Source organism: Haliotis cracherodii, unplaced genomic scaffold (genome assembly GCF_022045235.1).
Source record: "Haliotis cracherodii isolate W230 unplaced genomic scaffold, xgHalCrac1.p SCAF_12, whole genome shotgun sequence".
Lineage (NCBI taxonomy): Eukaryota > Metazoa > Mollusca > Gastropoda > Lepetellida > Haliotidae > Haliotis > Haliotis cracherodii.
This window is the reverse complement of record NW_027266267.1, coordinates 16,371,132-16,439,675: the sequence shown is the minus strand read 5'-3', so window position 1 is coordinate 16,439,675 and position 68,544 is coordinate 16,371,132. Positions and strand designations below refer to the sequence as shown.

The 68,544-nt window shown below is 39.0% G+C and overlaps 1 protein-coding gene and 2 pseudogenes across 1 annotated transcript; all 3 read right to left on the bottom strand.

Moving 5' to 3' along the window:
• Nucleotides 1-17,182: 17,182 nt before the first annotated feature.
• On the bottom strand, nucleotides 17,183-39,305 carry LOC139457592 (neural cell adhesion molecule 1-like; annotated as a pseudogene).
• A 5,449-nt stretch (nucleotides 39,306-44,754) lies between these two features.
• LOC139457097 (uncharacterized) lies at nucleotides 44,755-46,720 on the bottom strand (annotated as a pseudogene).
• A 1,913-nt stretch (nucleotides 46,721-48,633) lies between these two features.
• On the bottom strand, nucleotides 48,634-61,753 carry LOC139457096 (protein turtle homolog B-like). Its single transcript, XM_071238535.1, has 13 exons — nucleotides 61,696-61,753; nucleotides 61,176-61,505; nucleotides 60,114-60,395; nucleotides 58,886-59,143; nucleotides 51,532-51,810; nucleotides 50,987-51,283; nucleotides 50,397-50,693; nucleotides 49,876-50,031; nucleotides 49,584-49,602; nucleotides 49,377-49,429; nucleotides 49,179-49,271; nucleotides 48,974-49,084; nucleotides 48,634-48,656 (listed from the first exon to the last, which is right to left on the bottom strand). The coding sequence occupies exons 1-13, from the start codon at nucleotides 61,736-61,738 to the stop codon at nucleotides 48,634-48,636; spliced, it is 2,241 nt and encodes a 746-aa protein (XP_071094636.1). The 5' UTR covers nucleotides 61,739-61,753.
• Between the last annotated feature and the right edge of the window lie 6,791 nt (nucleotides 61,754-68,544).

Sequence of the window (68,544 nt, the reverse complement as noted above, 5' to 3'; positions counted from 1 at the left end):
CCAGAAATGGGCTTCACACATTGTACCCATGTCAGGAATCGAACCCGGGTCCTCGGCGTGACGAGCGAACGCTTTAACCACTAGGCTACCCGACCGCCCCAAGTATAAAGATAAGTAAGTATAGCTGTTGTATATATTCAAATATGTTTGTGATTAACCCAACCTTGAAAAATATTGAAAGATGAGTGGTAACTATTTATGCCATTATTTCAAATTAGAATGATAGCACATCAGGAAAGCATGACACTTTAATATACGTATCTTGTTAACCCAATATTCTTTTTTTAAGTAAGAGCAACATGTATATCGAGAGTATATGTTTGGTGCGTGACTTATCACACAGTTCCTTCAGAAAGTGTGCATATTCTGTTTATCGGCAATAAATAACATAAGACGATTCATACGGGTAAATACGATTTACTTCAGAACTAGTATAGATTACTTAAGTTTGGGGGAAATGTATGTAATTAACAAAACTTTGGCCGGGTTTAAAGGATTTGGGTCCTGGCTTGGGCTTTGCGTTGGACGTGTAGACGGCATTTCCAGGTTTGACGTATCAATGACCAAAATGATGTCTGATGGAATTCTCTGCCTTTTAGGATGAACAATTGGCTTGCCTTTGCATGTGTTTGTGGCAGGTGCCACTAGTGATTCGGAATGAGCTCGTGTTTTTGCGAGCACCCAGTGTCATCATTTATTCTGATGAATCATGAAACATGCTCCTGATGTTGTCGTAATCGTGCAGTTGGCGCTACTTTTGGCAAGGGTTTCTCATCATAATGGAAATGCTTATGTCGCTTTTGTTGACTGATAAACATGAAAAGATATAATGTTAGTGTATATGGTCATGTAATTAAGAAACAAACGACGAGTGAGAGTTGTTTATTGTACGATAAACAACGACCACGACTCGTTTATTTCTATATGAGATATCAACATTACGTACAGCCTTTTTGAGGGTGTTAAATTAGGAAAAAATACACGTTTTAAAATATTTACCCGTACTTAAATAATGATGACTCCTTGAACAGAATCCGACAGCGGCCATGCTAGATTTGAGTTTGCTCTTTCCCGCATATTCCCACAATTTTCTCGTCGATTATCTGTACCTTTTCTCCAAAAACCGATTGTCATATCACTCTCACTTTTGGATTCGATTGTTCGGGCACTGCGTTTATCTACCTTCTCCAGCAACATTTATTGGGACCAACTCACTAGACACATACCTCTTAAAAATAAGGTCAAATTTACGACGTTTTCAAGTTGCGAGTGCATGTTCGAATCTCCATAAATGACGTCATGATAGAACAATGTTTTATTGTGAAATAAATATTGCTTCCTTCTTTGTTCTTTTCGATTGATCGCGTAGCCATCTGATATCATCAAATGTCAATTTCTCATTGCTTTATCATGACGTATCTGTGTCATAACCAATCATGTAGCAATAATATACACAAATATCGATGACTTCGACGTAGAATAGTGTCATGAAATATGATTATCCTTTGGTGTGCAATATTTCTGGTTGATAAATCTAACATATTCTTACTTTTAAGAATAGCGACTATACATTATTATATCCCTTATCAGGATTTGCAAAATGATAAAAAATTTAAAATACAACTGAACCTAAATGTAATGTTTTAATATAATGAATGCACTAAGAAGGTCAACTGGTCAGGAGGTGAGAGTTGCAGAAGATTACGATAAACTTCAGTTACAGATCTCCATTACGAATACCTAAAGTATGAATAAAGATCACAGCTTGCTATGGCGTGTACTGCATTCCTGCAGAATAAGCAATGTCGTTAGCTCAAAATTTTATGTCTAAATGCTCATGTAGACAAAGACCCAAATGTATATGGACATGACCATATGCATATTATATTCTACGCAAATATCACCACATTTAAAAACAAAGCTAGATTTGAGGTTTTGAAGGGCATTACCTGATACACATAAGGAAAAATATTTATGGATGTCAACGGAGGAACACAGCGTTTCGGAATTATATACTTACTCCTTCATCAGGCGAATATTATTAAATGCTATGGGGCAGAGAACATATATATGTACCTGTAAGAACAACAAAAGTAAAAAGATAGCAAAGAAGGAAACGCAACAAGGGAAGCCAACAGATAATTGGCGCTGATTACCCCGCCTCCCGTTTGCCCATTGTCCATTTCCCATTACCAATCATTCATAAGTTAAGTTTTGGCTTTAATTTGTCCATCGATAATCAACCATCAACGTCTTTTATTTCAACCCTTAAAAGTACGAGAATATTTAGTTTACTGAGAAAGTGTTATCCAAACATAATATGTGTTACTGTTGACCACTTTCTTAATGGCATTGTGGCTTTCAAAGCTTTCGGCCATAGAAGCCGTGCCATATTTCACTTGTCAGAGGAGTACACAAAGTATGTCATCTGGACAAACATTTTTGGTTTGGTGGCTGGGTTAGATCGCTGACTTTGTGTGCTGGCGATTGGGTGCCTCAATCACAGTGTGGGTTCAAATCCCGGACTCAACCCCAAAAAGTACGAGAATCTGTATTTTACTCAGAAAGTGTTATCCCAATTATAACATTTGTTGTCACGAAAGAACAATAAATGTATATTCGGCTTTGGATGGGTAATAATATCACAGACATTTACGGATATTGATGATGACTTGGAGGAGCTTCGTAACGCACGTCTTCTCAATTCAGGGATTGGTAAATCAAAATGTGTGTGCGTGCGTGCGTGCGTGCGTGCGTGCGTGCGTGCGTGCGTGCGTGCGTGTGTGTGTAAATGTGGGCCTGTTGGATTTTACATAAAAAATTCATCTTGAGCAGGATGATAGTTCGAGTTGGATTAGCATGTTAACTATATGATCTTCTTGAGGTAGAGAAAGCCGCGCATGAATGTATTAATGAGATTCCTAGGTACATGGGGCCTTTCCGTCACCAGGAATACCCACAGTGGAGACTTCAATGGGGTTAGGGTGTACACAATGTGCTACCTGGTAGATTGTGTGTCATCAGACCGGACAACGTTGGTTTTTGACTGATTGTGGCGTAAAACACAATTATTCATTTACTTGTATCGGAAATTGAATGTTCATCTTAACTGTCATTGATGAACACGTTATATATTTTTAAAGAAATAAAAAAGTGACATAATAACTACAACTTTATGTGAACACGAGTAGCTCTATTGGAATGAGAGGAAAAAGTCTTACAGAGTTGTAAGCTTCTTCACAACCGTGTAACTATGCATTGACTTCATTGGGTAATCAAAAAAATGACAGCGACCTAAAATAGCCACATTTCATACGATTTCACTTGTCCACCATCTTGGATGCAAGGTGTACATTTCAGTGCGTTTGAAGCTACTGAGAATGCCCCCTGCAGAGTTGGACGAACATTCTGCGGTAGCGCGGCTGAGTTAACAAGAGGCTATCAGCAGTATTTCCTGTCCAGGTTATTTAGGTCCGTTGTTTGTGTGCGTGCGTGCGTGCGTGCGTGCGTGCGTGTGTAAATGTGGGCCTGTTGGATTTTACGTAAATAATTCATCTTGAGCAGGATGGTAGTTCGAGTTGGATCAGCATGTTAACTATATTACCTTATTGAGGTAGAGAATGCCGCGCATTAATGTATTAATGAGATTCCTAGGTACATGGGGCCTTTTCGTCACCAGGAATACCCACAGTGGAGACTTCAATGGGGTTAGGGTGTACACAATGTGCTACCTGGTAGATTGTGTGTCATCAGACGACCGGACAACGTTGGTTTTTGACTGATTGTGGTGTAAAACACAATTATTCATTTACTTGTATCGGAAATTGAATGTTCATCTTAACTGTCATTGATGAACACGTAATATATTTTTAAAGAAATAAAAAAGTGACATAATAACTACAACTTTATGTGAACACGAGTAGCTCTATTGGAATGAGAGGAAAAAGTCTTACAGAGTTGTAAGCTTCTTCACAACCGTGTAACTATGCATTGACTTCATTGGGTAATCAAAAAAATGACAGCGACCTAAAATAGCCACATTTCATACGATTTCACTTGTCCACCATCTTGGATGCAAGGTGAAAACATTTCAGTGCGTTTGAAGCTACTGAGAATGCCCCCTGCAGAGTTGGACGAACATTCTGCGGTAGCGCGGCTGAGTTAACCAGAGGCTATTTCCTGTCCAGGTTATTTAGGTCCGTTGTTTGTGTGCGTGCGTGCGTGCGTGCGTGCGTGCGTGCGTGCGTGCGTGCGTGCGTGCGTGTGTAAATGTGGGCCTGTTGGATTTTACGTAAATAATTCATCTTGAGCAGGATGGTAGTTCGAGTTGGATTAGCATGTTAACTATATTACCTTATTGAGGTAGAGAATGCCGCGCATTAATGTATTAATGAGATTCCTAGGTACATGGGGCCTTTTCGTCACCAGGAATACCCACAGTGGAGACTTCAATGGGGTTAGGGTGTACACAATGTGCTACCTGGTAGATTGTGTGTCATCAGACCGGACAACGTTGGTTTTTGACTGATTACGGCGTAAAACACACTTTTTCATTTACTTGTATCGGAAATTGAATGTTCATATTAATTGTTATTGATGATCATGAACACGTAATATATTTTTAAAGATATAAATAGTGACATTATAACTACAACTTTATGTGAACACGAGTAGCTCTACTGGAATGAGAGGAATAAGTGTTATAAAGTTGTAAGCTTCTCCACAACCGTGTAACTATGCATTGACTTTATTGGATAATCAAAAAGGTGATAGCGACCTAAAATAGCCACATTTCATACGGTTTCACTTGTCCACCATATTGGATGCAAGGCGAAAACATTTCAGCGCGTTTGAAGCCACTGCTAATGCCCCCCGCAGAGTTGGACGAACATTCTGCGGTAGCGCGGCTGAGTTGACCAGAGACTATCACAGTATTTCCTGTCCAGGTTATTTAGGTCCGTTGTTTGCGTGCGTGCGTGCGTGCATGTGCGGGTGGGGCTGGGGGGGGGGGGGGGTGAGAGTTGGGGGATAGACGATAGATTTAGCAACAAGTAAGGTCATCATGAGTGGGACGGTATTCGCAGATGGTATAGCATATGAACTATGATTCTCTTTAGGTAGAAAATGCGGATCCACGATGTTCGACCTGGTAGAAGTGTGTAATCACACCGCACAGCATTGGTTTTTGACTGATTGTGGCGTCAAAACAAAATCATTCATTTACTTGAACTGAATGTTCATCTTAATTGTTATGGATAGTCAGGGAGCCATGATCCAGAGAACAGAGTGTCATTAGGTAGAAATAAAGTAATAACGGGATTACCAGAAAAACGGGATATAACAACCAAGCCAATAAACTTCGCTCATTAACACCAGAATAAGTCAGGACAAAATTGAAAACTGCCCCATAATTATGTATGACATGCTTGTCGGGTTTTTGCAACATGTATATGTGAAAACAAAGTTATTAAAATGAAGAGCAAAACTGATGAAAGTTACCAATAAACGTGTATACATGTAAGTGTTATATCGTCACTGCAAAAATAATGAGTGTTTGTCTTTAGTATAAACATTCAAATACGTTATATCTGTATTAGCGATAGTGACTACGTTTCACCGGTGCGTCAGCGTTAGCCGTTCTATCTCGTAGTATATATTATTGTATTTCTGAAGACATGACGATACAGTTTTTACGATGCACCACGTCTGCACTAGCGCTTGATAACAGCCTTGTGTTTGGGTGTTTCAGTAGTTTAAATCGCTGCTCTTGATATTGTTGATTAAACTTTGATACTATGAACAATATAATGTTATATGAGAGGATGACTTTAGAACGGTAACATACCATATATATATATATATATATATATATATATATGATGACATAAATTGAACAATGAGTAGTACGTCCAGATTAGTGTATAGGCAACATTTAATAATTAAAATAATTAAATTCAACAGCTCCCTTTTTAAGTAATTGTTCCTGACTTAAAAGTAAATGCAAGAACACAATCGGCCGGAATACAATGTATAATTCTTGTCCACTTCCATATGACTATATAGCATACAATAAGCCTTCGGGTCCCGTTTAGATCGGTTCGGGTGGCAGCCTAGATACCCATAGAAAAGTTTCATCTCGGAATCTCCCATATCACTGGGGCTCCTCTCCAATTTAAATGGAGTTACTTGTTACGATTCCGAACCTTCACGAGACTGTGTTTATGAATCATTGTCAAATAGTGGGGACATTAAATCTAGGAAACAATACGCGAAATCGTGCATGCACGGAACGGAAAATTTGGACAAGGCATTAAGTAATACGCATGTGCAGAACGATTGATTTCAGTACTTCCGCTAAGCGCTTCGAGTGCAGCGTCAAACGCGGGCCTGTTATCTAACACGCGAGGACTGACCAATGAAATCAGAGAAGGTAGAAATACCAGTAGACAATGTCAATCAAGAAAGGGAGGAGCTTAACGGTATCGTTCTCTCCCAGTAAATTCCGATGTCAAATAACGACGTTATTTGGATGGAAAAACGATGTTTTGAAAAACGTCCAAATAACGTCGTTTTTCCGTCCAATGACCATATACGGAAAAAACCGACGTTTTCGTGTTTGCAGTGTATGTTCAGTGATGTTACTTAGTAGCCCATTTACTATGAAGACTGACCGGGTGTGGCTGTGCAGAATAAAACTGTTTTCTCGTGGCTTTCCAACAGTTTATTCATGAAAGTCGTCAGACACATGTCGTCAGACGCTAGGTAGCACACGTACTGCTCTCCTCACGACAGCTACCGTTCATCGTGCTTGTGAATGTTGTGTGTAACATTGACTGCAGCTGTTCAAGTATTAGATCAATGCAACACATGGTGTTTAATACCAGCATGTCTAATCAAATGTATCACTGTGAACGTGGCATGGTATTAAAAATTTCAAAACAAATATAAAATATCAAAAAATATCCTTATGCTCATATCTTTGAGTTTAATTTCATACAAAATAGGACACAGGCAAATGTTTTTAACTATGTTTGACTTGACAAGTTATGAAGAATAATGACCTAAGAAAATAAAGCATGTATACATGTCAGAATTGCTCTCATGAGCTGCCGCCGCCACTAAAGATACTTGGTTCCGTCCCTGATGATCCGTATCATGTCGGTGCATTGTGTAGACTCTAAGTGTGAGGTGTATACAGATAGTGTAGGAATTTCACTGCGCAGTATGAAGTGCATACAGATTTACAAAGGATTACACTATTAGAGTATAGAGTATATATAACAGTAGCACAGCGGGTACGTCTCTACCATATACAATTTTGCTTATCTCCAGTTGTAGGTTGTGAATGTCAAAAGAATTATCTGCAACTACGTGATGCCCACACCGAGTATTTTAAATTATGCTTGGCAGGTTGATCGATTTTTCTCGACAATAGTGCATGTGTTTACACCTGTTTCAAATATAGAGGCTTACAGCAAGTCACACTCTTCTGTGGCGGTAGATATCAATAAGTACACACTTCCTTGTTGACAAGTTTTTACGCGTTCTATTATTAGGTCGGCCTTCGAATGCTCACGTAGACAAACATGTATATATATGCGATAGTAGTCTGCTGCATTGTAGGGTGCTCGCCCAGCCTGAATGAGTGACTATACACAGCAATGTCTCGTATCACACGTCGCTACCAATCCTTCAGTTTGGTATGTTCTCCCTGACCCATGTACCGCAAGTCAGAGACTGTCGTTGGTGTTTACGATGAAGCTGACGTTCAGAGGAGTCGTGACATACAGTGTCGATGGACTAGTTAGAAGTTAACAGGTTTCCATCCTTGTGATCTAACCATAACAATTCGACATCTAACCACTGACAACAGATGATGCATATGCATTGTCATTATGGATCTGGTATTCCCTGTTTTATCGTAGTTCGAATATCAACCTCTTTGTGGGTGTGTTTCTGAAAAGATATAATTATAACTTTAGGTTTAGTAAATTCTGTTTTAAAGGCTTCAACTATAGAAAAACGAATACAGTCATGTGTTTGCATCAAACTGAATAGACACTTTATTGGCAAGAATGACAAACAGTGGAAATAATGTAAGCAATCACTTCATCTAGTTTTTTTTCCTTTTAGTCTGAGTACAACTGTTTCGGTAGAGGGAAGCTCGACTTTATAAATTTTTTTCCCTTTTTTAAATTATATCCTACCTCTTCTTTACATACTAATCAGGAAAATGTAATACCATAGGTTACTGGATAAATTATAATCAATTTTCGGTATTCTAATACACTGTCAACTTTGAATGATGTTGTTTGTGTGACTACCCAATATTCAGGATCGACTGCTGGGCAGGGTTGCTGTCTGAAATGAAACAAAGATGCAACCAAATGAGTCTGCAACTAGAAGATGCGATTATCAAACACACCCAAAACTTAATAACTGGTTTACATACTTAAGTGATTATATCCCATGATACCTTATCTTCAAATATATAAATCCACTTGAGTTTCTGTATTAAAATACATTTACACATAAAGCCGGGAATATGGGATCATTCATCAAAATGATGAACATATATTCAGGGATAATGACGTCACGTGTATTGTTGTTAACATGATCTGGATCCTGGCATGCAAAAGGGACATAATCCAATTAATTGCGGCGATGTTTACAACTGGGCCATTGTCAGGGGTTATTTCCAAATTGAACGGTTAACAAAGAAATCGAGATATACAGAACTTGAAATCAGTAAATAGACACAAAATATCAATGAATAATTAACAAATTATATTGACGCACACAATTTTAAGTTTTCAATCATAAATGGCAGTGCAATTGGTCAAATCAGGGGCAGTAGCAATTAGTAACAAGCCGTACAATAAATGGCAATGCCCTCACGAATGTCCAGAATTTGTCACTAAATGTCTTTAAAAAGACTCACGTGCCTCGTTCTTAAATCTGGAAACAGTGATGGGAGCTGGCAGGAAGTCGGAGTTCTCAGAAAGGTAGCCCGTCTGAACAAGCGCAACAGACGCAGGGGTGGTCGTAGAAGACCTCGAATCGCACACTTCACACTTCATTTTAGCGCACTTTATCAAATAAGAATCATATTGTCTTTACGAATTAATGAATTACTCAGTACATTTTAAGCATAGGTTCCCCCTGATATTTCACAGCTGATTGGTAGATACAGATATGAAGTTGTTTGTGTGTAATAGCATCATAAGAATTCCTACTGTGAGTACAAGCAAGCTTCCGAGTGCCTGCTGCAGTCCATGCTATTATTCCAGTCCATGCAGTTCCACTGTCTGGGGAATCGGCAGCATCTGAACGGATATAAAGACATGTTTATTAACAAGTCGAGGGGTTAGTGCCAGAACCACTTATCTCCATTTTCCCTAGATGTGAGAAATCCCACTTCAAAAGTTTGAAATGGTGCTAAAAAGCACCACTTGAAGTTTTATTAGCAATATTGTCTCCAGCCATTGTCATTAAGTGTGCCAAACAGTATATCTTGTTTTTTCAACATAACATTGATATTAACATGTAATAAAGATAACCTGAAATATATACGATGTTCTGGCATATCTCTTTCCCAAAGAAATTCAGCTAGACTTTCAGCCAAAGCAAAGTAAATAAAGGCAACTCCATCTGGCAGCATAAACATTATACAGGAAAGGGGAAATGTGAGGCCCAGATCCTTGTAAACAGAAGTGATACATTGTGGCCCTGATAAATGATAACATTTCTGCTTGCGTCAAATTACCCCAAACACAGGACATACGTTTATGCTTCAGAAACTTTCTCAATGAGCAAGCCAATTAATAGCAATAACAGCTTATCTCCCGACAGCTGGTAATGGCTCAACCTCAGAGTCTGCGTGACACACAGGCTGATACCATTATCCTGGTGTAAGCTGACACTCTAAAGCATCGCTTGCTACAAACACGTGGTTATAATCACTTACCAGCTTTAACGATTATCTGGCATTGCCTAAAATAACTAAAGTAATGTCAGTGTTGCCTTAAACAAACATTGTTCATTTTATTAAATGCCGTACATTTACATTTACATTGCATTGTTTGTTTCAAAACTAAAAAGCTAATTAGTATGCAAAATTAAGTTAATGTCAGGCTGTAATGCTAATGAGTGTAAATGTGTCACACAAAGTTAACGGAGAAACGTTATTCTATAAATTATAGATGAATAGAAGATCCTTTTAAAACCTTTGAGCAATTATTTGTTAATGTAAATATATATTCTTTTATGAAACAGTGGGTACATATTTAGCTTATTATCTATATACCAGTATATAATATGTAAAGAGTGATAGATAAATAGATAGACAGATCTGTACCCAACTTTCAATTTTCAAAATGGTGCCATAACTCGCAGTATTCACAAAAAAATATAATACTTTTTCCAGCTGAGCTTCATTCAAAGTCAGTTTATGAACATACAAATACTGCAATTCTTAAGATCAGTTATCTCAGATTGTATTCGGATATCCAACCTAGCTGTCATAAGACATTTTAATGTGGTTACAATCATTTTACGTTCCTAACAGTAAATGGAATTCTTAGCTTGAACATTCACGCGATTGTTGTGGCTCACTAAAAAGGAAATTAATAAGGAAGTAATGCAGGAACTTGTCAGATATAATATAGCCAGGATCAGCATTTCAGAAATGTCAGACTTCCACAAATCTGAGTCGGGTATTCATGTTTAACTGCGGCATAGTATCTCAGCGGGCTGGCACAATAATATTGGCATTAGTCCGGACTAGTGCAATCACACGCACTTACGCACGCACGCGCGTACTCACACATAGCTATATTAGTGCGATAATGAACACAGCACCACAGTCACACATCATATTATGCAATGTCTGTGTCATAGTCTTCCTCCATAGCATCTGGTACCGGTAGACAATCAGGTCTGTTACCAGTTGGGAGAGCTTTGTAGTACTCATGATATTCGCTTGGAATAATGCCAGATCTACAAAGAGATAACAAGTCTTTCTTCTTCGCATGTGATATTTCTTGCTTCCCAGTGTATCTACAAGTAAGGGAGTTGGTTGTGTTCAGAGGTCTTCCTCTTCTACTGCCTGCTGTAACCTTGATTTCTCTGAACTGCTCATCATTGTGTTCAGTTTTGAAGTAAACGCTGTCAGGGCTAGTCTTCATAAACCGCAGCCAGCGAACATTTAGCCAGTTAACTCTACCACCATCCGTGTCCACTTTAGTATTTTTCAGTCTTTGATGTGCCAATTTCTTGAAGTCCATTATATCCGTGTGTTTGATTGGAATAACGAGATAGGGGTCCTTCCTTCTTGCCATTCTGATAACAGTATCCCACTGGCTGGGAACAAAAATACTTGTCTTCTTTTTGGCGAATTCAATACTGGAGTGAATTGCATCGCACTCCATTTGGGTGTGTCCTGGCTCCAAGAATTTATGGTCAATGACATCAATGTGGTCAGTGGTAGTGACAGCATGAAGTAGGGAAGCAGCAACATATTGGTTCCTATTCTGCCCTGTGCATGTATCTGAATACAGGATAACATGGTTGATGTTAGGAGGCATTGCTTTCAACTGTATTTGTAAACATGATGCAATTTCGCATGAACCTCTCTGGGCATCAACCTCTGACCACAGAAAACATGTACCGCTCTTGTGAACAGCATCATGCACTGTGAAATTATAACAATTCAGTTTTCTCATATAGAAAATTTCGCTAACTAGCGAACATGGCGTGTACAATACTGCCTCAAGGTCAAATGTTCCAACAAAGACAGAGGATTCTGTCAAGGCAAGTGCTTTGTCCTTAATCTTTGCCTCTCGAGCTCTGATTTTTCTGGCTTGGTGTTCATTGAAATCCTTTGTTAATTGTTCTGTCAGGCAACCAGTGTCTCTTTCTCTGTAATATTGCTGACAAAGCGAACACTGGTCCTTCTTTGGTACATGGAAAGAAAAATTATATTCTTTATTGAAGACGTTTCTGTAGAGTGATGAGGACACTGGTTCTTTGTTGTCTGCAGCACACCTTTCCTTATAAAGATCATACATCTTTTTAATATTCAATTCTGGTCCTAAAAATTGCCTGTTTGTATCTTTTCTTGTGTAGTGGGCATCCATCTTAGGAAATGACTCGATGTGTTCCCTTACTTTTGTCAAGCGATCACTAGCAGTTTTATTGTGTGGCTTATGTCTACCGCGACGTTCTGTGCTCCCAAAGGTTCCCTGGCTCTTGTGCTGTAAGGCATGGCTGATATATGACTCCCCAATGTCAAGTGTCTTCATGAAAAACTTCTTGCAAACAAGATGTCTTGTTCCATCCCACTGTAGATTAAATGCCCGATAGACTTGGCGTTTCTTTTCCACCTTTTTTTCACTGTCATCCAGGTATGTACGGGTTTTCTTTTCATCAGTGTTGGAACAAACAAAATCCTTTTGCCTTTCATATGATGCCAAGCTTCTAAATGCTTTAAATATACTGTGTCGAGCTTCTTCGGGGATCTTCTGGGTGCACTTATATCTACATTTTGAGCAGTCGACTGCTTTAACCGATTTTCCTTTCATGGTCTTCCCTTGCTGGTTCACATATTCCATTCCACCTAATCTCAGGTGTTTCCTTTGATTTTTTAACCATGTCTCGGGCGTCGCACGTCTCTTTCTAAACAGCACCTTTCTAGGAGGTGTATGGAAGGCTGCCGACTTTCTTGGAGTTGCAGATCGAGTTGGGTTCTGTTTGTTTGGGGTTGATGCTGTATTACCTGATGACACTGTGTCGTCACCATGCTGTGAAGATACTGGAACTGGACTTGAAGTATTTGAACTGATCACAGGACCTTCTGGCATTACATGGTTGCGTTCATTTACAGCAGGACAAGAAACATCAGAGATGCTGATCGACTGGAGACAACTTGCAGCTGATTTGGACGTTCCAGGACAGGTAGCTCTAGAAGCACATGCTTCTGTTGTTTCATGTTGAGTACTTGAGTACTGAGAAGATTTTGTGATGTTATTTTCTATCATTGTGTTTGACAAATGGTTAGCCAGTGGTGTGCATGCATCATAATGATCTTCAATACCTTTTATGGATGTAAATGCGAGGATTATTCTTCTCTCAGTGCATTGTTGACGAATTGTAGGTTGGACATCAATTACAGGAGTTGATGCCTTGCTGGAGAAAATACGGACACCACGACCTGACCAGTTAGCAAGTGCTAATGGCAGGAAATCAGCAACCTTATTGGTGAAATATCCATTCCTGCGAAGATGTTCCACTTCCAGTGAATAACTTTGCCATGTTTCCAGGTTGTTTTCCTCCACTTCAGCATAGAAATCAGAATAAGTGATGATATTATCATCAAGATGATCACACAGTTGTTTCCTCAGTTCACATTCACTCACATTAAGTTGAAGTGCAGAAGCCTTAAAAAAGCAATTTCCATCAGCCGGTACCTTCAGTAACTTGTATCCATTACAATGCAGAAGCTGTTCTAATCTCTCCGTGTGAAACTTTTTCATTTGAGATTCATACACGTAGTTGGTATGACTTTCATGTAATGTCTTCAGAACAACAGTTTCCTCCAATTCCCCACTTGACCTTTCATGAAATTTGCTATGAACAATATTCTTCTGATTTGGTATTGTCAATTCTGTTTCCGATTCAGTGGTGTCAGACGAGCATAAATCTTCTTCATTCGGAAGGTACTCTTCTGATGATGTTTCGATGCTACTTTCAACATGTGTATGTCTATATTTCCCCAAATAAATTAAAGGTTCGTCATCAGAGCTGTCAAATTCATTTTCATTTCCTCCCTCACTGGTATTACTGGAACGTGGCTCTATGTAGTCTTGAGGGGCTTTCGTATGCGTTGCCGACAAAGGATCTGTGTTGTCAGTAGTTTGTACCTGATTAGCATCCATGTTGGTTGCCGTCAATGGATCTGCGCTGTCAGTGGTTGGTAGCTGATCAGTTTCCATGTTGGTTGCCGTCAATGGATCTGCGTTGTCAGTGGTTGGTAATTGATTAGCTTCCATGCTGGTTGCCGCCAATGGATCTGCGTTGTCAGTGGTTGGTAATTGATTAGCTTCCATGCTGGTTGCCGCCAATGGATCTGCGTTGTCAGTGGTTGGTAATTGATTAGCTTCCATGCTGGTTGCCGCCAATGGATCTGGGTTGTCAGTGTTTGGTAACTGATTAGCTTCCATGTTGGTTGCCGCCAATGGATCTGGGTTGTCAGTGGTTGGTTGTGGATTTGGTTCCATGTTGGTTGCCGTCAATGGATCTGGGTTGTCAGTGGTTGGTAGCTGATTAGCATCCATGTTGGTTGCCGTCAATGGATATGGGTTGTCAGTGGTTGGTAGCGGATTCGGTTCCATGTTGGTTGCCGTCAATGGATCTGGGTTGTCAGTGGTTGGTAGCTGATTAGCATCCATGTTGGTTGCCGTCAATGGATCTGCGTTGTCATTGGTTGGTAGCGGATTTGGTTCCATGTTGGTTGCCGTCAATGGAACTGGGTTGTCAGTGGTTGGTAGCTGATTAGCATCCATGTTGGTTGCCGTCAATGGAACTGGGTTGTCAGTGGTTGGTAGCTGATTAGCCTCCATGTTGGTTGCCGTCAATGGAATTTGGTTGTCAGTGGTTGGTAGCGGATTCGGTTCCATGTTGGTTGCCGTCAATGGAACTGGGTTGTCAGTGGTTGGTAGCTGATTAGCATCCATGTTGGTTGCCGTCAATGGAACTGGGTTGTCAGTGGTTGGTAGCTGATTAGCATACACGCTGGTTGCTGACAAAGGATCTGCGTTGTGAATGGTTGGTAGCTGATTAACATCCATGTTGGTTGCCGTCAATGGATCTGGGTTGTCAGTGGTTGGAAGCTGATAAGCATCCATGTTGGTTGCCGTCAATGGAACTGGGTTGTCAGTGGTTGGTAGCGGATTTGGTTCCATGTTGGTGGGTGGTTGTGGCACAATATGGTGTAATATCTGATTGTTCTCAATAATATTGCAAGCTTCCAAAATGTCTTGATCTTCGAAGTCAGAATCAAACTCACTCATTTTCCAATGCCTATAGAAAGAAAACAAAAAACATAAGAAAACAATACATAGCACTGGTCTTGAAATATTTGTGTATGTGACATTATTTCTCAATTTACAATCTAACTTCATGTATCATATGTTTACTCTTATGTAAACTTTACTTGTGTTTATGAAAGATGTTTATGTTAAAAACACAAGTCTCACCCATGTCATTTACATACTATTTTATAGCAAAATTAACAAAAAATTCTCTGCGATTATCTGAAAACATCCAAGAACACACTAAAAGTTAACGAACACTCATTTGATAATGACTTAAACATAAAAATCCGTTATATAAATCATCAGACGTGTTGTTGCGTCGTAACTTTATAACAATATAAGAGATCAATTTTCAAAAATTAGTAAAATAACAGATAATTTAATTAAATTTACAGTTTTACTCACCTTAAACGTATTTATGTTGATGAAAATAATTTGGACTATGATATTTCCGTTGTAAGACGTTTGTGTAGTGGGGTTTATCTTCGACGCCAGGACCAAGTAATGACCATTAGTATAAGCTGACTGGAATTTGGCCCGGGGATCAGATATAAACATCCTGGGCCATAGAAGGCTAGCACCAGTTAACATCATCTGGTGCTGGGGAGCGCTATCTCTAATCGTAAACACAAAAAGCCAGCACATCTCAAATGCTTATCAGTTGTTACGGCTCTCCAATTAAAGGAGTCTGAAGCCTATATCAGAGTGCTAGAATGTGTCAATTCTCGATACGTTTTTCTGGCTTAATAGAATTGAGTGAAAACTTTAATGTTGTGTATACCAGCATGTAGTATTTTAGTATAGAACATCCTGGCGCAACACGAGAACAGAGTTAAGTGATAAGTTGTTTATGTCTTGTTGAATATCTTTTGAAATATACAATGTAGTACATAGATATTTTGGCGTAGGATTATATATGGTCATACAATGTTTTGAAAGTCATAAAGTCAATTTTAATATTTTACAAGATAATGTGTTCTGGCACTAACCCCTCGAAGTAACCACCTGACGATTTTTGTTCGTATTTATGCAATTTTACTTTCCTATAGCACTGATATTGTTCACGCCTGAATGAATTTATTTGTAATGAAAATGTATCAGTATTGATATGACAAAATCCACATGTTTATGAATTCATTATGGCAGTGTGGCGCGTGTCAAGAGGGATCATTTTCATCTGATATCTAGACGTCAGTCTTTCATGTTTTGTCATTCTTCAGTGAAACTGTTTTGTTGCTTTTGTTTAGCTATACACTTGACAAAAGGATATTCTATCCCCCTTATACGTTCCTATACGAAACGTTAATATGAAATGGAATAAGAAACAACTTGGTTTTAGTATCTCAGATCAATATCCATAGTGTTTCTCTTCTATGTTGCTAGTAGACACATAAAATAACAAAACCAGTAATTTCAAAAGCGAGATAATTAGGTTGCCTTGATCCTACTTTAGTCACAAGTATACCTAACAGCCTCTATGACCAACATGACTATAGGCTGTATTTGTGGTATAGTTGCTGTTGCTGTGTGTAGTCATATTGCGTGATTATATCCTCGGGTCAAACCTATCACTTCCACAACCATTACCCTGTCTATGTTCGGTATGTTGTGCAGTTCTTGAAGTAAACTGGCCATGCTCAACCAGGAATGTCTGCATGTGACCCTCCATGTCCAAGGTTGCCATGATTGACATTATATTCGCATTGTCGAGAGCGGTAAACCGATGGTGTCTCAGCAGAACCTAACAATCTAATTTACATCAATCAGATTAAAACATATGCTCGACATCGTGAAAAGAAATATAGAAATAGCATACATTCAATTAAAATCAAGCAAATATGTAATCAAGCAATCAATGCAACGAACTACTCAATTAAGTTAGAAAGCAACACAGTCGCTAATCAACCAACCAACCGTTGAACAATAAAGAAGGAAACAAAATGATGACTGAATGATTAATGTATGACAATGAGTCGATGTATCTGAAAAGAAACTACAACTATTACATCTTAAAAACATAATGATTCTGATTGGTGTACACTTACGATTACAAGTGAAATCTGTTATTTTCATTGGTAAAATGAATATCATCAAACATATGAGTAGTATGCTATGAAACAAAATAACAAGACAAATTGCAAAAATGTAAGTATTGACTTACTAAAATGCTGAGCTGTGAAAATTATCTCGCACTCACCTTCAGACACGATCCTGACTGTATAAAACAGTCCCCTGCCTGCGCCGCTGTCCCCTGTTAACTGATAGTTGCCGAAGTCCTGCTGTTGGAGGTTAGTAAGGTGTAGTCTGGCAGTGACTGAGATGTCGGAGACAGGGCTGGAGGAACCAGTGAGGTCTTGGCTGGTGCTGGTGGTTCTACTCCAGGTGAATGTAGGAAGGGGGTAGGCCAGGACTGACACAGACACATTCACGTTACCACCCAGTATAGTGACATACTTAAGTTGATAGGGCACTGTCTCATCAAGTCGGGGAGAACCTGACAAAATGAAACGAAATTGTAAATATAAATGTAAATGTGCCTGAGCTCAGTTGGCTAAATCATAATTTTCAAACTCTTAACACACAACAGTCCAACTACATGAGCCCGATCTATGGTTTGAACAAATGTAGAACATCCAAGATCTGATATATCTGAGTTCGATTATGCATCACAGAAAAAAAAGAAGCATACAAGTATGTCAGGGTGGCCAACATCAAGCATAAGGAATTTACATTAACTATTTAAGTTCCTTTTATAATCCTATCCGAAACGGAGAACCTGCAACATGATGTTGCACATATTGTAACCTGAGACTATGAGTGTATTAAGCTTACTAAAATTTTGTTTTGAGGTAGATACGTTTAAATAATCTAACATGTATGATACATTCCCTTTCCCTTTATGTCGAGCAAAGAACGTCACACGACTCTTGCTCAAAAGTTGTTTGATCAGTCTCACATCTTTCAGGGCCTCAGTAAAGTTTTAAAAATAGTTTTATGGTAGACATGTGGAGGACATTTCCAAATTTGTTGCACACGTGACCAGAATGATTTTGGATGCAATTCACTATTTTGACGTGTACCATACGTTCTTGTGTCTTGTTGCGTTTTTTTATGGTGCACAATTTTCTTGCTTTTGCACGTGTTTGTGACGGGTGCCAACCATGGGGCAAGAATACGTTCACTCTTTCGCAAACACCTGGTATTATCACTATTTGACAGTGATTCATAAACACATGATTATGATGTAGTCGAAATCATACAATGGATTATGCTTTTGGTATATACTTCTTATTACATAAGAGGCAACTAACGGGACCAGGTGGTCAGGCTCGCTGACTTGGTTGATACATGTCATCGTATCCCAATTGCGTAGATTGATGCTCATAATATCAATCACTGGATTGTCTGGTCCAGAGTCGATTATGTACAGACCGCCGTCATATAAATGAAATATTGTTGAGTGGGGCGTTAAACACCAAAGAAACAAACACATCTTATGATTAAGGGAATGTTTTTTGTTTTTGTTATCTATGTACTTGATCATGAAATAGATGCCTTTTAAAGTATCTTCAGTTTCAATCAGGGAGTACCTATGTTCCAGTCGTTTTAGGCCCTACAATTCGATGCATGGAGTGCATCCCTTGGGCGTGCTGGAATACGACGATCGTGGGTTCGAATCCATAAATCACACGGATTTGTCAGCACCATACCTATGCTCTTGGCTTTGACTAGAGTGGTAAGTGTGTAAAACCGGTTTCAATTGGGGCCATCCTCGAAGATTAAGCTTACATATTATAATATAACTGAAATACCAACGACCCCATTCGATTGCTTCTTGTAGTGAAGACGTCCTTAGTATCCTGACATTTCTTGAGATATAACATTTGTTGCCTATTGCTTGTACATGTTGCAACAAAAATGTCCTACTGAAATATTGAAATATATACTTCAAATAACTCTCTCTTAAATAAGAAACACTACGAGAAGATGGAATTAGTTGTGAACCTCATCCTTCAAAAAATTAATAGCATTGTACAACTACTTCATTGTTACAGGGTTTTTACACAATGTTCTGCGAAGACATATATAATGTTGTGGCATAATGACGACTTATATATATCAGTAAACAGTATCTCTGTGCTGCTTCCAATAAACGATTTTGATATTACAGTTCAAAGTTTACAATGTGAAGTATCGCTGTAGGGAAACATACAACGAAGACTTCAACATCTGCCATGTCACAAACACATACACACACCACAGCAACCCAGCCAAATGAACCGGAAGACCAGCCCCAGTAGTAGACTCCATCCTAATCATGACACAATCAGGAAACAGATGTTAGTTCATATGGAAAGCGTTCACCAATCCAGCGACAGAGAGAATGATTGTTTGATCGCATCAGACTAGCATGACCACATCAACTTGAATTACGTACATAGTATTGCTATTGCTATTGCTACAACACATAAACAAGACTTTGTAATCAACTTATTAAAACCCTTCTTGCTATATCTGTGCCAAAAGTCACATGGAAAGAATAACCATACGTTAAGATCCAGATCTCAATCATATTGCCTTTGACACTACACATTCAAAATACCTTTCAAAGGCATAAGGGACTTCTACAATACATCATGCTGGCAATACTTGACAAAATGGCCTGATGTCAGTTTCATATAGCTCAAATGTGTTATAATAGATTGCATTTAATACATATGACATATCTGGTATCTAGCTGCATCTATCTTACATTTCTTTAAATATATATTTTATAATTTACTTGGCAAGAAATCTCGAATTGGAGAACGTTTGACATATCTGATATTCTTTACTTATATGTGTACTGCCATTTTGAGTTGTACTGTATTGAATTTGAGACATCTCTAACTAAATTTCAGATATTTAATTCATGAAAGCGGCTTGGCGTGCTTTAGTTAGTGAATCAATCACACCTGAAAGTGTATTTAGTTTTGTAGAACTTTCTCAAACTCATAATACTTAATATTAGGGTCGATGATCATTTGGAGATAATGCAAGGAGACAATGTTTTGTGGCAATGATTTAAAAGATAAATAGGATGTTGCTAATTAGGAATAAATTACAAAATATCGGATGCTTTCCGAGACAGAGTATTGTGGGATGATGGTCGCATTCATACTTTTACAATCAACTTCTGCCTGTAGACAGATAATCTACTGTTTCTGAAAATGAAATACTCACATTTGACCATCAACTCCATCCTCTGGTTGACAGGTGTCCCGATGTTGTTAGTGGCAGTACAGGAGTAGTTCCCTCTTTGTCTACAGTCTGCTGACTGCAGTCTATATTCTGCTGTCAGGGAATTATCTGCCCTTGTCAACTCCTCAGTTCCACTCAGTAACCTGATGACTGACCTTGGATTACTATCAACCTGGCATCTCAAGGTGACTGGATTAGACTCGTTAACTGTCAGTGAACCACTGCGAGTGTTGGCGGTAAAGATACTTACAGTGACTGGATCTGAAATAACATCAACATCAATTTGAAAGAAAGTAAAAACTGATACACATCTTGAAATTAATGAGTAATGTCAACTTAGTTATTTTCGGGGGTAGAGCTTACTGATTTTTTTTTTAAAATTGCTTGAACAATTATGTACAATTGCCCTTCGAATCTTATTGGATGACGTAACAGGAGATGTTGCTGAAATACACCACTGTAGCAATTACGTGAGTACGCATTCTTGTGATTTCTTGTTCTGATTAGTATTGTTAACACTGCAAGAACATACATTTACAATATATCCTTTTTAGTGTGACGTTAAATAAATAAATTTTCATTAAATATTACATGCCTTAAATACTACAAAGGACACGCACTACTTGGTGATCGCAAATATTGTGAATTTCGTAATGCACTTCACATGTGAGTTGCGCATAGTTGAAAGCCGCTTTTAGCAACATTCTGAGTGTGATTGTGTGAGTGGCGGATGCCACAGGCAGAGCAGGCCATTATTTCACTTTCAGAGATTTCAATGACCCATTCATACAATTTCAAGCACAATGCTCCCATGGAATTTGTTTCGGCAGATAATCCAAGACTGGTTATTCTCTGTTGTTGAAGTTTTATGATTACGTACACAGAACATCAGAGCCACCTCCACAGTCAGATCTCACACCATATGTCCCCCCAAAGAACTGAGGGTGTTGGTAGCTGTACACACATGTATGTCCAGTATTCTAACAATGATACTTACACTGTACATCCACTGTCACCTCCGTGGAGTCAGATCTCACTACAGATGTTCCCCCACAAGGACTGAGGGTGTTGGTAGCTGTACACACATATGTCCAGTATTCTAACAATGATACTTACACTGTACATCCACTGTCACCTCCACGGAGTCAGATCTCACTACAGATGTTCCCCCCAAACAAGGACTGAGGGTGTTGGTAGCTGTACACACATACGTCCCTGCCTGTGATCTCTGTATGTAACTGATGGTCAGCGTAGATCCGGTCTGAGGGGTAAAGCTGCTGCTATCTTTCCTTGTCCATGTTACAGTTGCAGCAGGTTTGGAGTCCACAGAGCAGGTCACAGCCAGAGTCTGTCCCTCTGTCACAGTTTGAGTGGCGGGAACAACTGACACGGATGGACCGTCTGGGACGGAAACATAGTAATGTGTAGAGTTAAGCTCAAGTAAGGAAATATTATTCATGGCTTTTTATACAGTGGGTGAAACATTACAGAATGTTTGTAAACATTGAAAGAAAACACCCCTTAGTGTCATGCATTAAAAATAAACACCAGGTGTCACAAGCATGCATTCTTTCCTCATTGACCAAGAAGTAGTTAGATGCTTCGAGCTTTTTTCTACTGTCAGGGTTTAGTTTTATATCGAGTTCCCAACTGCATTGGTATCCCTCTACTCCAAATGTGTTTAATCGAATAGATATTTCACGAGTAGTAGAGACCCTCAACGCATGGCTACTGGTGTTGAACAATATCATTTCTATATTGATTGTATACAATTGCATTAACCAACTGTCCTCAAAGTCCTTACGTTGTACTTCTGAGACATCACACAGTGCAACCACTTTAATGTACATTCATTGGAAAAAAAGAAGTTTGATCAGAAGCTAGTGTTTAGTGACATCGATCGAACCTTTGAATAAAATACACAGAGTTATTTTCAGTATGTGGTATTTGTGAAGATATTGTTTGCGTGAAACACCTGTTTCTTATTATTCGAACCTTATGCCTCCAGTACTAATGCTTTGATTCATTTTACACTTTCCATAGGAAGATGATATAGCCTTAAACAGAACAAAATATAAAGACGAAAATATTGTAAAATTAATTTTGAAACAGAAGGTGCATACTCGAATTACTTCTGTCGATAATATATGTCGATCTATCCTCTGAAATCTTTAATGTTAATAGCATTCGCGCGTACAAAAGATATGATGCATTGAGTTTGCTACCATGATATATACCGATGACACTCAATACACATATAATTTAAACTGTTGTTTTTATTTGCTATAAGCAACAGTGTATGCAATCAACTGTCATGATCCTTGCGATTATTTATCTATGTTGCAAGAATATGTGTCCAAACGGTACGATCGTATCCATAGTAAATATTATTTAAAAGCATAGTTAGAATTTGGAACCGCTTGAAGACCAAAACACTGAATATTCCGTATATCTGAAACGTCTTGGTGAAAAGTAAGCTGACATTCCACCGAGGCTATTGCTCCCCTGACAACATGTTGACTAACATACTTACACTGAACCTTCAGTGTCACTGTTGAAGATGTGGATTCACCAAGACTATTGCTCCCCTGACAGGTATAGGACCCTCCACTGTTCCTGCTGACGGAGCTGATGGTGAACACTGCACCTCTCGCTGATTGGATAACAGAACTGTTGTGAGTCCACGTGTATGACGTCACTGCCGGGTTAGCTTCCGTCACTCGACATGTCAGTTGAACATTCTGCTGACCTACTTAGACTCTGTGTGGCCGACAGGTGGCGCTCCCTTGTGTCTCTAGAACCACCTCTGCTGGATCTGTGCAGCAATAAACAAGTAACCATCTTACACACTCATAACAAGAAAACTTGTATCGCAAAGTCACTAACAGATAATAAGGTATGAAAGAGATCTGTTATTAAGATATGTGGATCATCAATAAAATTGCAAATACTATCACATGTCACTCATTGTGTCAAAATAACTTTGAAAAAGAATGTTTGAAAGTCATTGTTCACATTTCAACATGAGACATGAGCAAACTGAACCATACAGTTGATGTGCCAATACCGTTGAACCTAAAACACAAGGTTAACTGTGTTCTTGATGATTTCAAAGATGTAGAAATGGAGAATACGTAAGTATAGTCCCTAACACATATGACCAGAAGTAAAACACAAGTATTAGACCTGATGAGTGATGACATATTACAAACGGGACAACAGTGAACATGTGTCTAAATGAATATATTACACGACAAAGGTCAAGGTCGTGAGAATGAGAACTCAATCTGCCTGAAAACCTCCTGTCCATGGTCGAAATCATAGCACGTGTATTGGTATGTTTGGTTTGTGAATTTGGACGTTCCAGTGATTTCATTATTCCAAGAATGACATCATTAAGTTGGTACCAAAAGGTATCAGGTTCATGATTCATGTCTTGTGCAATCCCTCTTGTTGATAACACCAGTGTAGACTGAATACTTACACTGAACATCAACACTGACTGTAATACTGTCACCAGTGTAGACTATATACTTACACTGAACATCAACATTGACTGTAACACTGTCACCAGTGTAGACTATATACTTACACTGAACATCAACACTGACTGTAACACTGTCACCAGTGTAGACTATATACTTACACTGAACATCAACACTGACTGTAACACTGTCACCAGTGTAGACTATATACTTACACTGAACATCAACACTGACTGTAACACTGTCACCAGTGTAGACTTTATACTTACACTGTACATCAACACTGACTGTAACACTGTCATCAGTGTAGACTATATACTTACACTGAACATCAACACTGACTGTAACACTGTCACCAGTGTAGACTGTATACTTACACTGAAAATCAACACTGACTCTAACACTGTCACCAGTGTAGACTATATACTTACACTGAAAATCAACACTGACTCTAACACTGTCATTACTCCCGTGTGTATTAGAAGACTGACATATGTAGGAGCCTGTCTTTGATCTGTCAGCTTGTCCCTGGAGCATGGCTCCACTGCTGAAGGCTGTTCCATCGTGTAACCACCTATAGCTACATCCTGGTCTACAGAGGGCGGAGCACGTGATTGATGGAAGAGCCTGGTGTTCTGTCACAGTGTAGGAGGAGGTGGAGGGGGTCAGGGAGATCTGGTAGGGCCCGTCTGGAATACATGACACTGTGGCACTGATACTCTGAATACGATTTATTACAAGACATAAATATACGCGCAACAACACACATATGGAAAATAAATACTTTTTGAATTTATACAGAAACGTCTGTCAGCTGGATAAACACTTCGGAAACTATATGATGAAACAGCTGCTGGAAGATGACTGAGCGACTGTTTTAACGTTCAACAGTTCGTATTGTTCTTTTATGGCCTTTATCATTGGTTTAAAGACCACTTTGTGTCTCTGATCTATATATAACTAAACACGTTCTCGTTGTATGAACTATTTTATACGAGTGCATTTCAAAGCGATTTGTAATTAAAACGGTATCTAACGGGGACTTTATTGCTCACTTCTACTTTGCACATTATCTAAATTCTAAGTTGAAAAAGGACGTCTCTAGTATATGCTGGCGTATAAATACAACTTTCGTCGCTGATGATTTGATAATTGACTGTTCTCTCGATGAACACAGCTCTCCGAGCCCGGTTGTAATAAGAATAATACATGTTTTTGAAAATTTATCATTATGGATGGAGCACAAATATCACCCGGTTAGGAACATCTGCGTTCAGATGAAACATTTAGCCTTGTGCAACTCGTGTATGAGCAGGCTACGGGAGCTCTAGAGACGATCGACACATCGCGTCATGTTATGTTGGCTATGCTACTTCACATACTTGAGTCCGAAGACTCTACCTATTTCAAACATATTTGTTTAGTCCTGTGATAGAGACAAGGCTACTGCAGCAACCCACTTAACGCATTGACGTAAGTATCTCAACAAGACAGCGATTGGTGAGATGAATGTGTATCTGAAGGGCCTATCGGGAGGAGTGGGCCCTTCAATTAATTTTGTAAACCCCTTAACTGGTAATGGCATGCGGACAACCAGGTAACATTTCAATACCTTATGTCAGTGTTTGACACTCCCCTCCAGTTTCTAAAACTTGTTTTATTATTGTAGGTTTGATGTTCACATTGACCAATGATGATTGAGCTTTACAGTAACATGTTTACAGTACTCACACTGAGGCTCCATGTTGTATCCTTGGCTCCACTCTGACTCCAGACCCTGACTTTCTCTGGCTCTACATCTGTAGCTGTGACTGTCCCGGGAACTCACTGTGAAGGTGTAGGGGGAACCAGGGGAGGTAACTGTGATGTTAGTGTTGTTGTCACGCTGCCAGGTGTAGGTCAAGGTCAGACCATGGTCAGCTGGGACAGTGGTAGACGTGGAGCTGCAGGTCAAGGTCACTTGCTGGTTGTAGACAGGAGTTGTTGACACAGGACGGCGAGGTGTTGTGGGCTTACCTTTCAAAATAGATCTTGTGTACATTCGGGCTTGCACAATATATAGTGTGAGTGAGTGGGTTGGTGAATGATTGAGTGTGGTTCATGCAATTTTAAAAATTATCCGAATGGGGTAAATATTTTACCCAATCTTCTACGTGAAGAGGCATTTTGTTCTGTTATGAACACCAGCCTCTAGGTCATTTAAGCATCTTTAAACTGACAAAATGTAATGAATCGTATGAACTCATATAATCTGCCCTCAAGGATTAGCATTAGTTAGAAGGTTGTGCCTTCTGCACATAAAGCCATGTCATGGCTATATCATCAACATTGACGGCTACGACGTCAACAATCATGGCAGTGACGTCAGATATGATGGTTACTATAACTACTACGACTTTAACAATAAAGGCTACAGCGTCATCAATAATGGCTTTGACGTCAACAAGGATGGCTTAGGCCTCAACATTGCTTTAGAACAGATACTTATTCATTCACGGAGGCCACTGTCATCTAACAACAATATGACCAACTCACACGGTCATATACTTTCAACAATAATTTCACGATTTTTAATGCGAATTTCCAAAATAAATTGCTCTTGTTTTGTGATGCACTCGAATTGCCGTTCATGAAATAACACATAGTATAACTTGATTGTTTCTCGGTTGAATGTTAATGTTAGTAAGTGTTTTGTATAACACATCACGTGGGTAGAATTTGTGATACTCATCAAGTATTAAGACATGTTTACATGACATAAACTCAAGAATAGTTTTAATTATTTAACTGAATGAACAAATATAATTCTCGCACAACTGGAAATATGTCAGATTGTATCCTTCCAGTAAAACATAAATATATCAAGAAATCTGCATTTGAAGAAGTTTAGCAACTTTAGGACAGATTAGATTTTTGTTATGGATAAATATCTTATCAATAATTCGAGCACTTGATGCAACGAACCTGCGAAGATCCAGGATGGAATAGGTCTTCAGCAACCCATGCTTGCCGTAAAAGGCGACTATGCTTTTCGTTAAAGGAGACTAACGTGTGGTCAGGCTCGCTGACTTGGTTGATGCATATCATCGAATCCCAATTGCGTAAATCGATGCTCATGATTGCAATCACTGGAGTGTCTGCTCCATACTCGATTATCTACAGACCGCCGTCATATAACTGGAATATTGCTGAATGCGGCGTAAAACAACAAACAAACAAACTTGATGCAACGTATGAACAAAAATATTCTGTTACGGATATTATGCCCATGTAACTGAACATTTGTTCAAAAACATTGTTACGATGTCTAGTTACGTGTCGTTATGTGACTCAACATAACTAAATACTTCGTAATCACATTTAAAATACATCCTCATAGTTAAAACAGATCAATAAATAAGTTAGAAAAGAAATACAATACTTTGCTCGGACATGTCATGCAGGGTATTCGTAAAACCCTTATTCTTTAACCAAATATTCGTACTGCGCGCCCGTGCATTATATGAAATTTGATCATTGTAGCAAATGCATTCTTCATGCCCCTGCTTCGAAATAATGGATGAGCTTAAAATTTAAAACTCGTTGCAGATAATTTACAGTTGAAACAAAAGAGTGACGTCCTAACAGTATTTTAAAGAATGCGCGCAAGTCCTCTTTACCGAAATGACAGCCCTTCTTTAAAAAGATCAATACTAAGTACAAACAACCGAGGCACGTTACGACCATGGACGTCCCACGAATGCAAGTATTTACGTGAATAATCAAAAGCGAGTCAACTTTAAGCAGGATCTACGCGTTCGGTCGGAAATTCAATGGATCTTCAGTAAACATAGTTCTATAGTTATTATGTCTGCTATTTTTTAGTTTTGTTTGATAGCTGTGCCTATGAAATGGACACAGTCAACGTAGAAAGACCCCGCCACTGCTAAATGTGGCCCCAGTACAATGAAAATAACAGATATCACTCATGATGCATATCTTCTACATCGTTAAACCTGATACTTTACTTTCTTACAAAAATGGATTTCTTAATGATATAGTACTGGGGTTAATATCCAAGGAATTTGAATAACTTCATGACCCATATCGTGAGGCTGACAGGCACTGCATGGTGTTCTACATGGTCCAGGTATGCAGTGTGGGTGATATCATATTACCTGATTTTGGTTGTTCTCAAAGGAGTAAAATTAAGGTCTTTGGCTGTGTTATAATACCAACCCGTTACCGTCACTCAACACGGCCTTATGCCCAGGGTACTTTCTAGGGGGGAACGGTGTTGGCGGATGGGATGTAGGTTTCGATGTTTTTTTAAATACAAACACTAATCGTTCATGGGTGTATGATCAATCAACTAACTATAGGTGAAGATCATCGAAATTCCACGCCCTTTTACATGTTTACATACAACCACAAATCATAAAATCGCATTGTACCTTAGGGCTACTATAATCATAAAGCATGTTCATCTGACATCATAATAAATGATTTCATTCAAAATATTCCGTCTACTGCTTAAATGCTGTTTCTACATTACAACAACGCATTGGTGTATGCGTTAGATACGCAGTTGGCGTTGATTGCATAGTTTCAGTGTAGGGATCAGTGTACGCTCGGTTCTCAGTACGAAGTGAAAACCTCAAGTCAGTAGCTTGGGTTGTATACAAGTATCTACTATTTACGTGTAGATATATACAAGAAGCACTATGCGCCAGGTCAGCACATATTAGTAGTAGAAGTAGAGTATCTTGCCTGACCCACGCCTTCTGCCTCAACAATTGCGATTGAACTGTCCTTTGGAACTCATGTGTGAATTTGGTACTCACACTATCTATTATTGGGATGTTAGAATTAACTTGAATTTTGTTTAGCCATCTGCCGAGTTGATTGGCGTACCACTGGGTTTGCCATTGTTTGGCTATGAAGGCACCACTTTTCACCTCTGCAGCACGGGCTATAAATATGAACAGCAATAATAGAGAAGTGTCATTATGGCACGGTCATGGGACGGGATGATGATTTGCACTTTATTTCATGTGTTTAGGCCCTAAACGTGTACCAAAAGTGTATTCCGTTAAGGATTGAAACACACTTGATGAGCGTTACTCCTTTGTTCTAGTTTTACTTGCCTGGTACCGGGAGCGCCAAACCCCGTGTGTATTTTAAAACCAGTAATCGTAAACTTCCAAAATAAGCAGGCTGATGGGAAAAGATCCACGTGAACAAAGGATATGTACATTGTGTCACTCCCAAGTAATTAATGACGCATTCCTCTATCGGATGTATTTCACTTTCAACCTCACAAACTCATATTAAATCTTGATGCATTCAATATGATGAGTGAGTGAGTGAGTTGGGGTTAACGCCGCTTTTAACAGCGTGTCAGCTTGTTGGAGAAAAGCCTGAAGTGATGCAGGTCTGAGACGTTTACCACTTTGGTGAAAGCCACGAGCACGGGTACGGTGCTGACAAACCTAGAAACATAATCAGGGCGAACCGGGATTCGAACCCACAATCATAGGTTTCTATATTCGTACATATGGACATGTATATGAAAATGGTCGAACAACCAACCATATGCAGTTAGATATCTGTTACAATGAATAAAACCCCACCTTTTTTTACCAAAAGTGCTACTGTATGTGTAGTATTACTATTTTAATTGATACGTAGACGTGTTTGAACAAAAGAATATCAAAGGATCTACGCTGACATGCACATATAACCTCTCCACCAGTGTTGAGCAATAATCACGAAAATCTGTGAATATATGTTTAGCAAGCCGCTAAACTAAAATCGATTCTTTGAATGGAAATAATTATTTCATAAAAAAAGCTTAACTGGCTTTTGATTCATGGTCGGAAAGAACATGTAAAGGGTGTGCTTTTGCTCGTGTTTGTGGCGGGTGGCTCCGGTCTGAAGAAATATGGAGTTGCAAAACAATTAAAGACAAGTATGGGGTCTTTTGGATAGTTGTGCTTCATGGTTAGATTAATGCTTATATTAATGGATAGAAACAAGCAAATGCCAATATATTGAAAAGGAGCAACTTCTTTGATAGGCATTTAGAAGTTGGTGTACTAAGTAAGGATAAGAATTTATGGATGAACAACTTCTTCATTACAATTTAGAGCGACGTTTCGGTGTAGGTTCTAACACCGTTATAACGTCGCTCTTAATTGTAATAAAGAAGTTGTCGATCCATAAATTCTTATCCTTACTTGAAAAAGGAGCGTTTGAGATGAAATGTCAGCTTACACTTGTGGACAATCTAGGCTTCCTTCCTTTAGGGCTATACCATAACAGTAAGGGCTGGGCGGACGAGAAAATTGTATGTTCAGGGACTGTGAGACAGACGAGCAAGCCGAGGGACGTTTGCCGTCTTAATCGAGCCATCTGAGGCAGTGACTCCACACATGTTAGCACCCATCAGATACCAGTCACTTCTGTCACTATTTCTCTTTCCCAAAGAAACTTAAAATTAGAAATGTCGGTTGTGTATATTATTAAACCTACAAAATTATTATTCAGCTACATGTTTCAACTTCAAAGTAATAATGGACCTCGAGTACGAAAAAGTAATACTATCATATATGTGATGCTTGTACGGTTTTGTGTCGCCATTGTGTAACGTCTGTGGGGTTATTATGAATATCAAACCACAATAACACATATCTTTCAAAAACAGACGAATTGTGTATTGATAATGCTTTCATCTCTACATTAACAATTCCGAAAGAAAAATAACCCCTTTATTACACCACTGACTCAGAAGCATATCCAACACACTGACCCAGGTTAACCCTAACCGTGATTCCCTATACTCATCAGTGCTCAATGCGATACTCACACCGTAGTCCCACATCCAAGAGAAGAACTTTTATTTATTGTATTTCTGGGACTAAATGTTAGTCGACTGGCACAAGTACATTCCCATGACGACGGTATTTACAGCTTGAATTATAATGTCGAATTATCATCCATTTTCCGATGTCAATAGATCGATGACAAGTAGTGATTTCATAGTTAACACCATTGCCTATTTATTATAATCATTTTTACTTGTATGTACATTACTGTAAAAGACATGTACATGGTCACGCACTTAGTATTATCAAACACTATTTTCCATTGTGCTGTGAATTTAACTGGGTCCATCAATATCTTTCCTGGTTGATCTATCCATTTTTATATTCAAAAGCAATTTGTTATTTAATTCACTGAAACATGTACACTGTGTGTATACAAGTCGTGCAAAATATATAATTTTACTGGCGTTCCAAGAGAATAAATATTTAACATCTACTTGTGGGCTGGCGTTTTGTTCCCTTGTTTGTTGTGTTCACAGAGAAACATTCAAGTGAGTCAGTGCGCTCATACCACAATAACAAGTCCAGTTGAACGACATATATACAGGGCCTCTATTTGAAATGGCTATAGACCTCTCCAGTTATAAAAAGTGTTTTTGTGCTGTTTAACGCCGCACTTAGCAATATCCCAGTTATAAGACGTCTGTCTGTAAATAATCGAGTCCAGATCAAGAGATCAAGTGATTTATACTCAGATCAAAGATTCACGTCGTCGGGGCCCTGGCAAAATGTATTTAGATACACGAATAAAAACCATCTGGTCATGCATAAATTGAAGTTAACTGAAGTTGTATCTTTAATCAAACATGTAAAGTCAGACGGAGTGCAAACATTAGTCACTTATAGTGCAACCATAGACTTTTTTTTGTCATTAAACAATATATCACGCAGGTCCTACTCAGTACCACCCGACCCGAGAACCCGAGTTAACAGTCCCAGCCCTTCCTTGCACGACAAGCTTAGGTTGGTGGGTACAGGTTCTAACCCGGATGCATCGCCGATATACCAAATGCATATTCATATTCAACTGACAAACATTGTTTTAAGCTGTATTTTGCTACACACTTCAAATGTGCGTAAATTCGAACATGCATGAAGGCAAAATGTCCCTTGTGGTGTATTTGTTCTTTTTCACACGCATGTATGGGAACGTCCACATACAACGATAATGTATCCATAATCATAGAAAGAATAAACGTACCCACAACATAATTATGAGATTCATTTCAACACGCGTAGGCAAGACGCAAACGCTAATCGTCGACGAATAACAGATACAAAATTGTCAAAGTGATACATGACTAAACAGAAAATCCGTTCGTCTGGTTATCTCGTAGAAAATACAGAATTGTTGCATATATTACATTGTAATATTATGGTTTGCATTAATATATATGAAGTATCATTAACTTAGATGATCGTTATTGCCAAGAGAATATCCTTTAATATAGATCTTGACTGACTAGGTACAGGCTTTTAGTGACAAATATTTGCAACTCAAGCTGGAGATGTTGCTATACAGTCAGGAAACATGCTGCATTTCCGTGTAATGCTCTGGTCGCACTAAGCGAAAAGTCACGGTCCTTAAAGTGTAGTTCAATGTGTTTGTACAACAGCCGTGACGGCCTCAGCTGATTGACATTGTCACGTACTCTTGTCACTACACCGATGCAGTTATTACACACAATTTTTGTGTAGCACTCTCTCTCTCTTTCTGTAATGAGCTTTATCTGTATCCTCTCAACATATTATATAAATATACTTTGGAATTTGAATCTCCCATCACACTGGGGCTCCTTTCTTATTCGGCCAAGAGTAAGATCCCCCGGACGACCACTGCACTTAGTACTTAGTACTGTGCACTGTGGACTGTGAATGAGATACAACGTGGTCTGGCCTTCTTATCTCATTAAGAATAAATCAACACTTTTAGAAGCTGAATGTATGTAAACTAACCGCGAGCAGGGAAGTATTGAACTGTGAGTTGATCACTAAGCAGCTTGTGAAGAGCCCACAATAAAACATTGGGAACCCACAGACGGACTTTAATTCAAACATTAACCGGTCGAACACCTACTACTAGGGCGGATATAAGTTGGCTACCACATCCTTGTAACATTAACTGAACACAGGTGAAATATATGTAATCATCGCACATTCATTCTTAACGTTTACTAATAAGATGTTAGGAAATTTTACGTTTTTAAATTTCTTGTGATCTCGAATCAATGCAAAATTAATAAAACCGAGTTATGAGAAAAAAGAAACCTAATATGCTCAGTAAATGATATAATGTTAAAAAGACTGTTACATCTTTGGATTTCATAGCACTTCAATAAGGATTGTCAATAACGGGATGGGTGATGAGTTCAAATATATGACGAGAGTCGAAACGGTCTGATTAACAATAGAGTATGTTTCATTTACAGGCCCTGTTCTAGTCCTTATGCGAGATCATGCCACCTGGTGACAGCTGATGATTAATATTAATCAGATGACAAGCAGACGACTAGAAGAAAGATATACACACATTAACACAAATAAATCTACTCATCTTTTAGTTTCAAGATAACAAGCTGTGCTCAAGCTTATCACTTTTCTGAGTTTTTATTGTATTTAAACATGTATCGTCCTTGTTTCGAGAAACAAGTCTGGTGTTAAATTACAATGATATTTATTTATAAGAAATCATCTGAATATGTATGCTGTGTAGGGTTAGGTCTACTTTCTCCTACAGCCTAAGGTTCACCATCAGTCAAATAATTACACCCTTTGTTAGTAACTCCAAAATGGATTGTTGTTTATAAACACGAGACCATTCATCATACCAAACACTAGGATAACCAAAAGCAACAAACATCTTAATTATTTAACACACAATTAATTCGAGATAACATTAGAGGGAAATGAGTATTAAGTCAATGTGTAAACCACAAAGTATCAACCGCATTTCGATGGATTTATTTGTAATATGAAATCCATTGGACCTTGATGGGGCTTGAGACAATATTTTGCAAGAAGTAATTTCTTTAAATTAAATTTTCTGCTAGCAATTAATTGTTCTTAAATTGTTGTGTGATGTCTCTTTGTTATGGGTGGACATTGTGTTATGGATCCACAACTCAATTTTACCGGCTGCCATGGTGAGTCTACAATGTAACTGAAGGGGTTAACTTAAAATTACATAAATCACTGGTGCATAATGGTGTTTTGATAACACTGTTGATGAACTTCACTGTTGGCGAAAGCAGACGACGTCCTATGTATGGAATTTTAACTCGAAGACAGATAATTACAATTACAAACACTAGCAAAGACAATGTTGAGTGTAAGTAACAGAACGACTGAATTAATAATAGTCTATTCTAATAGCTAGAGCAACATCTCATATTTCATAAGATTTACTTTCATTTACTGTTGTAACCAAATAATACACAACCGAGTGTCCGATAGTGCTAACTGTGCATAGCAGAGGGCTACGTTATGTCAATGAGCTTGGTAACATTGTTTAGTTTGCTTTCTTGGCGCGTGTCTGAATTCCAATCACAGTTTAGATATCCTAAAACTGACTTATCAGCAAATCTCGATGCACTGTGCAGGAGAGATAGTAAAGAAAAATATGCCACCGCAGCAAGAAATACGGAACCTCCTTCCCCCTAAAGGAAGCCTTGGGCATCACGTGCGACACTGGGCCGGCGCAATGTCATTGGCCGTTGACATCTGTATAAGGCGGGGCAAAAAGCATCGTTTTTTCGACTATTTTTTACGGTTGAGAAACTCAACGCTTTTTTTCGTCCAATGCCAATATTCGAAAAGAAACGACATTTTCCTTTTTGCTGTGTTAGGTAATAGATTTATGTTCATGGCAATTAGTTAATCCAGTATGTTATACACTTGATGATATAACATCCATACAGTTTATGCCATCCCCATTCACCTAGAACGGCGTCGATAAATGCGTTGTTTGGCAACTAAAGTATACGTTTGAAGTATTTAGTATGTATCCTTTCTACGTGTTCACTGTTCTGTAATCCCCATAATTCTGAACCGTAAGTTAATCCATCATCTTTCTGAAGGTTTACCTGCACACACAGGAAAGAAAATTATCTTTGCAATGATTCTACCATTTTTATATATCAGAACGCATGTTTTTTTCTGTGTGTTGTGCTAAGTTAGTTCATGCTCTTGTCCAGTATAGTTTTGGCGTGAAGAATGAACCTAGGTACTTGTAAGAAGATAATGTTTCTAATTTATTTCCTCTGTAATGCCATTTTTTGTAGTGCCGTAGTAGTCCTCCATTTCTAAAAACTGATTTTTCATTTTGTCAGCTGAATTTACGACGTCATCTGCGTACAGCAACGAACAAATATTTGGTTCTTCTTCAGAAATGAAAATTCCTCTGAGATTTAGTTAATTCAGTTTGATGACAATTTCATTGATTATTAATGTGAATAATGTAGGGCTTATCATGAACAGCAGTTGAAATACTCCGTAAGGCCATTTTCAGGCGGGGAGCTTTATTTTGTTTTAGATTCCGAGTTCACTAGTTGTTCAGAACTCGCAATGTACAGTACATGCCATGAAATAGTTGGGCAGTGACGAGTTAAAATGTTGTTGGAAGTAGGTAAACCATTACTTCGCATTGATATTACTCATAACGTTAAAGCATCGTATATTCCCTTCCATTGTTTATCACCTTTAATAGCATCAGCTGTAGCTCTTGTATCGTAGAAGTCACTTTTCTTTCGATCACATACAGATTTGAAATATCCTTTAAACCTTTAATAACGTTTAGGTTGCCTTCGTCGCTTGTGCATCTAAAGGTGTCAAGTGCTGAGTACTTCTAACTCTTTGCAACATCACACTCAATATCCCACCAGGCCGGCTGTGGCGAGCGTAGGAGGCCACGTGATTCATGTCGTGTACTCGTTTGGGAAGCTGCTCTCGCATATTAACTGGCATATGAAGATGAGATGAAATTTGCTGCAAGAATATTATCCCAGGCGTACTTATGATACTCACATTCATCAACACTTGTATCATGTTCACAGTTTTTCAAATTTATATCAAGTTTACACATGAGAGGAAAATGATCTGAAGTATCAGAATCTCACACACTAAAGTGTTATATGTGTTGAAATAATGATGAACTAGCAATGAAACAATCTACAACACTGACACCTCCAATTGCTGCACATGCATACTCCCCATCACCATGTGCTGGATATCTGCCGTTTAGCATGTGAATTGAGTATGTTTTGCAGATGTGAAACAATCGTCTTCCAAAACAGTCGACTTCCTTGTCTTTATTTAAGGTCATCACTGTCACAGACCATCAACTAGTAGTTTGAGACCATCCTTGTCCGGGTCATGGAAATACACTTACTTCTCTGGGGAAATGTACACACATTCTAGAATCATATCTGTTCCTTAGCTGAAAAAGACTTTATCAAGCATTTAATACACCACATCCTTATAATGAGGTATTATTCTCTTAACACCAGTACACACAGTTTTAGACCGCCCCCGTCGTCTCCGCCCGGAGAGCTGAAGGTTCGGGGTCGATCCCCGGCTGCTTCTTACCAAAAGACGTTAAAATATGGAACTTGTTGTTACCCTGGCTGGTGCTCGAAATTAAGGAGATAAAGGAAGGACTGGTCAGCTCGGAGTCAGTATACTGTGTTTAAGTGTGGTATTCATGTTAAACTTTGGCGTGCTTTGTAAAAGTGTTGTAGCGCTATAAATCAGCATCTGTCCAGCCTAGTACAAGCAGCCACAGACTTACATGCGTGCATGCACGTCGCTATTTGACGCGACAGTAAACCCCATTTTACCTTATCGCACCCCAGCCACAGTCTTATGAACAAACACTCCTATTCACTCATGTTTGCCCTTGTCTCTACATACAGAAAAAAAACATTATGAGTTTAGTCAAATGAAAGTGAATGCTGGCAATTTTCTTTTCACCTGATTGTCAGAAAAGTGTCTTTTCATAGATTGCCAATTAGACGTGAAAATCTGTAAATGTTGTATTAAGTCTGATATAGTAGGATGTGCAGCTCTCCTGTCCTGCTGTGATAGGCCCTGGCCACATCCATATCTAAGCTGTGATAGCGTCCCAGTGTTCACTTCATATGTAGCGTTATTTACCACAGGTCTGCCACACCTTCCAATTCTCTCTGGTCTTTATCATACGTGGGATAAGCTTTCATCTCTTCCTTCTAGCATCGAAACTAAAGTCTTCCCCAATTCTTATTGTGGACTGCTTAAATTTGTTTCTGGCTAATCTGAGGATATCAGACTTATTTTTATTTCGAGTCATCTTTACAACAATAGGGCGGGTTTTCCCTCTTCATTTCATTTTCCCACTCTATATGCTCTCTTTATCCCCACTTTCTCATCATCAGCGGCGATCAGGGATACCGCAAAACACTAGATTGTTTCTGCAAGATCTGTTTTCTAAGTCGTCAGTTTTACTTGTCAGATCGTTTGATTCTGTGGTCAAGATTCTAGAAGTGATTCAATTTGCGGTTTACTTTACCTTGTGTTGCAAAGCGAGATTTTGGAGTGAGAAACACAATTGTGAACACTGACCCCCACAAAATTCCGAAAAGGTTATAAAGTAGACACTGATCATCACGGACAAGATATATGGAGATGTGGACCTATATACCTGGAGAGTGAAAATAGAGTGATACATTCTGTCCACGAAACCGCGGGTGAAGTCCCCTACAACAACCGTATATGAATCATTGCCACGGTTATTGTGCTGGCACTGTGGACAGTCACCAGGTGTGTGAATGTGGAAACCATTGGCTGATCTTTCGAGTGGGAAGTGACTGGTCCCGAGCAGCAAACAGAAAGCCTTCTGTTTTACTATTCAGGCCAGCCGACTTCATCCAAGTGAATGACTCTGTTGCTGCTGCTGCTACTACTACTACTACTATTGCTGCTGCTGCTGCTACTGCTACTACTACTGCTACTACCACTACTACTAGTAGTAGTTGTAGTAGTGAATACTGTGTTTATTCAGCTACACATGTTCCTGCATAAATACTGCGTCCACTCTGACAAGCACACTCAGCGTGTAATTGTGACTAAAAAGTAGAATCGAAACCGGTCCTTCTGTGTGACGAGCGAACGGTTTAACCCCAAGGCTAACCCAACGCCCTAATATTATTAGAGACAAAGAATGCAGGTATTACCAAAGGGTAACAACTCTTTTATTTTTCAAACAAAGTTTTTATTGACTTGATTAGGGCGCGTTCTGGCAAATGGCACGTCATGCGAGGTTAATTAAGTTTCAATACATGTCATGTCAATAAAATTGTGGTGCATGGTATTCAAGAAGTGTACAGCTTTTCATACAAATACATTCTTGCCTATATAGTCAACGTACTGTATCAATGTGTCCAACAGATTGTTTGCAAAATTACACTCACCCTTACCCTACCTTTGTAGGTAGTTGCATGTTTATATAAAGGAGGATATAAGTGCCCTGAAACATGTTTTGTGCTACCCCAGTATTTGATATAAATGAGATTATCATGTTACTGACAGTAGTAACACAGCAGTAAATGTCTGAATAACGGCGAACGTTTACTCTTTCCACAAATGGAAACAAACGTGTTATCGTATGTTTTGTGCATTACATACATGTATATAGAATTCCCAGAACATGGATATGTCACGTTTGAAGGTGTTTATGGATTTGATCAACGATTAGATTGATAGATAATATAAGTCCTGGTATGAACAATCGTCCTGAGGAGTGAGGAGTGAGAGGTCTATCCTAATTCCAATACACGGACGACTATGTTTACTTTACATGTAAGATGGGCGTGTCTGAAGACAAAGAACAGTTGAGACTGAATATGTATGTGGAATATAAAGAGGACTAACTTTTTTCATCGTATGCTAAACAGCAACTAATCAAATAGTTACTCACCCAGGACAACAAGTTTCTGTCCACAGTTCTGTATCACAGTAGTAGTCCCTCCATTCCCACACGTGTATGTCCCTGCATCTGATGTCTGGATGTTGCTGAGAGTGAAGGTGACATTCCTGGCTGCTATGTTCCCCTGATACACCAGTCTGTCTCTGTAGCTACCAGTGGGGAGGAATATCCCAGTACTTGTCAGTATGAACACAGTGACACCAGCAGGACTGACTGTGTAGAAACTACTCCCTGTCCCCAGACCTCCCTGTGGAATCTCCCAGCTGAACCTGGCTGTGTCAGACACTGCAGACAACACTAGACTGGCACTGGGAGCACCTGATACAACCCCTGCAGGAAGAAGATATTTGGATATTAAGTATGCCTTTTGTGAGGTTGGACCAAGCATTACCCGCGGTAGAATCATGTTCTATTCGGCATGTTGTGATAACTAAACAAGAAGATAGTCTATTCATCTCAAGTGTATAAGTTAATTACTGTTAAGTCTCCAATCAATACGAAAATAATACAAAAATAATTCAGCAAACTATACAGTCATTACACCTGTGTCTAATTAGAAAGACGTACCTGCAATCACGTATAGTATGGCAGCCGAAGCTATGTTCATCATGCCTGTTGTATGGCACCTAGGTGGCACCTAAAATGAAGGTTCATCGTTTGTCATTTATTTGGAGACTGTTTTTTGCGTCCATGAGTAAGGTGTATGAGAGTAGGATCACACACCTATCTTACCAGCAGTCTGATTCTATTAGTAGTTTACTATGTCATGATGATGTTGTTAATGTGTTAAACTGTCAGTTGTGAATGGAAAACAAGCATCGATTTTGTCATAATAACATTCACTTGACATATGTTTTTTTATTTTCGTATATATACACACACGTAATAATAATCCACTTTAAATAGTATTTTGGTTGAGTCACAGCATGTCAGCTTAATGTGGCTAGGAAGCCCGAATTGATGCCTGTTTTATTAGTTTACCATCGACGAACAAGTGCATTGTGCTATGTACAAAATAAAAACGTGAAATCTGGACCCATTACATCATTACATGCCTAAGGAACCTTTTGGCGCTTTAAGATGACAAGGCCGTCTCGTGACTGAAAGAAACCAACCTGATAAAATGAACACATCAATCGTGTAATAAAGACTGTCACGAAAACTAATATCAAGGATAGTTTTGAATATCTTATAAAAAATTACTGATTTTCCAACGCCAAATGAAATAAACTGATTTGTTCGTTTGACACAAACATAAAATTATACAGTTTCTATTGAGGCCATATCTGATTAGGTAGCAAATACAGATTAAAAAAACACGTACAAACGTACTTCTGATGCCAATGTACATCTACATAAGATGTAAGCAGGCGCAGGCGATTTTAGAATTAGGGAAAAAGAGACATACCTCTGCATAGAAGTTGGACTACAAATATAATCGCACACGAATCTTATTCAGGATACGTTCACTCACTAGATATTACCTGTACAGGCATGTATTTGAACTAACTCTTCAAGAACAAACGACTCATACAGAGGCGACACACAGTCTGGGGATGAGGCTAGGTCAAAGTACACGAGTGTATTGAGATATTGTGGGTTATTCATTCAATACATTATGTCATACATAAGAAGCGTTCACCGTTGTTAGGTTCAACATGGTGATACAAGTAGACATAGACAAATTAGACATCAAATGGTAAAATCAGAATATATACTTTGTACATACCAACTGAAACTTCAATTTGTCTGGTGTAAGTGGTCACTTAAGGCGTCGTGTGTGAACCTGGACGATCAACAGGGAAGTAATGTTGCTTTTAACCAGCTCAGTAATATCTCACTATAGCTGATCCAAACCTCTGTCATAAGAACGCAGGTTTAGTGTTACGTAAGCTTAGTCAAATCCCTAACATTTGAATGCAGGTTTTGTGTCACAAGAGTGAGAGAGTGCCCGAAATGATGCACGTCTTACACGTTTATCAAAGAGCATGGGCTTGGTGCTGACAGACATATAAAACATAATCAGCGAAATCCATTAAAACCCATAATCTTCCACGCTATAGACGCTATAATTGCACCGCCTTGTTTACCGGCCGCCGTCATAAGGTAGGAGTATCATATGTGGCGTCAGGCAACAAACACTTACTTGTTCAACCCTCTGGATGCCGAGTTTGTTTTCTGACGCACATTTTTCCTGAGATCTGAAAAATTAACGTTGTGCGCGGCACTGGATCTACCTCTGGCTATAACATTACGCAGAGATGTACAATATTAAATTTCCCATCTGATGGTGTAAATTTAACTGCCCATAATAAATCAGTTTGAAAAAAAGACACTGCTAAGTGTTGTCCGAGAATTTATTCTGCGTTGAAGAACATCAATTTTCGCCGCTTTTTATTGTACACCGATAAAAGTACTGTTCGACATTAGTTTTGATTTAGCAGTTTTACAGAAACTGTGAGCGAACAATGTACTGCCTTATATCTGGAGGCCCTAAATAAACATCAAATGGATTTATATGCTTATGTATAACGTTACACATTCAATACAAAAATTAGTCTTCCGTAAAGGACGAACTGATTTCCATCTATGACGTCAAAAAACGACAGATAGGTTACACACGTAACAGACAAGTGGGCTTAACTCCGCTTTACTATACTACTATACTATACTCCGCACTAGTGTATTGTAACTCAGGTCACTTGGTAAGAATGAGCTGTTGATAAGGACAATATATGTCCACGATGAAGCAAACTATACCAACACAAATATCGCTTTTGGAACTCCATATGTTTAAATATAAATAAACACATAAAAAATGATGAAATCGTACTTCATAAAAGAGGAAGTAAAAGCGAAATAAATGGCCCTATCTAACCTATAAATTAGTGCTTAGATTCTCCTGATTGTGTAAGTGTGATTTGACTAATGTTGCACCGTTATTAATGGAGCACTAGCCATTTCATCAAATGTTGTGACTTACTAAAAAAATAACACCATTCTATTTGTCGTCATGTCTGGTTTTATGGCATTGACAATGTCGGAGAAGGATGACACTGGTATTTTGATTAATAATCTCCCCTGCTTTTCGTTCATGGTATGGAAAATATCGATGTATACAACGGAATTTGACCCTTTTTCGACACAACATAAAATGACTGCTTTTACAATGTAAATAAAATAATATAATATATAAACAATTACATAGTTCACCGTGCACCTTAAATGGACAAGACACGCCCCTGTTTGGCATCAATTGTACGTTAATGTGAGTGGCTGATGTTACGGATAGAACAGGACATGCTCACCCATTTCGCAAACATCTGGTGTCATCATTGATTTTCAGTGATCTATTCACTTACTCTTCCACGCTGTATTGTCGAATCACGACAACCTCCAATGGATATTCGATTATTCTGGGGCGTTTGCGTTCTATATAAGCGTGCCCCATTATGTCTAGGGGGTACGTAGATGGTATATATGTCCAGGATATTAAACCACCATGTCTTCTGTTATTTGTATAAACAAAGTACCGACTGTGTACAGGTCAGTTTATGCATCGCATTCATTAGTCTTAATTCATGTTGGCTGATCATCTGTATCCTGAACCCTGTTGTATCTAAGCTTCAACTCACTAATGGGTACATTGAACCCAACTGATACATATAGTCCTCATTAGTCAAGGGCATCATTTAAGTCGGTAGTGGTGAGTGAGTATGGTTTTACGCCGCTTTTAGCAATATTCCAGCAATATCACTGAGGGGGACACCAGAAATGGGCCTCACACAATGTACCCATGTCGGGAATCTAGCCTGGGTCTTCAGAGTGACACGCGAACGCTTTAACCACTAGGCTACCTGACCGCCCCTAAAACGTTGGTATCAAACTTGTATTAGCCATGACATTAATTTATGACGCATTAATGCAAGTGCTTTTAATAACGTGTTATCCAATTCGGGATTTCCCTAAAGATTGAAGGTTGGCTAAAACCCATAACTACTACATGATCTTACAGTACATAAGTATTGAGAACGTGCTGTCTCACGGTAATTTTTCCTTAAAAAAGAATGGAAGAATTGAGAATAAATGATGACATCAGAGCTGCTAGCGTTCCAAGATTTATTCAGGTGCAGTGTGTAATAAACGTTTCAATTCAATTAGTCACATAATCATATCTAATAATCATAAATTATATCATTACAAATAATTGTCATAACGTCGTGGTTTCTTATGACATAACTACTCTGAATATAATTCAATAAGCATTTCGCTTCAATCTTATAACATATCAAATAATCATCATTACATTATACACAAATCGATCAGGATGGAACTTTAAATAATGGCACAATACAAATACAACATTTATGATTCACAATACCAATGTCAGCTGAAATAATGCAACATTAATGATAGACGTATTTGTAGATATATTACAGTAATGCAGTTTCGCGCATTACCGTAGTTCTTCTTAGCTACTTTATGCAGAGCTCGCATACGAGCATTGTGCATTCAACTATTAACATCAAGTTACAGGTATTTCATTTCCTATCAAGAACAACTGACTGACTGTTATCTAAGTCCAGCATTACTGCTAGCAATGAATCTACACATATTGACGACATGACATATTTTACTTTACGACGTTGTTGATACTTGTACTAGATTTCTTATTGATCAAACGGTTATCAAGATGTTGATCAGGAATAATTAATTTCATATTTTGTTGATCAAAATTACTGCAACTTACATAAGTGATTACAACCTTCATAAGTGATACCTATAGTGGCATAGTGCGCATTGAAAACATTCCTAATCGTTATCGAAGATTAAAAATACATTAAACAATAACTTAACAATGAACCAACGCATGTAGTTGAAAACATACAACGTTCAAGAAATCTAAGACAATAATCATGAAATACATTCAACATATGAATGAAAACAACCATTGATACAACGCATGAAAATGTCTTACCTTAGAATAGAAAGGAAGAATTGAGAATAAATGATGACATCAGAGCTGCTAGCGTTCCAAGATTTATTCAGGTGCAGTGTGACTTGGTAGTCAACCTGCACCTACTTATATAGTGGAGGGACGCATAGCAAACTCTGATTGGTTTAGTTTTGAAAACATTATTTTAATTTATTGTCACAATTACTTCCTTTGTTATTTCATGTGTTGTTCCGGGTTGATACAATATTATCATAGATTACCTAACTAATGTCTACCTATAGTGGATAAGGTCATAAAAAAAACAAAGGCTGGCGTTTAGTTGAGCCGTCGGCATTTTAGACTGACCGCCGACTTGTCACGGGGATGACCGTTATTGGTCAGAGTGCAATTGACACGCAGCCGGTGACTGTAATGCGAACGGACATCTATTGTCTAAATTATGTCTCGCGGCATGCTTTTACAACCTAAGTGAGTTACTGCCATTTATGTGAGATGTCCGAGATTTGACTGTAAAGATACGTGAGTAAATTATAAAGATTTCGAACATTATTTTTATATTTTGATATGAATTATTAAGCAAGTTTGCGCACTATAAAAATACCCCTCTGTCTCAAGAAGCCTTTGTCCTCAAAAGCAAAAATAATGATCTATGAGAATATTGTTCACAAAAATACATAAAAAGAGACAATTATTGTCTTGAACCATCTTGATGAGGTTCTCACATGTAAAACAATGCAAGGAACATATTGAATCATATTAATGATGAAGGTAGTCCTCCATAGGAAGGACCTCATACAAACCATGATAAGAGATGAGTATGTTTGTGGCAAAAGGTTGAGAGAGTATGACGTTTATACGTCTTGCCATCAATGGTGAGATTCTAACTGAAAGCGGAATCTTCAAAGATTTGCTGGGTAAGCTTGTTAGAAATTCTGAATTTGGGCCAGGTAACGTTGAGCGTAGGTCTAAGGTAGCTTGATATGTACAAATTTTTGACAATGGAAGGTGAGTGAATGTCCCAATATGATGGACATAATGATAGAGACATTACTGGCACTAGTTCGCATAGAGAACCAGTAGTAAGTTCTAACAAGATCAAAGTATGGTTTGATTTCTTAGTGAATACTTTATATAGGATAACCAAAAGCAGTACGACTCATATGGAAATAACTATCATAGGTATGCGGTCATACATTGTATTAAGAATAGTATAGACATTACTTGGTGGTGGTGGAGTGGGATCATGATATTCGAACGATGGGATAGGAGTGGATTTTACTGAAACAGTAGCTTGAAGGATGGTGATAGTGGCAGTTAAAGCTCTTATCTTAAAGAACATCCAAATAATTGCAGCTATGGCTAGGACTGATAGAACTGCCGCACCTAAAGGAATGATGGAGCTAAGATCAAACCAGGAAGATTTAACATTAATTTTACCATCCAAAAGGGAGTCTGTTAGACTCCGAAACATCACCTCATTCTTTTTAACACTTGTAGCCATACGTTTAAGACTAAGGTGATCCTTGTGGTCATTAGCAATAACTTTAGCAAACTGGTGTGTATAAAAATGAAAATCAGGAATCTTGACATTAACTGGTTCATTAAAAAGGGTATTACCAGCAACCGTATCTAAAGTAGAGTCTTCAAAAAAATGCTGTAATAAAGCTAAGTTTACAGGATGTAGGTAGGTGATATCCTGGTGGGTAAGGTTTTTGACATGTTCCCAGATGTGCAGGAAATGTGAGGTCTTGTGTTGAGATAGAACACAGGCATGGTAGTTTTATCATGCCAAAGGAACAACCCATGATGATTCTTTGTCCATCAGGGCAAGTGAGTGTTAGTAATGGAGAGTTATATACAAGTAATTTTGAAGTGGTGATTTCAATTAGTTGTAACTTTTGTTTTTGCATAAGGAACCTAAAATTACACTGTGCTTTAATTTCTGCTTTATTATTGCTATATAATTATGTGTTCTGGTTGCTAATGTAAGTCTTAATGGACAGTGTAACGTAGAAGTGCCATAGCATTGAGAAAGTTGGTCCATACCGAGAGTTGTAGAGTATTGCTGGCTAAGCGATGTGGCTAAAAAGGGTGGCAGATTTAATAGTTGTGTCGAGTGGCTAGTAGACTCATTTACAGAAACTGGCATTGAGATGATTTTGTACAATTTGAAGGTAGCATCTGATGGAGCCAAAGGGAACTTAACAGTTACATATAGTTTGTTTGATTTAGTCCTGGCATATAGAAATTTAGCATTGTTGTAAAAGAATTGTACATCAGTATGTAACAATTTAAAACCATTGTATTTAATTTTAAGAAGATGCTGAACATGACTGATCGTTTTGCTAAGGATTGCAGGGGAGATTAAAAGTGGTGAAAGTTTGCCTTTTAGTAGGTCTAAAGTTCCCAGTTTAAATTCCTGCAATTTGTGCTCAATAAGTGCAGCTTGTTCAATCTGGTGAAGCAAAACTGACGATAAGGACACATAAGCATTTTGAAGATTATCATAAGAAGCTTTAATGCTGCCTGTAGCATATCTGATTGCTTCATGATTGATTTTTATGCCTTTAAGAGCATTTGAAAATCGAGTATCTTCATTTGCCATGATTGATGTTAATTTGTGCTCATGCTCTGTTAGTGCATTGCCTATTAGAGATGCATGCTTTGTTAGTGCATTGATGTGTTTGGCTAATATGTTGACATCATTAGTTGTTGCAGTGCCAAACAATGACTTTGACAGTTGACCAATAAAACCTAATAGTGCCCGCTTGGATCTCTGTCCTTCGGGAAATGATGCGATTGGTAGTATTTGATTTATTTGAAATACTGTTTCAAATAGTGCTAGGAGATAGAGATCTCATCTTGACTGAATTTAGTTGTGTATGAATTAATTTGACTAAATGACAAGTTGTATTGTCATGATAACATCCGCTGATCGAGGGGATATGAAAGGTGGAAGGGATGACAAGTTGATACGTATGACGCCAATATTTACTAGCGAACTGAATTTGAGAAATGGGTTTGAAGATAACACCATAGTTAATACGCTGAATGATGTTGTCATCGGAAGCAAGAGTAGCAGGAGTAAGCAGCATGAGCCAAAAGAGAAGGTTCCAGGTCATCAGATTACCTGAGAAAAAAAGATATGGTGGGGTGAAATAAGTCTGGGGTGAAGTAGAGCGGCCGTCTCTATCTCCTAGCACTACTAATAACACTTACGTGTCTAAGTTAAGGCATATCTCATCCCATAATAATAATGCAGTTGTTAGTAGAAAGCTAGAGTTGATTGTTAGAGAGGCTCAATGAGATAGAGTGCTGCTTAGGCTCCACTGAAGAACGTCTTCTTCTTGCGGCTCCTTCGACCATTAGCGTTGTATTTGGCATTGAAGGTGTTTCTGTGCTCTATGTCAATGTTATCTTCCGGTTCCCATGTTGGGTTTGATCCAACCCATTTTACAAGATATTCAATGTGTTGTTTTCTTCAATCTTGTTTCTCCATGGCTTGAGTTGATGATTGTGCTTCAGGGTGGTAGGCATTTAGAGAGGTTACTGGATTGGGAGTAAACTTAAGAGTTACTCTACCCGGATTCTCCACCAGTTGTCAACGCGCACGTGTTGACGGGGAATTAGCTCTTCGGGGAATGAAGGACAAAATCGACATCACTGTCCCGGAACGCTTTATGCACAACATGTAAACAATAAACAACAATGCACAATGAGCGGAATACCTGCCCTGACAACACAAACACAGCAATGAGAGGACCTTCCAGCTCAGGCATACTAGAGGTGAGCGGAGCTCCAGCTCACCTCAGGGCGGTTCCTACGAGCGGCATATCCTGATCGAGGTCGTCCCTATGCCAGCACTCGGAATACCAAGCCTGACTAACACCGTAGTAACTGTGTAATGGTAGCACATATATAATACTGAACAATGGAAATACAATGACGTTGCTCTGGACTTCCGGGGTTGACGTACCGACACAACTTAGGGGATGAACAATTAGGGCAATAAATGTCATACTATAAATAACAGTATTAAGGGGAAGTGATAAAGTAGCCCAGTTTGGCTGTCAGTCAATATGTACAATGAAATGTTGGTGAGGATTAACAACGGGGATTAGCGCCTAAAACGTAATATGGCTACAGGGTAATTTGCCCTTGGAGTCAAATGTACTGCAGACAATGGTAGTCATAAATCAGTCGCTATGACAGTATATTTCACATCTCAGTCTCAAACGTTGTTAACATTGCTTCAGCGTCAAAGTTTCTGTGTGATATTTTCACATAAGAATAGACAGTTCCAATATGTCGTTGTCAATACATGCAATGGTTGCCAAAAGGTCACACAATAAGGCTAAAACACAAAGACGAACTGAGCATCAAATTATGTCAACAAATTTGTAATACTGTGGCGCTATTCTAATTAATTGTGTATTGTGTACTAATATATAATGTTTATTTGTATCACATCCTATACCTGTCAGTAATGTCATGACTACTCCAAACTATATTCGCATATTCATGTTGGTCCAATTTTGCCAGAAAAGCACCGTTCTTGTTCAGTCGGCTTCATCGGCAAGTACCTCAATGAAGACATTGAGCGGAGAAAATAATCGGACCTTCCAGTGTTTTGAACTTGTTCACGGAACAGAGAGCGTTACAGCAAAATCCACACATGTAACCTGTTCCCAGGTAGAACACAGAACTGTTTTCTTTTAGTTATGACTAGTTCATGCCTGTCATTTGTTGTTTTCTATTGTCAACGTCATTCCATATGAACTCTATTTTCAATACACATTGTCACTATGTTTATTTATTGTGTGTAATATTCTGTGAAAACCGCGATATAGAAATAGTACAGCATTACCAACATGATTATTCTTGAACCTGCTTGCCAAAGTGACAGTGCATTCATTTGCCCCAAAGCAAATAACTCGACAAAACCCTTTCCATATCCAATAGAAAGTACATGTAGGTATACAACGTGTCCTTTGGTCTGTTACTTGAACTGATGTCTTGATGTATACTCTCATCATTACTCATGCATATGGCCAGGGCCTGAAAAACACAAAACTACCGGTAATTAAACATAGAATATGATATGGATTTGATAGTAACTCATGTAAACATGAGTAAGTGAGTATGGTTAGACGCCGCTTTTAGCAATATTCCAGCAATATCACGGTGGGGAAACCAGAAATGGGCTTCACACATTGTACCCATGTCGGGAATCGAACAATCATGAAATGAATACGTATTGCCATAGAAGAGAAGAGAAAGCATATGCTCCTGTGTAATGCTATTCATTGTAAACAGTTGATCCATCGTAATGACATACGATTCAAACCAGCAAGAGTGTTTCATGTTTTGGTTACCTTGAGAATGTGCCCCAGTGTTCTGGTATGGAGATGCCCTAATGGACTCATAGGTCACAGGGGAAGTCTCTGTCATGCCTTCATAGATACTTGTATCTACTGCAGCATCCACTGAAGATGTAATTCATTACGTATTTCAATATTACCTTCACTGGAATACTTCAAATTAAACAGTATTGTGAAAAATGACATAACCTGCAGCTACCTTTAGTATTCTCATAAATCTTCAACTGTGAGTACTGTTGTTTGTCCGATTCCTCCTCCAAATTTGAATACTGAGCTGGAACATTGTTCTGATCTGAAACAAATCAAAGTGAAAACATTGTAATGATTTTCGTGCTAAACACATCTTGGCATAATGGTACTATCAACAAAAGGGAAACCAAAAATAACCAGTACCTACCTAATGATGAATATTCTCTGTTGTCCATTTCGACAGTATCAGGATTCCTGGTGCTGAAAAATGAACAGGGTCGGTATCTAGCAATCAATAATTGAATTGAACAGTAAACCTGAGTATGGTTTTAGTCTGCCTATTATTTCTATTTACTGTATTTCATAATTTCAGATGTTACTACATTGTGATGTTTAACGTTGACATTTATACTACCTTTCTCGTGATGCATTTCCTGGAATACAAGAATAGCCAAATGGTATATAGTATAAAACACTTCACAAATTGTAAGAGAGAATGATATAGTAAAATTGCAATTGACTACAGATATATAATAAAAGCAACATTTAACAAAAAGAGTTGCTTGTAAAACTGCATCTTGTTCTGTCAATGTTAATTTCCATACGCTAAAAAATAAGAAATTCCGAGAATATTTCTTTTTTTAAATTTAACCTATTGCCTTCAAATAGCATTGAATCATTTGACAAGGGAAATTTAAATCATATACCTTTTAGAATATTTCCGAACCTGTACCCCTTTCTGTACAGTAGCACCAGAACAATTCCCTCAATGAGCAAAGTAAGAAGAAAGGTTCCTACTGTCGTTCCTGTTATCAACCCTGCACTTGTATATGGTGCTTCAAGTTTGTGTTGGTCTGGTGGATCTACAATATGAACAAAATATTATAACAGGCGAGTGCTATTCATATGTCACTGTATTTAGGTGAAAAGGTGTTCGTTTCCAGTTTCCTACTTTCCAAGAAATGATTTGGGGATTGGTCTGAGTGGCGAGTAACACAGAATACATAGGTTCGATTCTCATTATCTGAACAAGGTGTTACGTCTGTTTACTTTGAATGTATACAATCTTTAAAAACTTAATTAAATAAGTAATAATAATAATAAGTAACCAAATAGTAAACATCTAAAGACTACAAATGCGCATATAGGAAATTCATTTCATGCTGATTAGTTTGCAAATCGATTTAACTGATAGTTCGATTTGTGATTCTACTTGAGTGACACATACCTCCAGGAGTCCTAGTTTCCACAAATACATGTTTACTGGAACCATCATATTCATTTCTAGCTTGTAGTCGAAATATGTAAATATCTCCCGGTGTAAGCCCAGTCACTTCCACCACCATCATCTTGCCGGTGTCATCATAAGAATTATACACAGTCCACGTTCTTGTAGCAAACTGATGATATTCAAGCAGGAACGTCTGAGGGTTTCCACCATTAAAGCCAGGCAGCCAAGATAACCATACCGACGATGTTGTTGCATTATCGGGATCTCGAAACTGTGTAGGTGTCTGTGGTGGCCCTTACAACAAATAAAAAAGAAAGAGAATGCGCTTGTAGTTTAATTTTGAATGCTGAAATGTTATCTCATTTATATAAAATTACAATGAAGGTAAAATGAGTAAACATTTTGGAATGATTATAAAAAGATGTGAATAGGTGAATCATGAATAAGTCAAGCTTGAATCAGAATTAAGCAACTCACTTTCAGACACAGTAATGATATTGCATGCCATTAACTCGCAAAAGCCATTTTCTAGTATGAGAAAGGTTTGAGGTAGGACTTGAGAGAATATATTAAAGTTAAACACTAACCTTCGGACACGATGCCGAGCGTGTATACCACTGAGCCACCTACACCATTGTCCACTGTCAGACTGTAGTCCCCGAAGTCCTGCTTTTGGAGGTTAGTAAGGTGTAGTCTGGAAGTGACTGAGATGTCTGAGACAGGGCTGGAGGAACCAGTGAGGTCCTGGCTGGTGCTGGTGGTTCTACTCCAGGTGAATGTAGGAAGGGGGTAGGACAGGACTGACACAGACACATTCACGTTACCACCCAGTCTAGAGGCGTACTTGAGTTGAGGGGGAACTGTCTCATCGTGTCGAGGAGAACCTTACACAAAACATTTTGCAATGACTCAAAGAAAGATAAGCACCAACATACTCTTAATAAACAAGCGCAGTTAAAGCATTAAGCATAGTGTCAGAATAACCAGATGTACATGATCTCATAAGCTACTACTACAAGTACTACTAATATTACACATAATGTTTGCAATGTAAAAAATCCCAACTATTACAATCATAAGAAAATGAAGATGAACAGAGTCAAATAATAACCTGGACTCAGGAAGTACTCACATTTGACCAACAACTCCAGGCTCTGGTTGACATGTGCCCCGATGTTGTTTGTGACTGTACAGAAGTAGTTCCCTCTTTGTCTACACTCTGCTGACTCCAGTCTATATTCTGCTGTCAGGGAGTTATCTGCCCTTGTCAACTCCTCAGTTCCATTCAGTAACTTGATGACTGGCCTTGGATTACTATCAATCTGGCATCGTAAAGTCACTGTGTCAGACTCGTTAACTGTCAATGTGCCGCTGAGTGAGTTGGCGGTGAACATGCTTACATTGGCAGGATCTGAAAAAATAAATATAACTCGTTGTGATGGAAGGTTTTGGCTGTACACACTTAATACACTATTCTGTTGTTAACACATTTAATTTTAAAGATGAAAAACAACTACCATGAGTGTGGCCTACTAAACTCCAGTCTATATTCTGCTGTCATGGAGTTATCTGACCTTGTCAACTCCCCAGACCCATTCAGTAACCCGATGGCTGACCTTGGATTACCAGCACTATCCAACTGACATCTCAAGGTAACTACATCAGATTCATTAATTGTCACTGAACCATTGACAAAGTTTGCTGTGACTCCCATTATGGAAAGGGTGTTGTGGCATTTATTAATTGGTATTTTGTCTTCAAGGGGGGCGGTCGGGTAGCCTTGTGGTTAAAGCGTTCCCTCGTCACGCCGAAGACTCGGGTTCGATTCCCGACATAGGTTCAATGTGTGAAGCCCATTTCTGGTGTTCCCCACCGTGATATTGCTGGAATATTGCTAAAAGCGGCTTAAAACCATACTCACTCACTCACTCACTCACACTCTTCAAGGCCCTGTACTGAAGATGTAAACATGGTTCTTCCTTGTGTATGCCTGCCTAGCTGAAATGTGTAGATATTGTAATTTGCTCCGAAACACAAATAGTCATTATATTCTAGCAACCACAGGCAACCGAGGGTTATGTGAAATTTCTATAAACATCAGAGTCAACTGTACAATTCCGTTTATATCACGAGTATGTGTTAATGAATCACTATCAAATAGTGATGATACCAGGTGTTCGCGAAAAAGGTGGCACCCGTCACAAACACATGCAAAGGCAAGTCAATTGTTCACCTGAAAAAAAACATGGGAACGTCTTAATTGCATTGGAGATCATTTTGTGACGGATACGTCAATTTTGAAATGTAAACCATTTTGAATGTTGTAACCATGATCAAACAATTTCTGGGCTAGAGGTGTATGACGTTATTTGAAATCATTGCAGAAAGAGCATGCTCGATTGTACCTCAAAAGTTGTGAAATGTAGACACTAAGGAGAGAAGCTTCTGGAATGTTGCTCGACTAAAAGAGAAAGTTGACTTTTGGAAAGTCATCCCTTTTGTCTTACGGTCTTGTGGAGAGTGTTTTATCATTCTGAATCTTTATGCATATATAACGGTCTCCTTTCTAATTCGGATTTGTAAATCAGTGGAAGTGAATTAGCTATTTCATAGTAATTGAATAATATCAGATCATTGCTAAACCTGAAGCTTCTTGGCCAAGTTACCTTGCCTGAAATTTGCCAAAATGGGAGCGCAAGCATTCACATGGGGATGCCTTTTTCCTGCCTAAATATCTTCCCCCCAAATCTTACAAAAGTCAAGCATTTCAAATAATGTTTTCTCAGTAATATTCAGTAGGAATTTGCTTTCATTTTTAGACTAATTGACCTGAACTTCTAAGGATAGGTATGTAACTATGTCTATGGTCACCACATTTTGTAACACAATGACCCACAGATCAAGGGATGAAGTTTTTCTTTAAGTTTGGTGCAGAAAGTTAAAAACAAATGTTCTAGGTTTTCTTCTGAGATTGTGAAAAGACATGCAAATACTTTGAAGTTTTAAGATTCCATATGTAATAAATTCCACTTGTCTCAACTACATTCTGTGAATATACAGAAAGCCCTTTCTTGATTATATAAAGGAGGATTATGGTTAGTCTTTAAGACAAGGATTTAGTGGTACATTTGCTGTTCCCAGCAATATATCTCGCATGAGATATATACTTGTTCACACATATGTCCAGTATTCTAACAATAATCCTTACACAGTATATCCAGAAGTCCCCAGACATGGACTAAGGGTGTTGGTAGATGTACAAACATATGTCCTGTATTCTAACAATGATACATACACTACAGATGTCCCCACACAAATACTGAGGGTGTTGGTAGCTGTACACACATATGTCTAGTATTCTAACAATGATACTTACACTGTACATCCACTGTCACCTCCACAGAGTCAGATCACACTACAGATGTCCCCATACAAGAACTGAGGGTGTTGGTAGCTGTACACACATATGTCCAGTATTCTAACAATGATACTTACACTGTACATCCACTGTCACCTCCACAGAGTCAGATCTCACTGCAGATGTCCCCCCACAAGGACTGAGGGTACTGGTAGCTGTACACACATATGTCCCTGTCTGTGATCTCTGTATGTTGCTGATGGTCAGAGTAGATCCAGTCTGAGGAGTAAAGCTGCTGCCATCTTTCCTTGTCCATGTCACAGTAGCAGCAGGTCTGGAGTCCACAGAGCAGGTCACAGTCAGAGTCTGTCCCTCTGTTACAGTCTGAGTGGAGGCGGTAACTGACACAGAAGGTCCATCTGAAGAATGATAACATGCAAACATATGCATCGAGTGACTCTACTGATACGATTTACACATATATTAACCCCTAGCGTCGAATATGTTGATCCACCGAGGCTATTGCTCCCCTGATAATATGCTGACTAACACTTACACTGAACCTCCAGTGTCACTGGTGAAGATGTGGATCCACAGAGGCTATTGCTCCCCTGATAATATGCTGACTAACACTTACACTGAACCTCCAGTGTCACTGGTGAAGATGTGGATCCACCAAGGCTATTGCTCCCCTGACAGGTATAGGACCCTCCACTGGTCCTGCTGACGGAGCTGATGGTGAACACTGCACCTCTCGCTGATTGGATAACAGAACTGTTGTGAGTCCACGTGTATGACGTCACTGACGGGTTAGCTGCCGTCACCCGACATGTCAGCTGGACATTCTGCTGACCTACATAGACTCTGTGTGGCCGACAGGTGGCGCTTCCTTGTGTCTCTAGAACCACCTCTGCTGGATCTGTGCAGCAATAAACAATCTGACACACTCATAATAACAGAAAAACTACCGTTGCAAATTCACTTATAGATAATGTAAGAAAGTGACAATTTATATTACATGTGACATGCGTCAAAGAAAACTGCTTTACGAAAAACTCATGGCATCACTAGAACAATGAACTAAAATGTTTGAATGCCAATGTTTGATGAAACTTCAGTCTTGCTACATGGTTCACATCAACCCATGAGATATGCATAAATTGAACCCTACAGTTCACATGCCAACAAAATCGTACCCAAAACACAAAGCTCACTTTGCTCTTGATTTCAAAGTTGTGGGGTGGAGACTACATCAGTACATGTAACGTAGTAAAGTACATGGAACGTAGTAACGCTAGTTAGTTTAATCATATGATTGGAAAGGGAAAACTATTACAAGATTCGTGTTGACTGCACTTGATGAGTGACAACACATTGTAAACGTGGTCAAGTGTCTGATATGAACACAGTACGCCATAAAGGCCAAGGTTATGAGAACTCAATCTCATGTGTACACTATTAATGACAACTTCTATTTGAAACCTCCGGCCCTTGTCGAAGTGATAGTAGGATTTAGATTACAACGAGAAAGCCTGTACATTATGGCTCGGTAGGAATGCTGTTGTTGCACATGCACATGGTCTATACAGCCCTGTTGAGGCATGAGTGGGGTTGTTACCCCGTTTTGGACAGAATATCACTGATATCAGGGGCGTGTCAACCAGATGTGGGAGGACTTCCCGAAGTGTTGCATGTCTGTGACATTCACCACTTTTGTAAAGCCCACAAGCGCGGTTGCGAGTAGAAAGACGACGTCAGCAGGGCTCATAACCTGAGGAACAACTCATAACCTGCGGACATTTATGTCCTTCCTCTTCAACCATCGACAAAAACACAAATACTCTTCACAGATTTCAATTCTACGGGACATTCTCTGTTCAGTGATATCATCTGCTGTCATTTTAGGCAAAGAAAATACTTCGTTACATCGTAAATCCCGCCATTTTGCAACATTACTAAATCAACCTTCACGGCGCTATACTGTGTATGTTTTGAAAACTAAATATCGTATGTTTAGTTGGAAAACTTAGTCATCCAATAAGAAACAGCACATGAGTGATCACAGGTGTCTGTTATTTTCTCAAATCCCCATGTATCATTTTGAAACGTCGCCGATAACCCTACAGAAATTCAAAGTTGTTATTCATGTTGTTAGATCCGATTGCAGCATAGTAATCCCACAGCTCCTTCCTTGTGGGTACAACTACTAAGCCAGGGCCGGGACTTACTTCGACCGATCCGCAGGTCATGAGCATAGTACTCAGAAGCCTCAAAGTCTCCAATACATGGTGATTGAGCTTCTGTACACGAGTATGCCGTACATCGTTGTGACATATGTGGCTGGAAGAACGTCCCTACTGTAGCCCGACATTGGGCTAAAGAGATAACCATTTTTTCCCTTTAAAGTGCAACGCGACTATCACATCTGTCGCATGCGCACCTCTCTCTGAAAATCACCGATAAACCTTGAATCGTTCATGATGTTTAAGAAAACGCGAACGCCGAAGTGGACTTTCCGCCATATTGGATAGTGCTTACAAAATCACGTATCACTTATGCAGGATATGAGATGACAATTACATCACAGCTTAGACATATACATCCCTGCATCCATCATACGTTTCAGAATCACATGACAAATCGTTTTGTCTCTAATACAAATGGTCCTGGTAGTACGAATCGAAAATACATCAAGTGTGAAAACGAACGTCATGCTCAAAAACTGTGTTTGTTTAAAATGTAATCAAAACAGCATTCAGATTGTACATTGTGTGGTGTATTGTCCAATTTACTGAGATCTATTCGTCTATCCGCTGCTTACATTGATTCAAATATAAAAGAATATGCATGGGAAGGGTAATGTTGCAAGCATTGGGGAATTAAAGAATACATATAATGCAACGATTTGGTAAATTCAAAAGAAATTGCCAAAGATTCCGTTCTGCGTGACACAATGATTGACACACAAAGATGAAGGTACTTATCTGCATCTCTGACATGTTCTCATGTTTACAATGGAAAACATAAACACACATGAAAATACGCAGATTCTCAGATTGTTTCTGCGTACTTTCATAACATATTTATATACATACCATCCCTGAACAAAGAAAATCCTACTCCGAAAATCCCGCGAACAGTGAACACGCCATTTTGCAATAGTCGGTCACAGGAGGTAATGTAAACGTATGTAAGATTTGTTGGTGAAGGTCGGGTGAATAAACATACGCACAAACTTTTACATAGTTTGTCACCCATTCTGTTTGTTTAAACATTGTTTACATAAGAACCTCAACAAATGAAGTGTTGTATACCATATTTCCTATCATTAGACACATGTTAAAAGTTCTGAAAAAAAGTACATGTTTCCTTCAGAGTATTGTTATTTCATATTATGATTTGGTTTTAAATATTCTTTTGATTTACCATTACACTTCCACAGCCCAAGCTGACGAGCGTCACTGAAACGTTCTACTGACACATTGCTCGACTATCAGAACTGTCCAGATGAGTCCTGAACTCATCTGTGAACAGTATACTATCCCAGTCTTGTCTTCTGATTCTCTGATGCTGTCTACACAATCAGCAAACACGAGAGTATCACTGAACGTCGGGACTGGATATTGTGTTACCTCAACCTGTTGCGTACGGCTCTGTCACTAATTAGTCTCAACCCAGGATCTCTTCGAGCTGTTAATGTGAGTTTGGAATGGACTCCGTAGATGCACCAACCCGACATGTTTGTCTTGTTGACGTGACGTCACACTTGGACGCCAGACCAGTGGCAAGTCATGATGATATTGTGTGTCGAAGAACATTGAAATGTCTACCAACTTCGGTTTATACTATTCCTGTTTTGAGCAAACCCACGGTGCGTAGACGTTGATTTCATCATCGCGTAAGAGTTATTAATGATTTAACAAAAGTGTTTGTATGGGCACTTTCATAGCTGAACAATCACTGTGTGCTGTTCAGATTAAAACAAAAGTGTAAGTATCATACTCTTAACAAACACGCACAAATCCAAATTGGGCGCCGTGCATGAACTGGAAAGATGTATTTACTGTATTATTTATAACTTGTATCAAGCACTGTTACTTTCCTCCGTTAGTACATACAATTTACATAGACAAAGAACATAAAACAAGCCAACACGTCAAAGTGTTTCTGCTTCCACACGAAGCTGTTCTTTTGTGCTGCAGATAATCTTTGGTTCGAAGATTTGCTGACAGACAACACTTGGACGTTTAACTTGATATGATTGTCCACATGTGTTGTTCCATCTGGACGTTATCCACAAACATTGATATCACCAAAGATGGCAACATTATAGCTACAACTTCTCCTCGAGTACTTCGAAATTATTGATGTGATTGTCATGTTATTTAAGTGTTAAAGTGCAAAATGTCAAGGTATATCTGTAAATCATAAACTAACTAGTATTTCGACAATTACAATCTGACATCGTTTAATACTGAAGCTTAGGTTTAACAGGAACATATACGCACTGTCGTTTAGCAAAGTCACCAGTGAGCTAACACTTATACTTATACTGTCGCACTGTCACCAGTGTATACTATAAAAGTACACTGAACATCAACACTGACTGTAACACTGTCACCAGTGTAGACTATATACTTACACTGAACATCAACACTGACTGTAACACTGTCACCAGTGTATACTATAAAAGTACACTGAACATCAACACTGACTGTAACATTGTCACCAGTGTAGACTATATACTTACACTGAACATCAACACTGACTGTAACACTGTCACCAGTGTAGACTATACACTTACACTGAACATCTATACTGACTGTAACACTGTCACCAGTGTAGACTATATACTTACACTGAACATCAACACTGACTGTAACACTGTCATCAGTGTAAACTATATATTTACACTGAACATCAACACTGACTGTAACTTTGACAGCAGTTTAGTTTTTATACTTACACTGAACATCAACGCTGGCTGTAACACTGTCACCAGTGTAGACTATATACTTACACTGAACATCGATACTGACTGTAACACTGTCACCAGTGTAGACAATACACTTACACTGAAAATCAACACTGACTGTAACACTGTCACCAGTGTAGACTATATACTTACACTGAACATCAACACTGACTGTAACACTGTCACTACTCCCGTGTGTATTAGAAGGCTGACATCTGTAGGAGCCTGTCTTAGATCTGTCAGCTTGTCCCTGGAGCATGGCTCCACTGCTGAAGGCTGTTCCATTGTGTAACCACCTGTAGGTACATCCGGGTCTACAGAGGGCGGAGCACGTGATTGATGGAAGAGCCTGGTGTTCTGTCACAGTGTAGGAGGAGGTGGAAGGAGTCAGGGAGATCTGGTAGGGCCCGTCTGGAATACATGGCACGGTGGTACTGATACCGTGATACAAGATAAAGTTATACCTCTAATAACACACAATAGGAAACAATGATGAGTTGATGATATTCAGTTAAGCACTTTGAAAACTATATGACATCACAGCGTGTATTGAATAGCAGCATGCACATAAACGAGCGATTGTTTAAACGTTCCACGGTTTGGTGTGGCTATCAAAATATAAGTGTTCAGCATGATATATGCATACTTTAAACAATATTTGTTCATAGTTATTACGTTTCGTGTCTGTTCACGACAGGCAGGGATACAAAATGAAACAATATTGGGAAACTTGACTGCGGTCTGCTGGTGTATGTATTTACAAATAATCTGATTAACCTTTGAAACACACGTGATGCTGGCAAATGGTCAAGCTCCCTTGGAGTCTGTCAATCTATATTTCTAGTACAACTGAAATTCGGAAAGCACGTATTTGCCAATACTAGAATAAGTTGCTTTGATAGACATTTGCTCTCTGCTGTAAACTCCACAAATTCAAATTTAGCCTGATATATTAAGTGTGTGCTTGTACTAGTCCGGACTAATGGCGATTGTATAGTGCCAACCTACTTGGATAACATGCCGCAGTTTAACATGAAAACCGTATTCAGGCGCAGTATCCTGACTCCGAGCCGACCATTCATTATTGTAGTATGATGAAGATTGTGATGATTCTTCCACTACAAAATGCCACCGACAAATTCATATATATATATATATAATAGTTTTGAGATGAACGCATTTAATGTCTAGCTTCGTGGACATTGGAAGTTTCCTTCGGTGGTCAATTATCCCCCTGGTAGCAGAGTAAACATCGTGTACGTTTGCAATGTGCTACCGACGTCTCCATTCCAACGATCAGCTGATGTATGTTTGATAGCTGATCATTTTGGCCAATGGTGATTGAGCTTTACATAAATCGGTATGTGTAAGCTATACTCACACTGAGGCTCCATGTTGTAGCCCTGGCTCCACTCGGACTCCAGACCCTGACTTTCACTCGCTCTACATCTGTAGCTGTGACTGTTCCGGGAACTCATTGTGAAGGTGTAAGGAGAACCAGTGGAGGTAACTGTGATGTCAGTGTTGTCACGCCGCCAGGTGTAGGTCAAGGTCAGGCCATGGTCAGCTGGGACAGTGGTAGAGTTGGAGCTGCAGGTCAAGGTCACTTGCTGGTTGTAGACAGGAGTTGTGGACACAGGACGGCCAGGGGTGGTTGGTTTTCCTTTCCAAAGACATCATGTGTAACTTATAGGAGCGTGTACATGTATACAGCTTAATATGTAAAACAGAAATATAGCGTAAGCGGTTGGATGAATGCTTAAGTGTGGCTTTGCCATGTTAGCAATATTATCACCATCTTTGGATAGATAACAATTTTCACACTAATTGTAATAAAGAAGTTGTTCATCCACAGAACTCGTCTTACTTCATCACACCAAATTCTAAGTGCCACTGAAAGAAGTTATTCGTGAGAAGGTTGCATTTTTCACACATTTATCCATGTCTTGAATCTTACAGAACTAATGTAACATCAACGACTGTGCCTAATAATAGAGACAAGGAATACAGGTATTGTCACAGAATAACAACTCTTACATTTTAAAAACAAAGTTGTCTATTTCATAATCAGGACTATCTCTGACAAAAGTCAAGTGATGAAAGGTTGCTTTTGTTTTCAAACTATCCTCATGGTTGTATTTTTATTTAAAGGAGAATCATGAAACACATTTGTGTGCAACCTAGTGTATCATAAGTAGGTTCTCCTTTGCTGATATGAATTAGAACAAAGCACCCATGGAGGATATACTGATACCCCGATGTGACAGCCGTCCTTATAACTGAGAGTTCTATACCTAATTCATAAACACGGACGATTATGTTTACATTACATTCTTATTTAGGACACAGCTTTATCTCTTCTCTGAATATGTATACGGAATATAAAGAGGACTAAACTATGTGTACAAAACGTCAACTTATCAAAAACTAAGTAGCCACTCACCCAGGACAACAAGTTTCTGTCCACAGTTCTGTATGACAGCAGCAGCTGCTCCATCCCCACACGTGTAGGTCCCTGCATCAGATGTCTGGATGTTGCTGAGGGTGAAGGTGACATTCCTGGCAGCTCTGTTCCCCTGGTACTCCACTCTACCTGTGAAGTTGATGAATATCCCAGTACCTGTCACTATGAACACATTAACACCAGCAGGACTGACAGTGTAGAAATTACTCCCTGTCTCCAGACCTCCCTGTGGAATCTCCCAGCTGAACCTGGCTGTGCCAGACACTGCAGACAACACTGGACTGGCACTGGGGGCACCTGACACAACACCTGCAGGAAGAAGTCATTCACGAGGTAGGAATGTGCACTATACCAAGTAGAGTCTTGATGTGATGAGTATATGGAAGATATTTTTTTTGTTTCAAGTATATGATATAAGTACTGCTTTATCTTCAATCATCACACAATAGAAAATGTAAAATGTACACCATTACGCATGTGTCTGACACGAAAGACGTACCTGCAATCACATATAGTAGAGTAGCAGCAGCTGTCTTCATCATGCTGCTGTCTGGAACCTCGGTGAGACCTGGAATGTAGGTTTATTGTTTATCAGGTAGTTGGATACTGTTTTGGGTATGTACATCAGAGTGAAATCACAAGTGTTCCTTACCAACAGTCCATTGTTTACTGTATTTGTAGAATCAATGACAGTTTATCATATATTCACCAACATGTACCCGCTATCTAGTTGTCACCATGCCCCATGATGATAGTGTGTGTGATAATAGTCATTGGTGTGTCAATTATGTATGGCAATAAACACGCATTTCACATGTATGTATGTATGTATGTATGTATGTATGTATGTATGTATGTATACATAGATATGTATGTATGTATGTATGTATGTATGTATGTATGTATGTATGTATGTATGTATGTATGTATGTATGTATGTATGTATGTCCTTTGCAGAGCACCAGTGGGATGTTCTCGGGATGAGAATATACTCCAAAGACCCAACTCTTCAGGTGGAATGGCAAGGGCAATCCTACGCAAATTAATCAACAGTATGTCACCAAGGGGTCAGGCATGCATCAACCAACATGACAGACACTACGTTTACCATTCTACGCGCATGGGGCTCAGAAATAACAAGAATAATAACAAGGTGGAATCTGAACATCGACCCCACGATCATTGGATGCCTAAGGCATTAAGTGGTGCCTTTGACGACAAGGCCGCTCCATTACTAGAAAGACAATCAACCTGATATGAATATATCAGTAGAACAATACATACTGGTACAAACATATCTGATCTGTAAGAGGACAGTTGTGAATACATTCATCAATACGTTCTGCTTTTCCGACACAAAGTGAAACAAAGATAATTATCATGCTTTAAAAATAAAGTAGCCATTTAGCATTATTTCCGCTATACATTACACACGTACATATATTTATTTACATACTTGTGTAAACATGAGTATACGACTTCAGTATTATGGACTAAGGGACACAACTCTGCATAGCCTTTAAACCACTAAGGTAATCCCACTCTCATCAGTGTGTGTTCAGTAACAAGATATTACACTTAAACATATGTGTTTTAATGAACCCTTCACGTACAGATAATTCATACATAGGCGACACATGTGTACAGATAGAGGCAGGATCAACATACATGAGTATCTTGAGATATTGTAGGTTATTAATGTCATGCAGAAGAAGTGTGCAGAGTTCAGAGGTTCAGCGTGGTGATACAAGTAGACACAAGCAAATTAGATGCCTTGTCATTAGATTAGAAATATATACTTTGCACATACCTACTGAGACTTCATTTTGTAACGTATCAATCGTTGTTACAGTCGTCGTGTGTGACCGGGTAGCTCAACACGGAAGTAATATACATGTTTACATGTTTACATGCTTATCAGTCGCTTCAAGCCAGGTCAACAGTATACAAATATAGCTGAGTCAATCTCTGGCATATGAATGCAGGTTTAGGGTTACATACGTGAGTGAGTGAGTGAGTGAGTGAGTGAGTCAGTGAGTGAGTCAGTCAGTCAGTCAGTCAGTCAGTCAGTCAGTCAGTCAGTCAGTCAGTCAGTCAGTCAGTCAGTCAGTCAGTCAGTGGAACCCACAATCATAGGTTTCTGGTACACCTATGTACGCCTCTATACACAGCGAACTGCAGCGACAGTCGACCTGTGTCCTTATATCAAGGGATTCATGAGTGATGTGTGGTATATAGTTATGAGCCACATACATTACATATCGATGTTGTCTTATAGTTAAGCAAACATAGCTCCGTTTGTGTACATCCCAGGTATTGTGTCAAGATAGCATTAGAAATGTTTATAAATATTGAAATAACTTTTTAGCATCGTCTTACAACAAGTTATACAACATAAACATTTTAAAGACGCGTTCTGGTTGGGGAGAAGCAAATACCACACAGTTGATAGTTTAGTGTAAGTTCAAAGGAAACATCATTTCTCCCAATACAGTTCAAGTATGACTGAAAAGGCAATAAGTTCACTCTGTGTGTACTTTCCCCGGGAAGGTGGGATAAACCGCAGCTCCTGTTGCGGACAATATAAAACTTGGAAGCTCGCATCTTTATTCCCGATGTGACATATAACCTGTAAAGATATGTTTCTTTATAAAGCCTTCACGTACAGATAACTCATACACGGGCAACACATTACAGAGAGAGCGTAGCTCAGAGTGCATGTGTATATTGAGTTATTGTGGTTTATTCCTATACATAATGATATGCAGAAGCGTTCACAGTTGGTAGGTTCTAAGTGGTGATACAAGTAAACATAGACAAATTAGATGACACATGATAAGGTAAGAAACATATACTTAGCACATACCAGCGGAGACTTCAATTTGACGGGTGTAAATCGTCACTACGGCCGTCTTGTCTGACCGGGTAGATCAACAGGGAAGTAATGTGCAGGTTTACATGTAAAACTAGTTCAGTAGTATAAAAGTATAGCCTTGTCAATTTAGTCATATAAATGCAGTATTACATTGTAGTGACTGAGTGATGGAGTGGGTGAGCGGGTGGTTGGGTGGGTGTGTCGATGGGTCAGTGAGTCAGTCAGTTGGTGGGTGCGTGGGTGGGTGCGTGGGTGGCTTGGTGGATTAGCGAGTGAGTGTGTATGGTTTAATGCCGCATATTTACAGTATTTCACTTATATTATGGCATTGTCAAGCTCTAGATTATACACGTCTTTAAAGTTTACCGCTTTGGAGAAACCCACGAGCATGGATATGGTGGTGACAAACCGGAAATGTAATCGATAATCGATTCGAGCCCACGATCGTCGCCTATGTGGGCCTATGTACACAACGAACAGCAGCGGCTGCCGACCCAGGTCCCCTTACATCTACAGATTCAGAGGCGATGTATGGTATAGATGTATCACCATCACAAGTTATCTGTGTTCCTTTCGATGTTCGTTGGCGTGTGGTAAACCGTCTTTAAGTTATGCAAACATAGGTCCGATTGTGTACATCTCAGTTGTGGCATCAACGCAGACTTTTGATATAGATACATCTATTCAATCAAGGTAACATAAGAAATATTTATGAAAATAGAAATAACTTTTATGCATCGTGCGTCTTGTCTGGACATCATTAAGATTTTGATTATACAGTTATACACATTCTTCACGAATAATAAAAATATATTTATTACGAAATCTAATAATGCATCCTTCAATACATATTCATGAAGAAATCTCCTCGAGCTGAAGGTCGTGATTCACAGTTACCACATGTAGGTTAATGTACGGCGCACAATATAGATGTTTGCGTGTTTGTTGGGACCATGAATACTCATACACGTGGTTCGTCGTGTAAAACGCACACAATGAATGTTTAGCTATTAGCTTTTGGGTACTCATAAAATAACATTTGTTGCACCGTAAGTAACGTTAACGCAATGCCACAGCTTGCTGAAAAAGCAGCGTGGGTATGCTGAAAAACCAACGTCTACACGCCGTGGGTATGCTGCAAACAGGAATAGCGCGAACCGAACTTGGCAGACATTTAATGTTCATTGACAATTTTATCTCTTTGGAGACATCCGGGCAAAACTCTACATCCGGGCAACACTCATGACCTGCCAGGGGCCGGTCGTCCACGTGTGACGTCACGTCAACAAGTCAACCGTCAGGCACGCCTAGCTTGGTGTAGACAGCACCTGAGCTACAAAAGGCCGGGACAGTGTAGTGTTTACAGATGAGTTCAGGTGCCATCGTTCAAGGTCTCTACAGGCATCCAGGAGAACGATACGTCGTCAGTATGGAGGTGGTTGTGTAAGGGTGGATTCCAACGCCAGGGAGAACACACATCATCAATGTTAATGTCAATTTGAATGGCGTACTCTATCGGGACGACATCGTTCAAGATCTTGCTCTACCCTTTGTGCAAATGGAGGGACGTAACATTTCTGTACTGCCATGACAGGCTGTTTCCCCCGACATCTCCCACACAACATGCCTGGGATGATATGGATAAACGCCCACAACAGGACCAGAACCAGCCGGTAACACTAGGTATTCTTTGGTTGACACTTGGAACAACATCCCCAGGCTGTTTTCAATCATCTGGTGTCTTCAATGCGCCGCTGCCTTGCCTGTATCAACGCAACTGGTAGTCACACCATGTATTGACATTGTTAACTGAGTTGTTACACCACCTGTTTTAGGGCGTGTCACTCTGTTTCCTGTTACTAGTATTAGTTTGTCAATAACTTTGTCATAATAAATCATTGATCAGGAGAAGGGACAAATAATTTCATACTTTAAAGTTTACACTGTTTCTTTCATGCTGATGGGCTGAATGGGTAGTCACGTGATCGGATATTTGGAGTCCACACACCTGTGAAAGGACAGAAAAGTTCACACGAAGTGAACATTTTTTCTGTGAAATTGATCGTGTGAACTTTTGCCGGAACTATGTTCTGTGGTTTCCCCGAACTCTCGATCGGTATTTACAATCAACTCGTTTTTCTATTTTATTTTTCCTTTTAAATACCTGCATTTAGGGGCATTAAAATTAATTATGGTATTTTTGCCTGGTCTCGTTACATTTTATCTGACTTCAAAATACATCAATGATTTGGTTCTTGTATTTGTTGTCGTCTGCTACATGAAACAAAGTGGATTGTCCTTACGGTGATTTTGATATGGAATGGCTATCTATGAATACAAGTTACGCAAGTGAAAAAAATGAAATCTGCAAAACTACCCAGGTGAAATAAATTGATTTATTGAGAGATATTGACTTTTATGCATTGTTTTAGCAAATGACTGAGGAATCTAGCATCAAGACAATTATGACTGGCAACAATGTTGTAGCCCCCTCAGATGTGGCCGCTGACGCAGAGATCAAATTAAGCAACTGCTAGTGATCGACCCCAATCAAAAACCCGATTTCGGAAGAAAACCTCCAATATTTAGAGAAACAGAGGCACAGCAAATCAACCATGAAAAACAGACTAAATGGGCTTTGAAAATGTTCAACGGTAAGCCAAATAAAATTAATAATCTAGCGTTCAATAAATAAGACATTAAAACGTAAGGAATAAATCTTTAATTTACAGTAAATACTGAAAAAAAACTTGCCTACCCGTTTAACAGATTGATAATGGGAGAAAAAAAATATCCGGAGACTGGATTATATTCTGGTTTGTGAGTTGGCCTACCTTCTCAGTGCATTCTACGCCGAGACGCGGCGACACATGAGGAACCATGGCAAGGCCCCAGTGTCCAATAGAAACACGATGAAGAATATAAGAGCTGCTTTCAACAGAAATATCCGTCTGTTGGGTCGCCACATAGACATAATAAAGGACAAACAATTCCAACGTGCCAATCACCTTCTTAATTGAAAATTAAAATCCAGTGTCCGTAACGGTCTATCTATGCTAACACATGAGCCAATTATTGTCAATGGCGATATGATAAAAATTGAAGATTATCTGTCACACGAGAGTCCACTCTGTGTTCTGTCAAAAGCTTGGTTCCACATCGCTGTTCATTTTGTTTCACGTGGCCTAGAATTTCACTCTCAGTTGAGACCTGGTTCTTTTGAATTTCATTTTGATGACGAGGGTCGCGAATATACCGCAATTTCACACGACACAATCCAAAAAAACACACAGAGGGGGTTTGAATGACGCAGAAAACAACACTACCGACAAACGCATGTATGCTTCTGGTACGTCACAGTATCCCGTCGCAACCTTGAAACTTCTCATGTTAGAACTGCCTCCAAATGCAGAAAAGTTGTTTTGCATTCCCAAATCAAGTGCCATGGTAAATGGCCCTGTGTGGTACTCGAGTAAGCCCGTGTCGGAACCTCAACTTGGTTTGATCATTCGCACAATTTCCAAGGAAGCAGGTCTCAGCCGGGCTATACTCCTCACTGCGGTCGTACAACTGCCATTCAAGCGCTAGCCGATGCAAATGTTGAATTGCTTGTCAGGGCATAGAAATGAAGCTAGCATCAAGTCATACAGTAGATCTATCGCAGGTGACAAAAACACCAGCTGAGCAAAGTATTACAGGAGATCACACACGACAAATCCCAAACACTCAAAACAACACACCCTGACTTTGAAACAAAAAACAGTTTCCAAGCACTCCGTTGAATCCCTACCAGTCCACAAGCAACACCTTCTCAAATCAGTCATATTCCCAATTTGCTCGTGCCATGGGAGGGTTCATGCCTCGCGGTGTTTTCCATAACTGTTCCATTAACTTCATATTAAACAGCAGTAAGTACATTCCGTCCTCGTGATCCCGTTCGATTTGAAATACACCTCTTCACAAACTTCTATGACGTAACTCACGTAAGGTATAAATACGCCATTGAAGGTTGACCTTGCCTCAGTGAATCGGGTCATGTTTATATTTATATTCACTCTCCTGTTACATTTTTTGAAGATAAGATTAATTCCAATCATTATTTGTCCATTTGTTCAGAGAATAAAATTATGTTGATGTTGACATAATTTCGGCTTATGTTGTATATAGTCAAAGAACTATTTTTCTTTGCGTAACCGAGTATGAGTTGGGAAAAGTATGTGACTGAGAGCCGGCAAATACTGATCAAGTAACATTGTTGCAATGTTCTTCAACCAGAGAACTTCAAACTAAGCAATCAATGTGTTCAATATTATTCAGACCAGTAAACTACAAAATATGAAATTATAATGAAAGTTTAACCAGCGCTTTTAAATCGTTCACACTTCAATGAAACCATCCAAACTGGCGTTCAATTCTTAATAACATAACATTCACACCACCTTATAGGAATCAGTTATTTGTTTCGGTTGGCAT

Coding starts and splice junctions, on each gene's coding strand:
- LOC139457096 (XM_071238535.1), bottom strand. CDS start 61,738: ATGATGAAGACAGCTGCTGCTACTCTACTATATGTGATTGCAG. Junction 51,811..58,885: donor AGTCAGTGTTGATGTTCAGT/GTAAGTATATAG, acceptor TTATTTTTTCAG/ATCCTGCCAATGTAAGCATG. Junction 50,694..50,986: donor GCTCGGCATCGTGTCCGAAG/GTTAGTGTTTAA, acceptor ATTTGTTGTAAG/GGCCACCACAGACACCTACA.